Below are 63,643 nucleotides of genomic sequence, written 5' to 3' on the forward strand. Positions count from 1 at the left end.
TGGATTCCGCCGCCGATGGAACCTGGGGTGCGTAAGCCAGCTACTCGGGCTTTCACGCCCTGGCTGACTCGAAGTTTTCCTGGCTTGGCGGCTTCCCATCCCACGTCACACTCCACTGGATCTTCGGGCTCCCTCTCTGCAGCGGGATCGACAGGCGTCTTGCTTCAGCCGAATTGTCGGGCTTCCATGCCTCAGCCTGCTCGCCAGGCTCTCACGCTCCTGCCGGTTCGTTGGGCTTCCACGCCCCAATCTGCTTGCCCAGCGCCCATGTCTCGGCCGGTTCGCCCAGGTGGGATGCCGGGTGGCGCCCCTAGATGGGTGGGTACTATCACGTCTGCTCCTGCTCTTCCACCCCCCCGGCGCTTGAGGGCGCCAGGCTGCCCTGCATCACGCACTCCTACCATCCATTACGCACACCTGCCTTCCCTCGTCACGCTCATCAGCGATATTGGACTCACCTGGACTCACTCATCACCAGTTATTACCTCCCCTATATTTGGCAGTTCACCAGCTCTGTTCCCCGCTTCTGCATTGATTGTTTTCGTCTTTGTTTTCTTGTATGCTGACGTTGTTCCTGTCTCGTTCCATGTCCGTTCCGCATTAAATGTTTGACTCCCCGTACCTGCTTCGTCTCTCCAGCGTCATTCCATGTGACAGGGAGCATCGAAAATTCCAAAAGCGGTGAATAGAGGACACCTGTCACGTTCCTGACCTGTTTTCTGTTGTTTTGTATGTGTTTAGTTGGTCAGGACGTGAGCTGGGTGGGAATTCTATGTTGTGTGTCTAGTTTGTCTGTTTCTATGTCAGCCTGGTGTGGGTTCTCAATCAGAGACAGATGGTAGTCGTTGTCTCTGATTGAGACTCATATATAGGAGGCTTGTTTTGTGTTGGGATTTGGTGGGTGTTTGTTACCTGTCTCTGTGTTTGTGTTCTGCACCAGATAGGTCTGTATCGGTTTTGCACATTTGTTATTTTGTATGTTGTTTGTAGTGTTTCACTTGTTCTGGTATTAAACATGTTTAACACTAGCCGCGCTGCACTTTGGTCCTCTCCTTCACCCCTGGAAGAAAACCATTACAGAAACACCCACCAAACCCGGACCAAGCAGCGTGGCAACGGGCAGCAGCAACAGCAGCAGCGGTACCAGGAGGAATGGTCATGGGAGGAAATCATAAACGGAAAAGGACCCTGGGCAAAGGTGGGAGAGAATCGCCACTCTTGGGAGGAGAAGGAGGCAGCCACAGCCCAGGAGCGCTGGATTGAGGAGGCAGCAAGTAAGATAGGATAGGGTAGGATAGGGTAGGATAGGACAGATTGAACAGTTCAAGAGTTACTATTACTGTTGATGGATCATTTTATGCTAATTTAAATTGTTATGATTTATTAGGATACATTTTTTTTTAAAGTTGTTTTATTGTCTGTTAGCTGAAAGTGCTAAAGAGCTGTAGCATTTAAAATGTCTACCACTGTGTTGTTATGGTTGGTGTAAAGTTAAGAACGTACCGTAAGCTCACTCCACAGCTAGCTTGAAATATCGGCGATGGATCTTTTTCGTTAGCTCAAACGACTGGTACGTTTTCAAGTAGTGAGGTCAGTCCACGTGTGTTTGCCAGCAGAGGATCAGTGGTTTGAGCATGGTATGGGGACAGGGACAGCGGAGGAAGAGTGTAATGGAGTTAAGAACCTACCGTAAGCTCACTCCACAGCTAGCTTGAACTGATGCAGATGGAGCAATCAAATGAAATATTTTTCCATAGATCAACGGTTGGTACGTTGTCAAGGAGGGAAGTCATCTGTGTTTGCGAGCAGAGGATCACTGGTTTGAGCCCAGCATGGGGACAGGGACAGTGTGTGAAGCTATACTGTTAGCAGCACACTGACATACAGTTGAAGTCAGAAGTTTACATACACCTTAGTCAAATACATTTAAACTCAGTTTTCACAATTCCCGACATTTAATTCTAATAAAAATTCCCTGTCTTAGGTCAGTTAGGATCACCACTTTATTTTAAGAATGTGAAATGTCAGAATAATAGTAGAGAGAATAATTTATTTCAGCTTTTATTTCTTTCATCACATTCCCCGTGTGTCAGAAGTTTACATACACTCAATTACTATTTGGTAGCATTGCCTTTAAATTGTTTAACTTGGGTCAAACGTTTCGGGTAGCCTTCCACAAGCTTCCCACAATAAGTTGGGTGAATTTTGTCCCATTCCTCCAGACAGAGCTGGTGTAACTGAGTCAGGTTGTAGGCCTCCTTGCTCGTACACGCTTTTTCAGTTCTGCCAACACATTTTCTATAGGATTGAGGTCAGGGCTTTGAGATGGCCACTACAATACCTTGACTTTGTTGTCCTTAAGACATTTTGCCACAACTTTGGAAGTATGCTTGGGGTCATTGTTCATTTGGAAGACCCATTTGCTACCAAGCTTTAACTTCCTGACTGATGTCTTGAGATGTTGCTTCAATATATCCACATAATTTTTCTCCCTCATGATGCCATCTATTTTGTGAAGTGCACCAGTCCCTCCTGCAGCAAAGCACCCCCATAACATGATGCTGCCACCCCCATGCTTCACGGTTGGGATGGTGTTCTTTGGCTTGCAAGCATCCCCCTTTTTCCTCCAAACATAACGATGGTCATTATGGCCAAACAGTTCTATTTTTGTTTCATCAGACCAGAGGACATTTCTCCAAAAAGTACGATCTTTGTTCACATGTGCAGTTGCAAACTGTTATCTGGCTTTTTATGGCGGTTTTGGAGCAGTGGCTTCTTCCTTGCTGAGTGGACTTTCAGGTTATGTCGATATAGGACTTGTTTTACTGTGGATATATATACTTTTCTACCGGTTTCCACCAGCATCTTCACAAGGTCCTTTGCTGTTGTTCTGGGATTGATTTGCACTTTTCGCACCAAAGTATGTTCATCTCTAGGAGACAGAACGTGTTTCCTTCCTGAGCGGTATGACGGCTGCGTGGTCCCATGGTGTTTATACTCGCGTACTATTGTTTGTACAGATGAACGTGGTACCTTCAGGCGTTTGGAAATTGCTCCCAAGGATGAACCAGACTTGAGGTCTTGGCTGATTTCTTTTGATTTTCCAATGATGTCAAGCAAAGATGCACTGAGTTTGAAGGTAGGCCTTGAAATACATCCACAGATACACCTCTAATTGACTCAAATTATGTCAATTAGCCTATCTGAAGCCTCTAAAGCCATGACATAATTTTCTGGAATTTTCCAAGCTGTTTAAGGCACAGACAACTTAGTGTATGTAAACTTCTGACCCACTGGAATTGTGATACAGTGATTTATAAGTGAAATAATCTGTCTGTAAACAATTGTTGGAAAAATTACTTGTGTCATTGTAACGATTGTCGTCGGGAGAAGGAGAGAAGGACCAAAGTGCAGCGTGGTACATATCCATAATACTTTTAATCAAAATGAATACACGAACAAAAACAACAAAACGACCAACGAACAGTTCTGACAGGTGCAACAAACACTAACCAGAAAATAACCACCCACAAACACAAGTGGGAAAACAGGCTACCTTAGTATGGCTCTCAATCAGAGACAACGATAGACAGCTGCCTCTGATTGAGAACCATACCAGGCCAAACACATAGAAATAGAAAACCTAGACCTACAACATAGAATACCCACCCACATCACACCCTGACCAAACTAAAAATAGAAACATACAAAGCATTCCATGGTCAGGGCGTGACAGTCATGCACAAAGTAGATGTCCTTACCGACTTGCCAAAACTACAGTTTGTTAACAAGAAATCTGTGGATTTGTTGAAAAACGAGTTTTAATGACAACCTAAGTGTATGTAAACTTCCGACTTCAACTGTATTTTTCACTGGTGCCATGACCTGGATTGGCAGTTGGGCTCAGCTCAACGGCCGGTGTCACTCACTGTGTAGCGAGTTTAGAAGGGGTGAGTGTAACGGAGTTAAGAATATACCGTAAGCTCACTCCACAGCTAGGTTGAAAGGTTGCCGGTGATAGGTTGAAAGGTTGCCGGTGATAGCTCAAGATGTTGGTACATTTTCAAGGAGAGCGGTCACATGTGCTTGCTAGCAGAGGAAGCTATACTGTTAGAAGCACACTGATGTCTGTTTCATTGGCATTGAATCCGTTACGTTTTTTAAAGGTGCTAGAGAATTTGAAGTTAGAATAGCTTGAACATTTTAAAGTTGGTCTTGTAGCTTAATTGGCCAAGGAGTAGGAACATTTTGAATAGCTATCAATGTATTCCAATTGTTCTTATTCAAACCCATGATAATTTATGCAAATGTAAAATGGTTATAGTTCAAAAAGTATAAATAGTATAAAAATCTGAATATAATCAATAAAAGTTGAGCCAGTCTGCACATTTCAACATTGGTTTGGTGTTGATAGCTCAAACGTTTCAAGAGGTCTAGAATTTGTAAAAAAAACTACAACAAAAAACATTCAAGTCTATGGCCATTGAAATGTATTGGAGTTCATGTTAATATTGTTGTAGTTCAAAAAGTATGAATAACTTAAAGCAGGGGTGTTGTAATGGTTTTCTTCCAGGGGTGAAGGAGAGGACCAAAGTGCAGCGCGGCTAGTGTTAAACATGTTTAATACCAGAACAAGTGAAACACTACACACAACATACAAAATAACAAATGTGCAAAACCGATACAGACCTATCTGGTGCAGAACACAAACACAGAGACAGGTAACAAACACCCACCAAATCCCAACACAAAACAAGCCTCCTATATATGAGTCTCAATCAGAGACAACGACTACCATCTGTCTCTGATTGAGAACCCACACCAGGCTGACATAGAAACAGACAAACTAGACACACAACATAGAATTCCCACCCAGCTCACGTCCTGACCAACTAAACACATACAAAACAACAGAAAACAGGTCAGGAACGTGACAGAACCCCCCCCTCAAGGTGCGAACTCCGGGCGCACCCCTAAAACTCAAGGGGAGGGTCTGGGTGGGCATCTGTCCGCGGTGGCGGCTCCGGCGGTGGACGAGGGCACCACTCCACCATAGTCAATCCCAGCTTACGTCTCCCCCTTAGAATGACCACCCTCATCTTACACCCACTTAATTTTAATGGTAACCTTAATATAAGGGGCAGCACCGGGACAAGGGGCAGCACCGGGATAAGGTAGCTCAGGACAGAGATATAGCACAGGACAGAGAGGTAGGTCAGGATAGAGAGGTAGCTCAGGATAGAGGGGCAACTCCGGACTGAAGGGCAGCTCCGGACAGAGAGACAGCTCTGGACTGAGGGGCAGTTCTGGATAAATGGCCGCTCTGGGCTGAGGGGCAGCTCATGACTGGCTGACGGCTCTGGACGCTCATGGCTGGCTGACGGCTCTGGACGCTCATGGCTGGCTGACGGCTCTGGACGCTCATGGCTGGCTGACGGCTCTGGACGCTCATGGCTGGCTGACGGCTCTGGACGCTCATGGCTGGCTGACGGCTCTGGACGCTCATGGCTCGCTGACGGCTCTGGCAGATCCTGTCTGGTTGGCGGCTCTGGCAGATCCTGTCTGGTTGGCGGCTCTGGCAGATCCTGTCTGGTTGGCGGCTCTGGCAGATCCTGTCTGGTTGGCGGCTCTGGCAGATCCTGACTGACGAATGGCTCTAGCGGCTCCTGACTGACTAACGGCTCTGACGGCTCGGGACAGACGGGCGGCTCTAATGGCTCGGGACAGACGGATGGCTCAGACGGCGCTGGGGAGACGGATGGCTCAGACGGCGCTGGGGAGACGGATGGCTCAGACGGCGCTGGGGAGACGGATGGCTCAGACGGCGCTGGGGAGACGGATGGCTCAGACGGCGCTGGGGAGACGGATGGCTCAGATGGCGCTGAGGAGACGGATGGCTCAGATGGCGCTGCGGAGACGGATGGCTCTGGCTGATCCTGTCTGGCGGAAGGCTTTGGCTGCTCCTGTCTGGCGGAAGGCTCTAGCGGCTCCTGTCTGGCGGAAGGCTCTAGCGGCTCCTGTCTGGCGGAAGGCTCTGTAGGCTCATGGCAGACGGGCGGCTTTGCAGGCTCATGGCAGACGGGCGGCTTTGAAGGCTCAATACAGACGGGCAGTTCATGCGGCGCTTGGCAGACGGACAGTTCAGGCGCCGTTGGGCAGACGGCAGACTCTGGCCGGCTGAGACGCACTGTAGGCCTGGTGCGTGGTGCCGGAACTGGAGGCACCGGACTGGAGACACGCACTTCAAGCCTAGTGCGGGGAGCAGGGACAGGGCACACTGACCTCTCGAAGCGCACTATAGGCCTGGTGCGTGGTACCGGCACTGGTGGCACCGGGCTGAGGGCACGCACATCAGGACGAGTACGGGGAGAAGGAACAGTGTGTACAGGGCTCTGGAGACGCACAGGTGGCTTAGTGCGTGGTGCCGGAACTGGAGGCACTGGGCTGGAGACACGCACCATAGGGAGAGTGCGTGGAGGAGGAACAGGGCTCTGGAGACGCACTGGAAGCCTGGTGCGTAGTGTAGGCACTGGTGGTACTGGGCTGGGGCGGGGAGGTGGCGCCGGAAATACCGGACCGTGCAGGCGTACTGGCTCCCTTGAGCATTGAGCCTGCCCAACCTTACCTGGTTGAATGCTCCCCGTCGCCCGACCAGTGCGGGGAGGTGGAATAACCCGCACCGGGCTATGTAAGCGAACCGGGGACACCATGCGTAAGGCTGGTGCCATGTAAGCCGGCCCGAGGAGACGTACTGGTGGCCAGATATGTAGGGCCGGCTTCATGACATCCGGCTCAACGCTCAATCTAGCCCTACCAGTGCGGGGAGGTGGAATAACCCGCACCGGGCTATGCACACGTACAGGAGACACCGTGCGCTCTACTGCGTAACACGGTGTTCGCCCGTACTCCCGCTCTCCACGGTTAGCCTGTGAAGTGGGCGCAGGTCTCCTACCTGCCCTTGGCCCACTACCTCTTAGCCCCCCCCCCCAAGAAATTTTTGGGTAGTACTCACGGGCTTTTCGGGCTTCCGTGCTAGACGCGTCCCCTCATAACGCCGGTTTTGGGCTTGATTCTCCGGCCTCCAGCCTTGCTTCCTTGCTGCCTCCTCATATCGCCGCCTCTCAGCTTTAGCTGCCTCCAGCTCCTCTTTGGGGCGGCGATATTCTCCTGGCTGCGCCCAGGGTCCTTTGCCTTCTAGGTCTTCCTCCCATGTCCATTTCTCCAAATAATTCAGCCTCTCCTGTTGCGTGTTCCACTGCTCGAACTCACGCTGCTTGGTTCTGGTTCGGTGGGTGGTTCTGTAACGGCTTTCCTCCTCCTCTTCATCCGAAGAGGAGGAGCAGGGATTGAACCAAAATGCAGCTTTGTGTGATGACATGATTTATTTAAACAAGACGAAAAAACCGAACTACACTTGAATAATTAACAAAACAAATAAACGATGTAGACAAACCTGGACGTAAGAACTTACATGTAACACGAAGAACGCACGAACAGGGAAATGACTACATAAAAACCGAACGAACAAAATGAACAAACAAACCGAAACAGTCCCGTATGGTGCAACATAAACAGACACTAACACAGGAGACAACCACCCACAAACAAACAGTGTGAAAACACCTACCTTAATATGACTCTCAATCAGAGGAAATGAAAACCACCTACCTCTAATTGAGAGCCATATCAGGTCACCCTTTAAACCAACATAGAAACAGAAAACATAGACTGCCCACCCAAACTCACGTCCTGACCAACTAACACATACAAAACTAACAGAAAACAGGTCAGGAACGTGACACTCCTAAGCAACTTTGCAGTATTTTTTTTTGTGTGTGTTATTTCTTACATTATTAGCCCCGAAATGTTTTCGTGTTATTCTTCATTCCATTATTTTACTTTTAGATTTGTGTGTATTGTTGTGAATCGTTTTTAGATACTACTGCACTGTTGGAGCTGGGAACACAAGCATTTCGTTACACCCGCAATAACATCTGCTGAATATGTGTATGTGACCAATAAAATTTGATTTGATTTAAATATAAATAAAGACAGTTTAGTTGTTTACGCTAAGCTTTGTTGTTCTGGCCACTTATCCCCTTCTGAAAATAACAGGCAGACTGCAGACTTTGCACAGGTGCATATGTTTAGTGATTCAGAAATGTTATTCTGTAGTCAGACACAAAAAAATATGTTTCTCAAGTAATTTCTGTGAGATTTATTTAAGATACCCTTTAAATAATTAGCATTTCAGATGTTCAGAAGCTGGGCAGGTACTCTTAGCTGTCCTGACATTACGGGGAAGCTTGTTCCACCATTGGGGTGCCAGGAGAGAGAAGAGCTTGAGCTGAGCTGAGCTGAGCTGAGCTGAGCTGAGCTGAGCTGAGCTGAGCTGAGCTGAGCTGAGCTGAGCTGAGCTGAGCTGGAGCTGAGCTGGAGCTGCCCTCTCGTAGCGGTGGGAGGGCCAAGAGAGCAGAGGTGGCAGAACGGATTGCCCGGGTTGGGATGTTGGGTTTGACCATAGCCTGAAGGTAGTGAGGGGCAGTTCCCCTTGCTTCTTCGTAAGGTTAGGGTCTTGAAGATGATGCGAGCCTCAACTGGAAGCCAGTGGAGTGTGCGGAGGAGCGTGCTGCAGAATTCCAGATAAATTACAGGGGTTTGATGGGTGCCCAGCCAACAGAGAGTAGCAGTAGTCTAGACAGAAGATGACAAGTGCCTGGATTAGTACCTGCGCCGCTTCCGGTGTGAGGAAATGTCATACTCTACGGATGTTGTAGAGCATGAACCTGCAACAGCGAGTCACTGCTTTGATGTTTGCAGAGAATGACAGTGTGTTGTTCAGGGTCACGCCAAGGTTCTTTGACCTCTGGGAGGGGACACCAAGGAGTTGTCAACCGTGATGGAGAGGTCTTGGAGCGGGCAGGCCTTTCCTGGCAGTAAGATCAGCTCCGTCTTGTAAACGTGGGTACTTACTCTCTATTCTTAGCTAGATTTGACACAATACACTGTCTGAACTGTCCTCTCCAGAATAAACTAAATTTGAACCCTGTGTAAAAACTAGTTATAATAGAATTAACCAGCTGAGGCTGTCCACTAAGGCTTGGATAAAGGCATGTAGGATAATTCTTCTCATGCGTGCATTTCAGATTTGAAAGGATGACTAATGAAGATGTAACCAAAAGATTTTGAATACATACGTCACTCCTGCTTGATAGATGACAAGTTAAACACAACAGTGTGACCAGTGATATACTTATAGCTTCACATACATTGGCATTCTGTATCCAATTCTAACCAGTGGAATGGGTATTTAGCCGAGCCTCCATGCAGATGCTCCTGACTGCTCAGGTTCCAATATTAATGTGAATAAATAGCTGTGACTGCAAAGAGCGGCCTCAGGTCTCCATTATGACTTCACCTGTGGGGTTGTGCATGGCAGCCGGGTGGACATAATTGTTATGAACAGCCCAGTGTGGCACTCTCAGTTGTGATCAGCTCATCCAGACAGAGAGTAAGTGTGTGTCCATCTCTGAGAGACAGAGAGAGAGAGAGAGAGAGAGAGAGAGAGAAAGAGAGAGAGAGAGAGAGAGAGAGAGAGAGAGAGAGAGAGAGAGAGAGAGAGCATCTCTGAGAGAGAGAGAGCATCTCTGAGAGAGAGAGAGCATCTCTGAGAGAGAGTGCGCGTCCATCTCTGAGTGTGTGTCCGTCTCCTCCTGCCAGATGCTGAGAAGTAAAGGCACTCATAGGTGAAAATTGAAAAAAAGGGTACGATCCTTATTAAGAGGTTCTAAAGTGAATATGCATTATGTACAGAGATAGTGTGATATCAACCTAAAGTGAATATGCATTATGTACAGAGATAGTGTGATATCAACCTAAAGTGAATATGCATTATGTACAGAGATAGTGTGAAATCAACCTAAAGTGAATATTCATTATGTACAGAGATAGTGTGAAATCAACCTAAAGTGAATATGCATTATGTACAGAGATAGTGTGATATCAACCTAAAGTGAATATGCATTATGTACAGAGATAGTGTGATATCAACCTAAAGTGAATATGCATTATGTACAGAGATAGTGTGATATCAACCTAAAGTGAATATTCATTATGTACAGAGATAGTGTGATATCAACCTAAAGTGAATATGCATTATGTACAGAGATAGTGTGATATCAACCTAAAGTGAATATGCATTATGTACAGAGATAGTGTGATATCAACCTAAAGTGTATATGCATTATGTACAGAGATAGTGTGATATCAACCTAAAGTGAATATGCATTATGTACAGAGATAGTGTGAAATCAACCTAAAGTGAATATGCATTATGTAGAGATAGTGTGATATCAACCTAAAGTGTATATGCATTATGTACAGAGATAGTGTGATATCAACCTAAAGTGAATATGCATTATGTACAGAGATAGTGTGATATCAACCTAAAGTGAATATTCATTATGTACAGAGATAGTGTGATATCAACCTAAAGTGAATATGCATTATGTACAGAGATAGTGTGATATCAACCTAAAGTGAATATGCATTATGTACAGAGATAGTGTGATATCAACCTAAAGTGAATATGCATTATGTACAGAGATAGTGTGATATCAACCTAAAGTGAATATGCATTATGTACAGAGATAGTGTGATATCAACCTAAAGTGAATATTCATTATGTACAGAGATAGTGTGATATCAACCTAAAGTGAATATGCATTATGTACAGAGATAGTGTGATATCAACCTAAAGTGAATATGCATTATGTACAGAGATAGTGTGATATCAACCTAAAGTATATATGCATTATGTACAGAGATAGTGTGATATCAACCTAAAGTGAATATGCATTATGTACAGAGATAGTGTGATATCAACCTAAAGTGTATATGCATTATGTACAGAGATAGTGTGATATCAACCTAAAGTGAATATGCATTATGTACAGAGATAGTGTGATATCAACCTAAAGTGAATATGCATTATGTACAGAGATAGTGTGATATCAACCTAAAGTGAATATGCATTATGTACAGAGATAGTGTGATATCAACCTAAAGTGAATATGCATTATGTACAGAGATAGTGTGATATCAACCGAAAGTGAATATGCATTATGTACAGAGATAGTGTGATATCAACCTAAAGTGAATATGCATTATGTACAGAGATAGTGTGATATCAACCTAAAGTGAATATGCATTATGTACAGAGATAGTGTGAAATCAACCTAAAGTGAATATTCATTATGTACAGAGATAGTGTGAAATCAACCTAAAGTGAATATGCATTATGTACAGAGATAGTGTGATATCAACCTAAAGTGAATATGCATTATGTACAGAGATAGTGTGATATCAACCTAAAGTGAATATGCATTATGTACAGAGATAGTGTGATATCAACCTAAAGTGAATATTCATTATGTACAGAGATAGTGTGATATCAACCTAAAGTGAATATGCATTATGTACAGAGATAGTGTGATATCAACCTAAAGTGAATATGCATTATGTACAGAGATAGTGTGATATCAACCTAAAGTGTATATGCATTATGTACAGAGATAGTGTGATATCAACCTAAAGTGAATATGCATTATGTACAGAGATAGTGTGAAATCAACCTAAAGTGAATATGCATTATGTAGAGATAGTGTGATATCAACCTAAAGTGTATATGCATTATGTACAGAGATAGTGTGATATCAACCTAAAGTGAATATGCATTATGTACAGAGATAGTGTGATATCAACCTAAAGTGAATATTCATTATGTACAGAGATAGTGTGATATCAACCTAAAGTGAATATGCATTATGTACAGAGATAGTGTGATATCAACCTAAAGTGAATATGCATTATGTACAGAGATAGTGTGATATCAACCTAAAGTGAATATGCATTATGTACAGAGATAGTGTGATATCAACCTAAAGTGAATATGCATTATGTACAGAGATAGTGTGATATCAACCTAAAGTGAATATTCATTATGTACAGAGACAGTGTGATATCAACCTAAAGTGAATATGCATTATGTACAGAGATAGTGTGATATCAACCTAAAGTGAATATGCATTATGTACAGAGATAGTGTGATATCAACCTAAAGTATATATGCATTATGTACAGAGATAGTGTGATATCAACCTAAAGTGAATATGCATTATGTACAGAGATAGTGTGATATCAACCTAAAGTGTATATGCATTATGTACAGAGATAGTGTGATATCAACCTAAAGTGAATATGCATTATGTACAGAGATAGTGTGATATCAACCTAAAGTGAATATGCATTATGTACAGAGATAGTGTGATATCAACCTAAAGTATATATGCATTATGTACAGAGATAGTGTGATATCAACCTAAAGTGAATATGCATTATGTACAGAGATAGTGTGATATCAACCTAAAGTGTATATGCATTATGTACAGAGATAGTGTGATATCAACCTAAAGTGAATATGCATTATGTACAGAGATAGTGTGATATCAACCTAAAGTGAATATGCATTATGTACAGAGATAGTGTGATATCAACCTAAAGTGAATATGCATTATGTACAGAGATAGTGTGATATCAACCTAAAGTGAATATGCATTATGTACAGAGATAGTGTGATATCAACCTAAAGTGAATATGCATTATGTACAGAGATAGTGTGATATCAACCTAAAGTGAATATGCATTATGTACAGAGATAGTGTGATATCAACCTAAAGTGAATATTCATTATGTACAGAGATAGTGTGATATCAACCTAAAGTGAATATGCATTATGTACAGAGATAGTGTGATATCAACCTAAAGTGAATATGCATTATGTACAGAGATAGTGTGATATCAACCTAAAGTGAATATGCATTATGTACAAGCTCAAGTAAGTAGATGCACGACATTCTTCAATAGCTTCCCTGGACAGTCAACTACTTTGTTATACATTATTATACCAAGTCATTATATCCGTAAAGCTGTAACAGTTTGAGGTCATTATTTGCTCTAAATTACTTGTGGGCTAGGAGTGTGAAAATGTAACTTGTTGAGAACATAGCTTTGAAGTGCTGTATCCATAGAGATACATACAATAGTGTTATATTAATTAAGTTTCTATATTACAGTTTTTTTATTGCTTTCACAAGTATGTGGTAAAATTCCACAACTCTTAGTACATAACTCAAAACAGATCATCAAAAAGGCTGTTTTTTTCAAAACTTTAAGCACATTTTCAATTGACTAAGTTCAATACATAAAATCACACTATGATCTTCCCACCAAACCTAATCAGTGTTTCATCGTGAAATACCTTTCATATAGGGTAATTGCCTTTCACAAAGAAATGCTTTTCATATGATTCTCTTCTCATTTTCTTAAATACATTTGACCATCACTTAATCCAACTGTGCTTAATGGTTAATAATTTAACCGTTTGGTAAACTGGATTGTCTACTATATATGGATTTTGAGAACTACAGAAATAAAATGTGTTTGTATAGTGTAAACATCTAATACATACATAATGATTACTCGTTATTGCTAATTGATTTCACATTGTGGTAACCACAATGTGAACCACTACTGTCACCTTATAAAAGGGTGTGTGTGAACAATTTCTTTCAACATGGAGCGGGATAGACAGCAAGGGAGAGGAAGAAATCAAAGAGCTCGAGGACAAGGGGCCTGTCAGAGAGGTGGGCATGTGCCCCATCAAAAAGGCTCAGCATGGGCCCCATCAAAGAGGTCAAAGAGGTGGGCATGGGCCCTGTCAAAGAGGTCAAAGAGGTGGGCATGGGCCCCGACAAAGAGGTCAAAGAGGTGGGCATGGGCCCCGACAAAGAGGTGGGCATGGGCCCCGTCAAAGAGGTGGGCATGGGCCCCGTCAAAGAGGTGGGCATGGGCCCCGTCAAAGAGGTCAAAGAGGTGGGCATGGGCCCCGTCAAAGAGGTCAAAGAGGTGGGCATGGGCCTCGTCAGACAGGTGGACATCAGAGAGAGGGAGGCAGACGGCAGGGAACGGTTGTGCCTAATGAAGTCCGGGCCATCGTCGTTGACCATGTGGTAAACAGAGGCCTTACCATGGCAGAGGCTGCCAGATTAGTTCACCCCAATCTGAAAGATCAACTGTCAATTAGATCATGAGAACATTTCGCCAAGAAAACCAGTAAGTCTGCATGATATGCACTATTTACAGTAAATTGCACTACCGGTCAAAAGTTTTAGAACACCTACTCATTCAAGGGTTTTTCTTTATTTTTACTATTTTCTATATTGTAGACATCAAAACTATGAAGTAACACATATGGAATCATGTAGTAACCAAAAAAGTGTTCGCCAGGCTCCCCTGCCTCAGCCGGCTCAGCAGGATCACCAGGCTCCCCTGCTTCAGCCGGCTCGTCGGACTTTCATGCCTCAGCCGGATCACCAGGCTCCCCTGCCTCAACCGATCTGTCAGGTCAGGAGGTGTTCTAAAACTTTTGACCGGTAGTGTGCATATTATAATGCGTGTAAATTCACAAAACATGTTACAGTATTCTTACAGTATGATCAATTGACAGTATGCTCTGTTCTACCTTCAGAATCGACAGAAGACCCCATGGTGGTGGCCGTGTGCTGACCGACCAGCAGGATTTGGCAGTGGTGGAAATGGTGAGGACCAGGAATGATATACAGCTGTCCAAAACAAAGGAGGCCATTGAGGAGAACTATGACACCTTTGCCAATGTGGCATCCATCAGCCTACCAAACATCAGCCGCCTTTTGAAGAGCCACCAGGTATCTATGCAACACATTTACCTGGTGCCTTTTGAGAGAAACGACAACCGGGTGAAAAAACTGGGGGCGGAGTATGTTCAGGTACAGCACTATATACTGTATTACTGTTACTATTTGATGCACATGCTACTTCACAATATCATATTGTAACTATAGTGTAAAAAATAACTAACCCAAATGTATTTTTAGAGGGTGATGGTGCTTGATTGAACCATCCCAAGTACACAGTTTCTTTGTTGATGAAGTGGGCTTCAACCTGGCCAAAACTCAGTGCCATGGGCAGAACCTCATCGGCCAACGGGCGACCGTCCAAGTGCCTGGACAACGTGGAGGAAACACGTTGCAGCTGTCTCTGAAGATGGTGTGGTAGGACGTAGGCCATTACTTGGATCCTACAACGCTGCACACCTCATTGTGTTTCTCAATGAAATTGAGCAGGCCTGTCAAGGGGAAGAGGTTACCTATTTCAATGTTTGGGACAGTGTCAGGCTCAACGATGCAGAGGTGGTTCAGGCATGGTTTCGGGCCCATCCCCGATTGGTGACCCTATACCTGCCCCCATACTCTCCTTTCCTCAACCCTACTGAGGAATTATTTTCAGCATGGAGGTGGAAGGTGTACGATCGACGTCCCCATGAGTGTGCCACCCTCATTCTGGCCATGGATGAGGCATGAGACGACATCAATGCAGACCAATGTCAAGCTTGGAATTGCCTTGCCGAAAGGTTTTTCCCACTGTGCATTAACAATGAGTAAATATACTGAGATGTGGATGAGAATTTAAACCCAAATGCTCAAGATAGGCTTCATGAAAATGAATTAGTGCTAAACTTGTTTGATTTTTATTCATTTAATTTGTTTCATTTAATTTCTTACATTTGATTACAGACGGTACAATCATGTTGCAATTATATCTGGAAAATGTAACGTTCTTCTGCATGATTAATTGTAGAGGATGTCTTCATTGATCACACCTTTGATTACACATTGCATAGATATGATGGAAATAATAGATTTTCTGTCACACCCTGATCTGTTTCACCTGTCCTTGTGATTGTCTCCACCCCCTCCAGGTGTCACTTATTTTCCCTGGTGTATATATCCCTGTGTTTCCTGTCGCTCTGTGCCAGTTCGTCTTGTATGTTTTTCAAGTCAACCAGAGTCTTTTTCCGTACTCCTGCTTCTATTCGCTTTTTGCTAGTCCTCCCGGTTTTGACCCTTGCTTGTTTTCTGGACTCCGTACCTGCCTGCCTGACCATTCTGCCTGCCCTGACCTCGAGCCTGCCACTCTGTACCTCCTGGACTCTGAACTGGTTTTGACATTTTGCCTGTCCACGACCATTCTCTTGCCTACCCCTTTTGGATTGTTTAATAAATATCAAAGACTCAAACCATCTGCCTCCCGTGTCTGCATCTGGGTCTCTCCTTGTGCCCTTATACTTTCTGTCAATTTTGTTGGGTAATGTAAGTGTAAAACGGTGTAATTTACAGTATTGTAGCATATTAGTTTAAGCACTTCTAAGGGTGACTTGAAACACATATCTTGCATTGTTTTCTATTGGATTAACTGGTAGTTAAAAATACTACATTGAAAAGCTATCATTATGTTGTCTTTTGGTGTTTAAACTAATGCTCTCATTACATTTCAAAATAAACTTATATTTTGAATCAATGGTTGTGTGGTGATATATTTACAATCAAAATGAATGCACAATGACAGGTTCTGAATGAAAGACTGGCTCTGTGACCAGTTCTGAGTTTTGTACTAAGTGTTGTGGAAATGTACCACATACTTGTGAAAATAGTACCAAAGCGATAACTGTAATGCATGCCAAACCTTAAGTTTATTTTCATTCATTTAATTTGTTTGATTTATTTTCTTACATTAGATTACAGACATTACACCTGTTGCAATTATATACAAATTACCAAAGCGATTTTTTTTTTTTACGAATCTTCAGGCAGACTGGTCATAGACGGTCAATCATGGGAACAAAGTAACAATTATTCAAAGTCCATTAGTTCATGTAATTATTTTTTATAAATCACTCAAGTTGAAATGACGGGTGAGACTTGCCAGTGAAGGAGGCCTCAACTAGTTGATTAAGTTTCATTGACAATGTGAACAGAGGTTTCAGTCAAAGCAACATCCATTGGCAATGCAAAACCAGATAGGACTGGGTTTTAATCTAATTTGTTCTGGTGCATACCAGATTAGCAAGATTTCACTTCTGCAACACCTGAATAATCTTACTTACAGTATATTTCATTGCATTGCAAATACTGTAAGTGTACAATAATACATGTCTACTTTTTCACATGAACAAATAACCTTTTTGGTCAGAACCATGTTCTCTTTGCAATGACCGAGAAGGTCTGCTTCATCAGTGGTAAGTATCAGTATTAAAGGCAATGAGCCGGGTTCAGTGAGTTGTCTGACTGCAGTGAACGTGGGAGCAGACCTGGCAGTTAACCTTTCAGTGGCCTAATTACTATAAATCACTGCCAAGGCCATTACATAACCCTATATTAAATAGGACTGTTGCTGGGATGAGAAGGAACATTGGGAAGGCTGTGTTACCTGGGGTGCAAGTGTTATTTTCTTATAATGAGATGTGTCACAACAGGCAAAGTATGAAGACTTGCTTTTATACAGTAGTGAGTTTAGGGTGTGTGGGGGTATGCAAGGGTGTGTGTTTATGCGTACGTGCGTGAGCGTGACACAAGCCTACCCGACGAGCTAAACTACTTCTATGCTCACTTCGAGGCAAATAACACTGAAACATGCATGAGAGCACCAGCTGTTCCGGAAGACTGTGTGATCACGCTCTCCGCAGCCGATGCGAGTAAGACCTTTAAACAAGTCAACATTCACAAGGCTGCAGGGCCAGACGGTTTACCAGGATGTGTACTGCGAGCATGCGCTGACCAACTGGCAAGTATCTTCACTGACATTTTCAACCTCTCCCTGTCCGAGTCTGTAATACCAACATGTTTTAAGCAGACCACCATAGTCCCGGTGCCAAAGAAAACTAAGGTAACTTGACTAAATGACTACAGACCCGTAGCACTCACATCTGTAGCCATGAAATGCTTTGAAAGGCTGGTCATGGCTCACATCAACACCATCATCCAAGAAACCCTAGATTTACTCCAATTTGAATACGTCCCAACAGATCCACAGATGATGCAATCTCTATTGCACTCCACACTGCCCTTTCCCAGCTGGACAAAAGGAACACCTATGTGAGAATGTTATTAATTGACTACAATACCATAATGCCCTCAAAGCTCATCAATAAGCTAAGGACCCTGGGACTAAACACCTCCCTCTGCACCTGGATCCTGGACTTCCTGACTGGCTGCCCCCAGGTGGTAAGGGTAGGTAACAACACATCCGCCACGCTGATCCTCAACACAGGGGCCCCTCAGGGGTGCGCGCTCAGTGCCCTCCTGTACTCTCTTTTCACTCATGACTGCACGGCCAGGCACGACTCCAACACCATCATTAAGTTTGCTGATGACACAACATTGGTAGGCCTGATCAACGACCACGACGAGACAGCCTATAGGTAGGAGGTCAGAGACCTGGCCGTGTGGTGCCAGGACAACAACCTCTCGCTCAACAAGATCAAGACAAAGGAGATGATCGTGGACTACAGGAAAAAGAGGACCGAGCACGCCCCCATTCTCATCTACGGGGCTGTAGTGGAGCAGGTCGAGAGCTTCAAGTTCCTTGGTGTCCACATAACCAACAAACTAATATGGTCCAAGCACACCAAGACAGTTGTGAAGAGGGCACAACAAAACCTATTCCCCCTCAGGAAACTGAAAAGATTTGTCATGGGTCCTCAGATCCTCAAAAGGTTCTACAGCTGCACCATCGAGACCATCCTGACTGGTTGCATCACTGCCTGGTATGGCAACTGCTTGGCCTCCGACCGCAAGGCACTACAGAGGGTAGTGCGTATGGCCCAAGCTTCCTGCCATGCAGGACCTCTATACAAGGCAGTGTCAGAGGTAGGCCCTAAAAATTGTCAAAGGCTCAGCCACCCTAGTCATAGACTGTTCTCTCTGCTACCGCACGGCAAGTGGTACCGGAGCGCCAAGTCTAGGTCCAAGAGGCTTCTAAACAGCTTCTACCCCCAAGCCATAAGACTCCTGAACATCTAATCAAATGGCCACCCAGACGATTGGCATTGCCCCCCCCTCTTTTACACCGCTGCTACTCTCTGTTGTTATCATCTATGCATAGTCACTTTAATAACTCTACCTACATGTACATATTACCTCAACTAACCAGTGCCCCCGCACATTGACTCTGTACTGGTACCCCCCTGTATATAGTCTCGCTATTGTTATTTTACTGCTGCTCTTTAATTACTTGTTACTTTTATTTCTTATTCATATTTGTTTTTAACTGCATTGTTGGTTAGGGGCTCGTAAGTAAGCATTTCACTGTAAGGTCTACACCTGTAAGGTCTACACACTGTAAGGTCTACACCTGCGCATGTGACTAATAAAATTTGATTTGATTTGATGTTAGTGCACATGTGTGTGTTTGTACTTGAATCATGAGGTGGAGAGGATTTCAGATGAATCTATATGAGTCATTAACACAGCCGTTGATTAACAACCAATGCTAGGAGCGATGGCTCTGTTGTGTCATCTGTCACCTAGTATGTCACCAAATCTCTAAACATTCTACCATCTTCATCAGGGAAGGCAGTGACTTCAATAAAGAGTGAATAACAAAGAACACGAATAAGACAGAAATAGACACGGAAAAGAACTGAGGTTGAATGACATGTACACACAAGGAACACAGGGAACCTTTGAAGTACAGTAAGGCTTGACATTAAATAATGACCGAGGACAAAGTCTATTAGGATCATTGCCTTTCAACAACAGAACAGTGTTATTGGTTTTCGGAAGTCTGGGACTCTGATGGCAGAAGCAATAGGTTTGTGACTCGGCATCCCCTCATATCTCAGTAACACAGGCGTGCTGGAGAAAACTCATTTGTCCAGCTAAATGTCAGAAGACGTCAATGTTTTGTCAAAACAAAATAGTCCCTTACCAAAGGGAATTAGATTTTTATAGAGCTCTAATCACAATGATTGTAGCTTGTTGAAGCATACCTCTATGCCTAGCCTATCCTGTTGATTTCATACTTCAGCTGTAGCCAATATTTGGGTAGAAGATGTATAATACGCTCCAAATCAACTACTTCAACATGCTTGTCTCACGATAACAGTGCCCTACGCCAGCAAACACAGCAGTGCACTGAAACAGAAGCTGGAGTCCAGAAGTGTTTACGTCTAAAAATTACATTAATACAGCAGGTTAATTCTCTCCGGTGAGCAAATATTGAGAAATAATTCTCAGCACATTGTTCAGGGTTTTAAATATGCAAAAAGGCCCTCGCTGAAATGTCAACAAATCCCAGATATAATGGCTTTTAGTGTTTAGAGAAAATATATACATTTTCTCTCCAAATGAATGGTTTTGCTGTGCAATTTCAGAAGAGAGCAATTTTGGCTTCTCTGTGCGAGACTCTCTCCATGTTCCTCAAATTGGCCCTTTTAAGAGTGCGCTGCCAATGGAGCTAAAGCTCAATTATACTGTTTAGCAAACAAATTGATCTAACCTCACTGCTGAACTTAACATTGTGGCGACGTGCGGCGGCCGGGGGCCATAACGAGACAAATTGAAAACGGCTGAAAGAGAGAACATTCATTATACTCTGCCAGTGGCAGTCCGGCACAACTTCTTTCTATAGTCATTAAGGGGCTGTGCCTAAAACTCCTCACGCCTCCCAGGAAGACGGAGATCACCATGTTCTGGATTGGCTCTATACAACCATTTCTAAAAGTGAAGTGAAGTCTGTTTGGTATTCATGCCTGTTCGTTCTTGCATAAGCCAGAGCTCTTCCCGAAATGTGTTTTGCACCAGATTTCTGATTTTGTCATTGTCTCCCAAATAATCAATTACAGCTGTAATTTGACTGGCACACACTGGCTGTGGTTCTGTTTCAGTGTTCAACACAGAGAGATGGAGGCCTCTGTGTTTCTGGTCATGAATGATAATGATTAAATCATTCCTCACCCTCAGCCTCAGTTAATGTCAACGGATGCAATTCCACGGCATCAATTCAAGACCCAGAGGGAGGCTGGCTTTCACTACTAAGGTTCAGTGTTTAAAGTTAGACTCTTTCTCATGACAATTACTCTTGGTTTATACAGAAATGACACACCACTCCTTTACTAAAGCATTTTTTCGGCTCATGGAGAAACAAGTAAATGTCATTGAGCATGTCCTTGAATACATTTAGGAACCGGAACACCTCTCTAACTCAGTGCTCTTGTTAGTTCACTGACAAATGTTTTCCCCATCCTCCTTCAATGGCCGTGAGCTGGGCTGTGTCACTCCTGTATTTATGCAGCACAAAAGCCTGCCTCCATCATTTAATAATCATCACAGGTCTCTCTCCGCCTTACAAACAATGGCTTTTAAGAGGGATCTTCTCAACTCGCAGCCGCCATAAAATCTCAGATTATTGATTTATGACGCTAAGGGCTGTTTTCCCGCCCCATTCTAAGTACCAATTTCAGCCTTTTCCAATCTCTGTTGGTCTAGCTGGCTGTGCCCCAAAATCCCCAAAGGATATTGTAGACATATTTCAATGCAAACCTCTTGTTTTTTCTCATCAACAACCTCAGTATCTACTGGGGACAAACTGGTTGAAGCAACTTTGTTTCAATGTCATTTTTCAACATATGGTTGAAGCACATTTAGCTTTGCAAATAAGTAATCAACCAGTAGTTTTCATACCATTTCAACCAGCGTTGCAAACATTGGAATTATGCTAAAACTTCAACACATTATGCTACAACTTCATCACATTTTCATCATATTTGAGAAATTTCTGCAATTTCTGCAATATTCTCATGGTTTAATCATTGTCTGTTTTTCATCCTATATTCAATATACACTGAGTATACAAACCATATTTCCATGACAGACTGACCACGTGAATCCAGGTGAAAGCTATGATCCCTTATTTATGTCACTTGTTTAATCCACTTCAAATCAATCAAATGTATTTATAAAGCCCTTTTTATATCCGCAGGTGATACAAAGTGCTATACAGAAACCCAGCCTAAAACCCCAAACAGCAAGCAATGCAGATGTAGAAGCACAGTGGCTAGGAAAAACTCCCTAGAAAAGGCATTAACCTAGGAAGAAACCTAGAGAGGAACCAGGCTCTGAGGGGTGGCCAGTCCTCTTCTGGCTGTGCCGAGTGGAGATTATAAGAGTACATGGCCATTTCAATCAGTGTAGATGAAGGGGAGGAGACAGCTTAAAGCCTTGAGACAATTGAGATATGGATTGTATATGTGTACCATTCAGAGGGAGAATGGGCAAGACAAAATATTTAAGTGACTTTGAACAGGGTATGGTAGTAGGTACCAGGCGCACCGGTTTGTGTCAAGAACTGCAACGCTGCTGGGTTTTTCACGCTCAACATTTTACTATGTTCATCAAGAATGGCCCACCACCCAAAGGACATCCAGCCAACTCGACACAACGGTGGGAAGCATTGGAGTCAACATGGGCCAGCATCCCTGTGGAATGCTTTCGACACCTTGTAGAGTCCATGCCCCAAGAAATTAAGGCTATTCTGATGGCAAAAGGGTGGGGTGCAACTCAATATTAGGGTATTCCTAATGTTTGGTATACTCAGTGTACATAGCACTACACTTACATTACAATTTAGCCATTCAGCAACCTCTCCCATCCAGAATGACCCACAGCTAGTGCATTTATCTTAAGATAGCCAGGCGAGACAACCACATATCACAGTCATATCCCAACCACGTATCACATGCATAATACAATACATAATTGTCATGCCCTGATCTGTTTCACCTGTCCCTATGATTGTCTCCACCCCGTCCAGGTGTCGCTTGTTTTCCCCAGTGTATTTATCCCTGTGTTTCCTGTCTCTCTGTGCCAGTTCGTCTTGTATGTTTAGTCAAGTCAACCAACGTGTTTTCCCCGTACTCCTTTTTATTCTCTATTGATAGTCTTCCCGGTTTTGACCACTGCCTGACTCTGGACTACTTTCCCGCCTGCCTGATCATCCTGCCTGCCCTTCGGTACCTGTTGGACTCTGAACTGGTTTTGACATTTTGCCTGTACACGACCATTCTCTTGCCTACCCCTTTTGGATTAATAAACATTGTAAGACTCCAACCATCTGCATCTGGGTCTCGCCTTGTGCCTTCATAATAATGCAAAGCAGAATACAATACAACATGCATAAAAATGTCTATGTGTCTCTTCACAGTCCCTGTTGTGCCGTAAAGTGTCCTTTCATTGTTTTTTTATCTGGTTTAATTGCTAGCTTGAGTTACCTGAGGTGGCAGAGTTCCATTTAGTTGTGGCTCTATTTAATTCTGTGTGTTTCTCAGCCTCTGTTCTGGACCTGGGGACTGTGCAGAGATCTACATCTCCATTGATAGATGCTGGAGTTTCTTGTATTTCAGGGTTTCCATTCGATTCTATGCATATGGTGTGCTTGGGTGTCGTGAAGAGGATGTTGATTTTCCTTGAACGAGGCCCTAGAACATACAGACTGTCTCCATCTCAGAAAACCAAGTTATCAGAGGCTCTGATCTCTTTTTAAGGCTTATTGCCAAAACAATTTGCCCGACAACCTCGGTCACTGGCAGAACATAACCAATGGAAGGCCACTGAGTACAGGCGGTTTTTGTTGAGATGAACAAGAGTGTCCATGGTGATACATTTACAGTACATTGTACAATGTGGTCTTACTGACTTGGCAGACGTTGCATTTCACAACTGCTTACTCAATGACCTTAATTGGTTTGAGAACCATTTGCAATGGCTTAAACTTGCCATCAAAAGCCCACATAATCAATTTGTATAAGTGACTGTCTGAATCAAGCAAAGTGAAACATTCTGCCAAGAACATCCAACCTTGCATCAAGAAAAACATATGAGATGGTTGCTTCCTCCTCCAGGACCAATGTGCATTTGTCAAAGAAATAAGAGACCATGGAAACCTTGTCTGTGATGTCATTGACCATACTCAAACTGACAACTTCTTCCATGTGCCTCCAAAGACTCCAAAGACAACATTGCAAGTATCTCAAATATCCGCCAATGCAAGATCAATTATTTATCCCGGGACCTTATCGACAAGGCTGTCTGCCCCATCATAGGCAATACACAGTGATCTCTCTGTTGCACCGTTTTGCCAAGGAAGATCACATCTATTGGAATAGTTGGGTTTGCAATTAGGCCTTATATTATATTGACTGTCGGTTTCCCCAGGTTGTAATCTCAGAGGATGTGGGCCAGAGCAGAGTGGATGGAAAATGAGAAGGAAGGTGTAATTCCAGAGCGCTGGATCAAAGACCAAACTGTGTGGTGGCCCCCAAATCAATAGGACAATGCAATAAAGGATTGGTCCACACCCTCTTTGAAATGGAAGTAATTTCATACTTCTGAGGATAAAACTGACATTAGATAAATAGCAGATACATTATACTTGAAAATGCAATAAGTAAAAAAGTACAAAAAAGTAGAAAATGACTTAAGTTGTTCAAGCCCCCCCCCCACCTTTCAGAATCAAAACAGCAAGGTGAAGTCATCGAAATCCCTGAAGCCAGTGAAGTGTAATAACCGGTATGTTTAAACACGCATTGAAAGTTTGTGTACATTCAATTTACTTGTATATTACTTGTATATAGTCTGTATATTCACATGAGGAATGTAATCTCTCACCTCCAGCCACTACTGCCAAGTTATGTAAGTATGGTAGTCTGCAATTGTAACGTCCTGACCAGAGTTCTTATGTGTTTTGCTTGTTTAGTGTTGGTCAGGACGTGAGCTGGGTGGGAATTCTATGTTGTGTGTCTAGTTCGTCTGTTTCTGTGTTCAGCCTAATATGGTTCTCAATCAGAGACAGCTGTCAATCGTTGTCCCTGATTGAGAATCATATATAGGTGGCTTGTTTTGTGTTGGGGATTGTGGGTGGTTGTTTCCTGTCTCTGTGTTTTGTCTGCACCAGATAGGTCTGTCTCGGTTTTTTCACATTTGTTATTTTGTATGTTGTTTGTAGTGTTTCACTTGTTCTTTAATTAAACATGTTGAACACTAGCCGCGCTGCACTTTGGTCCTCTCCTTCACCCCTGGAAGAAAGCCGTTACAGAACCACCCACCAAACTCGGACCAAGCAGCGTGGCAACAGGCAACAGCGGCAGCAGCAGCGGGAGCTAGCAAGGCAGAGTGGCTGGAAGCCCGAGAGGCTCCCCCAAAAATTTCTTGGGGGGGGGAACACGGGGAGTATGGCTGGGTCAAGTGGGAGATTTGAGCCAGTTCCCCGTGCTTACCAGAAGGAGCAGTGGGCTAAATTGAGGTACGAGTCGGAGAATGTGGAGGAGTTATTGGACAGATTGGAGGAAAGTGAAAGGATGGGAGATTATGAGACATTTGATGAGTTGTTGGTGATATTGGGAGAGAGCGAAGAGAGAGAGATGTTGGTTTGGCGTAGTATACATGGTACTCGCCCTGAGGTGTGTGATTACCGTGGAGAGCGGGAGTACGGGCAGACACCGTGTTATGCGGAAGAGCGCACGGTGTCTCCTGTACGTGTGCTTAGCCCGGTGCGGGTTATTCCACCTCCCCGCACTGGACGGGCTAGATTGGGCATTGAGCCAGGTGTCATGAAGCCGGCTCAGCGTATCTGGCCTCCAGTACGTCTCCTCGGGCCGGCATACATGGCACCAGCCTTACGCATGGTGTCCCCGGTTCGCCAACACAGCCCAGTGCGGGTTATTCTACCTCCCCGCACTGGGCGGGTTACGGGGAGCATACAACCAGGTAAGGTTGGGCAGGCTCAGTGCTCAAGGGAGCCAGTACGCCTGCACGGTCCGGTATATCCGGCGCCACCTTCCAGCCCAGTACCATCAGTGCCTACACCACGCACCAGGCTTCCTGTGCGTCTCCAGAGCCCTGTTCCTCCTCCACGCACTAGCCCTATGGTGCGTGTCTTCAGCCCGGTACCACCAGTTCCGGCACCACGCACCAAGCCTCCTGTGCGTCTCCAGAGCCCTGTTCCTCCTCCACGCACTCTCCCTATGGTGCGTGTCTCCAGCCCAGTACCTCCAGTTCCGGCACCACGCATCAAGCCTCCTGTGCGTCTCCAGAGCCCTGTTCCTTCTCCCCGCACTCGCCCTGAGGTGCGTGCCCTCAGCCCGGTACCACCAGTGCCGGTACCACGCACCAGGCCTATAGCTTTGAGAATTCAGTGTGCCCTGTTCCTGCTCCCCGCACTAGCCTTGAGGTGCGTGTCTCCAGTCCGGTACCACCAGTTCCGGCACCACGCACCAGGCCTACTGTGCGCCTCAGCAGGTCAGAGTCGGCCGTCTGCCCAACGCCGCCTGCACTGCTCGTCTGCTCAGCGCCGTCTGAGCCATCTGTCTGCCCAGCGCCGTCTGAGCCATCTGTCTGCCCAGCGCCGTCTGAGCCATCCGTCTGCCCAGCGCTGGCTGAGCCATCTGTCTGCCCAGCGCTGTCTGAGCCATCTGTCTGCCCAGCGCTGTCTGAGCCATCTGTCTGCCCAGCGCTGTCTGAGCCATCTGTCTGCCCAGCGCTGTCTGAGCCATCCGTCTGCCCAGCGCCGTCTGAGCCATCCGTCTGCCCAGCGCCGTCTGAGCCATCCGTCTGCCCAGCGCCGTCTGAGCCATCCGTCTGCCCAGCGCCGTCTGAGCCATCCGTCTGCCCAGCGCCGTCTGAGCCATCCGTCTGCCCAGCGCCGTCTGAGCCATCCGTCTGCCCAGCGCCGTCTGAGACATCCGTCTGCCCAGCGCCGTCTGAGCCATCCGTCTGCCCAGCGCCGTCTGAGCCATCTGTCTGCCCAGCGCCGTCTGAGCCATCCGTCTGCCCAGCGCCGTCTGAACCATCCGTCTGCCCAGCGCCGTCTGAGCCATCCGTCTGCCACGAGCCATCTGAGCCATCCGTCTGCCACGAGCCATTAGAGCCGCCCGTCTGTCCCGAGCCATTAGAGCCGTCCGTCAGTCAGGAGCCGCTAGAGCCGTCCGTCAGTCAGGAGCCGCCAGAGCCGCCAGCCAGTCAGGAGCTGCCAGAGCCGCCAGCCAGTCAGGAGCTGCCAGAGCCGCCAGCCAGTCAGGAGCTGCCAGAGCCGCCAGCCAGTCAGGAGCTGCCAGAGCCGCCAGCCAGTCAGGAGCTGCCAGAGCTGCCCTCCAGTCATGAGCTGCCCTCCAGTCATGAGCTGCCCTCCAGTCATGAGCTGCCCTCCAGTCATGAGCTGCCCTCCAGTCATGAGCTGCCCTACAGTCATGAGCTGCCCTACAGTCATGAGCGGCCTTCCAGTCATGAGCGGCCTTCCAGTCATGAGCTGCCCTCCAGTCATGAGCTGCCTTCCAGTCATGAGCTGCCTTCCAGTCATGAGCTGCCTTCCAGTCATGAGCTGCCTTCCAGTCATGAGCTGCCCTCCAGTCATGAGCTGCCCTCCAGTCATGAGCTGCCCTCCAGTCATGAGCTGCCCTCCAGTCATGAGCTGCCACTCAGTCATGAGCTGCCACTCAGTCCGGAGCTGCCACTCAGTCCGGAGCTGCCACTCAGTCCGGAGCTGCCACTCAGTCCGGAGCTGCCATTCAGTCCGGAGCTGCCATTCAATCCGGAGCTGCCATTCAGTCCGGAGCTGCCTCTCTGTCCGGAGTTGCCCCTCTGTCCTGAGCTACCTCTCTGTCCTGAGCTACCTTTCTGTCCTGAGCTACCTCTCTGTCCTGAGCCACCTCCTAAATCATGTGGGGGCCTTGGGGAGGATTCTTAGGCCAAGGTCGTGGGCGAGGGTCGCCACTCAAAGGACGCTAAGGAGGGGGACAAAGACAGTGGTGGAGTGGTGTCCTCGTCCACCGCCGGAGCCGCCACCGCGGACAGATGCCCACCCAGACCCTCCCCTTGAGTTTTAGGGGTGCGTCCGGAGTCCGCACCTCAGGGGGGGGGGGGGTACTGTAACGTCCTGACCAGAGTTCTTATATGTTTTGCTTGTTTAGTGTTGGTCAGGACGTGAGCTGGGTGGGAATTCTATGTTGTGTGTCTAGTTCGTCTGTTTCTGTGTTCAGCCTAATATGGTTCTCAATCAGAGACAGCTGTCAATCGTTGTCCCTGATTGAGAATCATATATAGGTGGCTTGTTTTGTGTTGGGGATTGTGGGTGGTTGTTTCCTGTCTCTGTGTTTTGTCTGCACCAGATAGGTCTGTCTCGGTTTTTTCACATTTGTTATTTTGTATGTTGTTTGTAGTGTTTCACTTGTTCTTTAATTAAACATGTTGAACACTAGCCGCGCTGCACTTTGGTCCTCTCCTTCACCCCTGGAAGAAAGCCGTTACAGCAATGCTGATTACCAACCACTTGTCCCTAAACTCTAGCCACTGAACAACCACCTTGCCTTTTGATTGACTGGGAGGACCTTGTACTACTTTAACTGATCTCTTCAAATCGAGTGTGTGGCTAGTGGGATGGTAGCCTCAACCCAGATGGAATCACTCCATGTTTCACCATTGTAAGTGTAGTGAACCAAACGTCTGGATTTCCAGGCTCGGGGGTAGGAGCTTGGCATGTTATCTTTGGCATGTTGTAAAATCTTGGTTTAAAGTTTGGTAATATGTTTAGGTTGACTTTTTTTAAAGTCTTCTTCCACTTCAATAAAACGTAAAGACATGACACAGAAATAGGCTGGATGTTATTTTACACCTGCATGTTTATTTTCAGGCAAAGGTCTACCCAAGCCCCCACAAACATATGTCCCAACGCACCAGAAAACCTCTGCCACTGCTGCCAAGAAGCAAAAGGCTAAAACGCAGCACAAGCAACCAAGTAATGACGGTGAGGACGACCCTTCACAACATAAACTACTCCTTGTTCTTGATCATGGGTATTTGAGAAAGGTATTCTAATTGTATAAACAATTGGCATTATGTTGTCCAATCTTTTATTGCAGAGAATCATCTTGTTCTCTCACATGGATTAATCCTGGAGAATGAGGGTTCGGTCGCCTTCTTAATTGAGGGATCCCCTCACCAAATCGCTGTAAAGGATCAGATCTTTTTCCAGTGACAGACGCAAGTATGAAACTCTCCATTTATCATTTTGGTTTAAAGTTTGGTTGAAATTAAATTGTGTTTAGGTTGCCTTTTACATTGCCTTACAAATGTGTGTAATTATTTGGGGCCTACCCAAGTCCCCACTAAAATCTGTTCTGAAGCATCAGAAAACCAGTGCCATTAAAGCCTTGTTCACACTGTAGGCGTGAATGCTCAAATTAGTTTTGTTTTTCAAATCCGTTCTGGAATACTGACTGTCCAAACTGTAAGTTACAAGTGACCACATAGGATTTGTGTGTTCAGACAGCAGACATTTGCTGACATGACTAAGCTAGTTGTCATAGTAACGATGGGTGTGTGCACAGTGGTGTAGGCTGATTGGTGGTACTCTTGCAGCCTATCACTTAGAAGTTACAGAATGTAGCAAGCCAAGGTGACAATAATGCTTTCCATGGACGTTTTCATACTGTCAGATGACTTTTAAAGCCTCAGAGGATAAGATGTGACAGTTTGACATGTGCTTGTCAAACTGTCAACAGACTAGACTAGCTAGCAAGCAACAATATATGAAGGTGGTTTGAAATGTGGCTTGAAATAGCCAGTTCCATGTGCTTTCGGCTGTCCAGACTGCAGGAAAAAGAACGGATTCAAATAAGATACGCAAAAAAATAGGATCGAGTCACTTCAAACTGCCAATGTGAACAAGACTTAAGAAGCAAAAGGCTACAACGCCCTGCAAGCCACCAAGTATTGGTGGTGAGGGGAAATGGCAAACTAAAACACCACTCAAGCCACCAAGTATGGGGATAGGGAAATGGCAAACTAAAACACAAGCCACCAAGCGATTATAGTGAGGACCCTTCATAACGTAAGTCAACCCCTTATTCTCATTCTTGATTGATGTACTTGGGAAATGTATTCTAATTGTACCAAGAAATGCCATATTGTCCAATATTTTACTTCAGTGAATCTTGAGCCTTCATGCTCCAGGGATAGGTAATGTGGGAGACAGAGGTCTCCTGCCTCTTCAGATGAGAGATCCCCCTCACCAAAGCACTGCAAAGGCTCAGACCCTTTTCCTATCCTGGAAGCAAGTATGATTAATTTATTTTTAAGCAATTGTTTTATGATATTGAAATTAGGCTGTTTATATTTAGAAGAGAACAAATGTACAACTACTTTGTTTTGGAATTTTAAAAAAAAAGTCCTACATCTCCTTTGTCTGATCTGTGACCTTTTAAAAGGACAGTCGCCCAAGTCTGGTTGAGAAATTCAACTTCAACCTGAACGAGACGGAGAAAGATTTACTAAAGATGGAAGAGCAGCTAATGGAAAATGACTTTCAAAAATGCATGGTGAGAAATTAAATCTTTAATTGGCATGAGTTGAATGACATTATATTGTCATGTAGTACTGAATGGAAAAATCCTATCCATGTTCAGTACATTAGTGTCCTTTTGTAAAATTACAAATATCTTAGATCTCAAAGCTGGGGGGTAAAGACATCCCAGACTGGGTGAAGAGAGCAATGCATTGGTAAACTATTACCATATGTGTTTCACTTTTAAAATAAGTTGTGGTGTGTACGTATGTAAAGTACATATTTTGTGTTCCATACAGAACCCTGACAAACGGCCTTGTCTTCTATACAGAACTCTGACAAACGGCCTTGTGTTCTATACAGAACCCTGACAAACAGCCTTGTGTTCTATACAGAACCCTGACAAATGGCCTTGTGTTCTATACAGAACCCTGACAAATGGCCTCATGTCAACGATGACTATGAAAGGTAACAAATGGAAGAGGGCCTTTGAGGACTCCAACCTTTGCAGTGTCATTATAGGTACAGTGGAGTACAAATCATGACCTTTTACATGGCATGTGAATACCTTCTCGAGCTAATATTTGTTTTCCCCTTTACAGCAGGTATGTCTTGGCGAATCAAAGGCTACAGAGGCAGATATATTACAGACGATGTCAACCTGCCTGAAATATGCACCTGACCGCAAGAAGGCCAGTGGGAGGACCAATGAGAGTTCTTAAGAAGTTAAAGCATCAAAGCCTGTTCTGGCAGTGCATTTTGTTGATTTATTGTATATCACATTTTGGTTTCCAGAAGCCTGTTCCAAAAATTGTTTTTTTTTGCATTTGTTTTTACATGGACAAAGGTTTACACAATGCTGTTCAAAGCTCCAGCTCTAACTGTGTTACACAGAATGACTATACCCTACAGTAGTATAGACCCTAAATCTGGAAGATACCTTTTGCACCGTGAGTAGAATGGTTTTATACATATCAGGGTGCTTTTCAAGAGTGTGCAACATCAGAAAGGTCCTGGTTGATGCAGTCTGTTTTCCTATTCTTAGCTCAGGCTCTTATCCTTATTTCATGTAAAGAACCCGACATCACAAAATGGCACCTGCTTCTAAACAGCTCATCGACACACTTCATGGATTAGTGATGAGGTCAAAATCAGTGTTTAGGTCAAGTCAGATCACAATGTATTCTCAACGTTGCTCCAATATTTAAATGTAGTTGATTTACTGGTCAAGTATAGTTTTCAAACTCTAAAGTACCAACACATTTTTAAAAATAAGTGCTGCCTGTCTTTTTGAGTGGGTGAATAAAGGTTGAAATCTCATTGCTCAATGTCTTCACCATCTGTCAGATGTGTGCGTACTGGTAGCGAAGTCAGCTGCAGGAGAGCAGAGATTTGTGAACAGGCGCACACTTTATTTAGGAAAAAGTGCAAAACGCGCAAAACAGTCACAAGAACTATGTTTAACAATAAACATCTTCGTGAAAAATAACATGGAAAAAACAAGCCAGTCTGGCGCGTCAAAAATGACACGTAACACAAACAATCTTACACAAAGACATGATGGGGAACAGAGGAATAAATACATGTAGATTGATTGGGGAATGAAAACCAGGTGTGCAGGGAACAAGACAAAACCAATGGATACATTTGGAAACACCCCCCGAACAAGGAGAGGAGCCGACTTCGGCGGAAGTCATGACACCATCAAAATAAACTATTTTAAAGTGGCACTCCAGTCTCCTCTTCACCTCATTTAACACCTGGTTTACTTAACAAAAGTAACATCGCAATAGGTGGTCCAGGTATGTCATGACAGCACAAGTGGGGGGGTGGGCCTTTCCTCTTTTGTCCTCTATATTTACTCAATCAAGGGGGAAGGCCGATGACATCACGGATTCCCATCAGACCAGATCCTTGAATGCCCTGCCTGCCTCCTTGAAGTTTGCAGGTGTCTAAAAAACAACATTTACCTGAAAACATATTTTGTACCCTTTAGTGTGGTACTTTACTGTATTTATACTTGGGATAAAACTTTTCAACAGTAATAGTTCAAAAATCACTGGAGGACGTCTTTAAATAATATAGTTGTTAGAATATGCCTGTAGAATGTAAATGTGACTGTGGAATATGGCTACAGTGGACGTTGTGATGAATGCAGCTTTCAGTTGGAAAGACCATACAGAGAAAGACATAAGAAAGAGACAGACAAAATAGTCTCACAAATAGAAATCAGTCTTGTCCTTACACAACGCTTTGGGCACAGTCAAGGACATGTTCAGAGAATGTTCCAGTGAAAATCTGTTGGAGAGTGGTACCCTGTCTACCCAATTAGTTGGCAAAACACAGTGATAAATATGACTGCTAGTAAAAATATATTAGATTACACTATTAGTATTCAAGCCCTTAGTCCCTGACAGTTGCCTTATCACCCATATTTAAATATTTGCCACTTTGCCTATCAAGACTGCAAGAGACGGTGTGTGTTTGTGTGTGTGTGAGAGAGAGAAAGAGAGAGAGAGAAAGAGAGAGAGAGAGAGAGAGAGAGAGAGAGAGAGAGAGAGAGAGAGAGAGAGAGAGAGAGAGAGAGAGAGAGAGAGAGAGAGAGAGAGAGAGAGAGAGAGAGAGAGAGAGAGAGAGAGAGAGAGAGATGAATGAACAATGTGGGGGCCAGTTCTTCCCATACACCATAGCGCTCAACAGTTTCAGCAAACACTGATAGAGGAAGTTAATTTTTCCCAAGGAGGCTGCTCATTATTAATGTCCTGTTGTCTAGGAGACTGTCTGCCTCTGCCGTTGCCTGAGTGGCACCTTACCTCCTCCTGGTCATGAGCTGCCATTGTGTTGCATTATGGATTCTTGGCAAAGGATCCTACTTTAGCAATTGCATGAATTCATTTATAAGTGAAAACTGCCCCATGCATGTTCCCAAAATATATTAATATTCATGAAAAAACGACCTTTTCATGGCTCTGTGGCTGTGAAATTGATTGCGTTGTTGCATATGTAATTCACATATTTAAAATGTTGAATTGTACTGGTACTGGCATATTGGATTTCAATTTGTTGTCCCCTGTGACTATTTTGTTGATACTGTTCTTACTTTGCCCTTTCAATATCTGTGGGCTCTTTTGGTAATTCAGTTGGCTAATTAAGATTTTGGTATTAGGTTGATATTAACATGACTATGTGTTTCTGAAAGGAATATTTGTCCTCTCAAAAAAAGAGTAGTTAATGTAAAAGAGTAGTTAATTAGGTTGAGGAACCTAATCTTTGTTATTCAACCAAGGTTAATAATCTAAAATAGTATTTGTAGATTATAGTAAACCTTGGGCACCGGAATAATATTTGGAAGACTATTCAGGCTTCTGCTTGAAATTGTGAGCATTCACAGAAGTAATGTCAAGCTTCACTGGTATTAGTCCGAATCTAAAGAGGTCAAATAGGCTATTTGTCAGCGCAATAGCGTGTAATTCCAACACTAGGGTCTTGCTTAACCGGTGCTTCATTCCTATTGGACAGTGGCTGGTGGACACTAAGTGCTGAAGAATCTTTTGTTCAAACACAAGAAGCGCGCTGGAAGTCAGTCCCGGCATTGCGCAGTGGATATGGATGTGGACGCCTCGTGCGCTCTGATCTTTGGCGCGGAGAGGCTGCACTCAGCGGCGCGCAAGGTGGCCAAATGAATCACCGCTCTCCCGGCTCCTCCAGCGTGCAATGGCTTAACAGGAGAGACATGAGTGTCCGAACGGAGGACAACTTCAGCTTGTGCCAAAGGGCCCTTCAGATCGTCACGGAGCTCTGTCTAGCGGGGCATGTAGATGGGGAGAAATGCTCGGCTATATTTCCCTTGGAGAGCAACATACAAGGTAAAGGGAGCGCAGGTAAATAGGTCAAAAGCAACGTTTTCTTCCTCTCCCTCTCCTTAAAGCTTGCATCCCTCTATTGTGTCATGGTTTGGTTTCTCTGGCGTCAACCTGCTGCACGAGGTTGTGTGAGAATGATGAGTTGAAACAGTAAAATGCGTGTTAAGTTAAACTTCAGCTGACTCAACTTTCCCCTTGAAGCGCTGCAATATAATCATATAAAATGCGCGACTAAGTATAGAACTAGAATAACTTCTAGGGGAAAACATGTTTAAAATGATTAATAATCCTGGAGAGGTTGTGCCTCATGTCGCTTTGAGCTACGCTCAACAGGTGAAACATCTGTGTCTGCAAAGGGAAAAGACTGCACCTGTTGCAGCATCCGTGTATGCTCGTTTTCCCATGTCATTGTGCTTGGTTCTGGCGTGTGCAATCTGATGGTGTGATAGGCTGATTGTGTGTGACCGATAGCTTGTTGAAAGAGGAGATGTGTTCTCAGTGATCTTGCATTCATTCACTCCACCATGCGCCAACTGACCGGCATGTCTGAAATGAGTCATACTGTTGGCTTACAGTTCATGTTCTAAACATAGATCCCCTTCTGTCAAATAAACCCATTTATTTGCTTGATAATGTCTCTCTCATTGATTTGGCGAAAGTTATATTGTAGCCTACTCATCAGTGCCTTTTTCATTTTATAGTAAGGCTTGGATAAGCTGTTGAAACAGTTCTACATTCTACATTTGGTTTTTGTTGTAGAATTTACCAGAAATAATAAGCTATATCGTAACAACATGTCATTATTCCCTCTGGGTTGATGTGAGTTGCTGTAAACTGTAGCAGTGTTGTTTCTGATGCAATAATGTCTCTGGTTTTGAGTAAAAGCCTAACAGAGGGAAATTCAATCAGTCTGTCAGTCAATCAATCAATCTGCTGGATTGCATGTATTGCAGTAGATTGTTGCTCTTCTAAACTAAATGGAGTTAAATCCGTGATAATTACAACACAGTTACACAATGTATTATATTACTTGAAGAAGTGGTAACTGCCTAGGCCTACCAGCTTGTGTAATTTCCATAACTACACTTACATTTGCAAACAAATTCAAATGAATTGTAAATCTCAGCAGTCTAGCATACCTGTTAAAGTTATTAGCCTGAAAAAGAAATACATGGTTTTAGTGTCACATCATATAAAGTGGACTGATTGTTGCCTATAGATCTGGATCCTTGTTTTCATGTAGGCTTGGGCTTTGAGATGGTGAACCACAAAGCATAAGTGTCCTCGTGAGAGTGAATGAGCAACAGGAGAGAGAATAACACGGAGACAGAACACAGCAAAGAACATGACATCATGCAGTGCAATATCAGTGAGAAAGAACATATCTCCTGCATATTGCAATCCACACACAGGCGTATACTGTCCTACTTTAATTATCAGAAACCATACAATTGTGTAACATGCACACAATGGAATGCATAATGCATTTTGTAATAGCCTGTGGTAAATCTTGGTTTGTGTATGAAGCCTTGAACCATTATATATAGTTGCAGAAGAAGGGATTGTGGTTTCTGAAAGTTGATTTGTCAACTTAATCAAATATGGCCATGAAGAGCTATTTGTCTTTCCTTCCCATGTGAATGTCTTGGAATGAAGCTGTATGACTTTCTAACTTCCTCTGATCTTTACCAAACGAGGGCATTTGCAGCCTCCTCTTTTACAGCTTGCTTTCTCTCTTCTCTTTTTTCTCTTCCATGTTTGTCTGTCACGCTCCGTCCATCGCTTGCCCGTCCTCTCTCTCCCTCTGTCTCTCTTTCTATCTGTCACTGTTGATCTCTGTGGTCGCTCGTAGACATCTCTATCAGTCTCCTTGCTGTTGTCGTGGGTTTCTGTGGACTCGCCCTGTTGGTAGTCTCTCTCTTTGTCTTTTGGAAGCTGTGCTGGCCCATCTGGAGGAGCAAGGCCCTCTCGTCCCACGTCAACAATGGCCCCCGTGTCGGGATCCCCGAGGCCCCTCCGCCGGCCCCCCTGCCCGTCACACCCCTCCACAAGGTGGCACCAATGGAGGAGGAGATGAAGCCTGTGTCAGTGGTGAAGGTGAACGGGCGTTGCAGCTCCGTGAAGCTGCTAGAGGCGGCCATGAAGATCAGCCAGACATCCCCGGACATCCCTGCTGAGGTGCAGACGGCTCTCAGGGAGAGGTTGGGCCAGCAGGCCAAGATTCAGAGGCAGACCACTGACCCCACCTCGTCCTCCAGGTAACATTATTGGACCTCTCCCAGAGTAGTGTCCCTGTCACTTTCCTGTCTCTAGGTCTTAACATTCTGTTGGTGTACATTTTTGGTTGCACTGGGTCCAAGGATTTCTGTGTTATGTTATGTCATATGCATGCACAGAGCTGTGCACACCTATAGTGAAGGCAGTGGAGGCTGCTCAGGGGAGGACGGCTCATAATAATGGCTGGAACTGAGCAAATTTAATGGCATCAAACACATGCAAACCATATGTTTGATATATTTGATGCCATTCCACTTATCCCGCTCCAGCCATTACCACGAACCCGTCCTCCCCAATTAAGGTGCCACCAACCTCCTGTGAGTGTAGGTTATGTACATGATGCTTTCAAGCAAGTGACAGGTGACATCAAGTGGTAAATGATGACACTTGAACTGTACACATCAAGTATAGCCATGACAAATGTCAATAAGACAGTTCAGGAGAATTTGTGACGAATGACCTTAAAATGGCACAACACGTGCCAGTAGATGACCTGAAGGAACATCTCCCATGGTGCTCATCAACGGGGCGACAGCACGCCCCCTTGCTCCTCACACACACAAAAACCCTGTAATCACCCCAGACCACGTCTTGTGTTGGGCGGGCGTGAGTCACGCTGCCATGGCAACAGCGGTAAGCGACCCCGGTAATGAAACAATCTTCTCTTTGTTTTCGGGGACTGTGTTTAAACGAGCGCGTCTGTAATTAGCGCCGCCGCAGGTTGAGAACTGACGTGCTGCGAGGCGCTCGTCCTACTGAGACTCACTGAGCAGCTGCACTCCATCTTCTGCAGGAAGCCATTATTGACACTTGCTTTAGTTTGTCATTAGGAACGTTGATGCAATTTATCGAGCCTGGCACTTTTCTTGAATTACACACTGACGAAGGGGGCAGACAGAGCTAATTAAATAGTCTCTCTCATCACTTTTAGGGTTGAATCTCCCTCAGATGCTTTTGCAAGCTTTTCATCTCGGGGAAAAAATAACATAAGGAAAGATTCAAAGAAGGGGAGGACTTGTTGTACAGTGGCATGCGAAAGTATTCACCCCCATTGGCATTTTTCCCATTTTGTTGCCTTACAACCTGGAATTAAAATGTATTTTTTGGGGAAATGGAATCATTTGATGTACACAGCATGCCTACCACTTTGAAGATGCAACATATTTTGTATTGTGAAGCAAACAAGAAATAACACAAAAAAACAGAAAACTTGAGCGTGCATAACTATTCACCCCGCAAAGTCAATACTTTGTTGAGACACCTTTTGCAGAAATTACAGCTGCAAGTCTCTTGGGGTATGTCTCTGTAAGCTTGGCACATCTAGCCACTGGGATTTTTGCCCATTTTTCAAGGCAAAACTGCTCCAGCTCCTTCAAGACGGATGGGTTCCGCTGGTGTACAGCAATCTTTAAGTCATACCACAGATTCTCAATTGGATTCAGGTCTGGGCTTTGGCTAGGCCATTCCAAGACATTTAAATGTTTCCCCTTAAACCACTCGAGTGTTTCTTTAGCAGTATGCTTAGGGTCATTGTCCTGCTGGAAGGTGAACCGCCGTCCCAGTCTCAAATCTCTGGAAGACTGAAACAGGTTTCCCTCAAGATTTTCCCTGTATTTAGCGCCATCCATCATTCCTTCAATTCTGACCAGTTTCCCAGTCCCTGCTGATGAAAAACATCCCCACAGCATGATGCTGCCACCACCATGCTTCACTGTGGGGATGGTGTTCTCACGGTGATGAGAGCTATTGGGTTTGTGCCAGACATAGCAATTTCCTTGATGGCCAAAAAGCGACATTTTATTCTCATCTGACCAGTGTACCTTCTTCTATATGTTTGGGGAGTCTCCCACATGCCTTTTGGCGAACACTAAATGTATTTGCTTATTTTTTTCTTTAAGCGATGGCTTTTTTCTGGCCACTCTTCCGTAAGCCCAGCTCTGTGGAGTGTACGGCTTAAAGTGGTCCTATGGACAGATACTCCAATCTCCGCTGTGGTGCTTTGCAGCTCCTCCAGGGTTATCTTTGGTCTCTTTGTTGCCTCTCTGATTAATGCCCTCCTTGCCTGGTCCATAAGTTTTGGTGGGCGGCCCTCTCTTGGCAGGTTTGTTGTAGTGCCATATTCTTTCCATTTTTAATAATGGATTTAATGGTGCTCCGTGGGATGTTCAAAGTTTCGGATATTTTTTATAACCCAACCCTGATCTGTACTTCTCCACAACTTGATCCTCAACTTGGTCCCCTCAACTTGGTCTTCATGGTGCCGCTTTCTTGGTGGTGCCCCTTGCTTAGTGGTGTTGCAGATTCTGGGGCCTTTCAGAACAGGTGTATATATACTGAGGTCATGTGACAGATCATGTGACACTTAGATTGCACACAGCTGGACTTTATTTAACTAATTATGTGACTTCTGAAGGTAATTGGTTGCGCCAGATCTTATTTAGGGGCTTCATAGCAAAGAGGGTGAATACATATGCACACACCACTTTTCAGTTTTTTATTTTTTATCATTTTTTGAAACAAGTAATTTTTTTATTTCACTTCACAAATGTGTACTATTTTGTGTATGTCCATTACATGAAATCCAAATAAAAATCCACTTAAATTACAGGTTGTAATGCAACAAAATAGGAAAAACGCCAAGGGGGATGAATACTTTTGCAAGGCACTGTATATGATTGAAAAGTATGATCAGTAGAGTTGATGGCAGGTCTATCATCATGTTACTGTTTATCTCTTGAAAGTATGTTTCCCAGTGCTCTCAGAGTAAGACACTTAAAAACATTTTACTGCAGTGGGCTAAATCGGGGACACACAGAGTGTTTTTTGGTAGTCTTATACAAATCTACTTTGAAACAAAAGTGTACACCTCACACACATGGTTATAGGCTTTAAAACTTCTTCTGGCTGCAAGCCCGAGGCCGCCCACAATATGACAACAGCCAGCTCAAGTGCAGGGCGCAAAATTCAAAATATATATTTTTTAAATATTTAACTTTCACACATTAACAAGTCCAATACAGCAAATGAAAGGTACACATCTTGTGAATCCAGCCAACATGTCCGATTTTTAAAATGTTTTACAGCGAAAACAGCACGTATATTTATGTTAGCTCACCACCAAATACAAAAAAGGACAGACATTTTTCACAGCACAGGTAGCATGCACAAAGCCAACCTAACTAACCAAGAACCAACCAAACTAACCAAGAAACAACTTCATCAGATGACAGTCTTATAACATGTTATACAATAAATCTATGTTTTGTTCGAAAAATGTGCATATTTCAGGTATAAATCATAGTTTACATTGCAGCTACAATCAGAAATTGCACCGAAAGCAGCCATAATAATTACAGACACCAACGTCAAATACCTAATTACTCATCATAAAACATTTCTGAAAAATACATAGTGTACAGCAAATGACAGACAGGCATCTTGTGATTCCAGCCAATATTTCCGATTTATTAAGTGTTTTACAGCGAAAACACAATATAGCGTTATATTAGCTTACCACAATAGCCAGAAACACAAGCCATTTCCCAGCAGTAAAAGTTAGCGATCGTGACAAACCAGTAAAAGATATATAATTTTTGACTAACCTTGATATTCTTCATCAGATGACAGTCCTATAACATCAGGTTATACATATACTTATGTTTTGTTCGAAAATGTGCATATTTAGAGCTGAAATCAGTGGTTATACATTGTGCTATCGTAGCTACTTTTTCCCACAACGTCCGGATATTTTTCTGACACTTTTTCTGACACACATATTCTGACCAAATAGCTATTCATAAACATAACTAAAAAATACATGTTGTATAGGAAATGATAGATCCATTAGTTCTTAATGAAATCGCCGTGTTAGAATTCTAAAAATAACTTCATTACAACATACAGCTTCGGTATAGCTAGAGTACCCAAAAGCTGGGCGCCGACAACTAGTTCACATGTACGACAGATATATGAAATAGCATCATAAAATGTTTCCTACTTTTGCTGATCTTTCATCAGAATGTTGGACAAGAGGTCCTTTGTCAAGAACAATCGTTGTTTGGATTTAGAACGGCCTCTTTCCCTCTCGATTTAGCAAGCACACTAGCCAAGTGGCACGAATCTCTCCATGTCAACAAATGGAAGAGAACGGAACACGGCAAAACTCCCGAAAAAATTTCAATAATCTGATTAAACTATATTGAAAAAACATACTTTACGATGATATGGTCACATGTATCAAATAAAATCAAAGCCGGAGATATTAGTCGTCCATAACGGCAGCTTATCAGAAGGCAAATCCAGGTTCCTTCTCGCGCCTTCCTGAAAACAGGAAATGGGTGACACGTCATTCCAAGAGCTGTTATTCCACTTCAGACCAAGATAAACACCCCATTTCTTCTCTCACCGCCTCTTGACATCCAGGGGAAGGTGTATGACGTGCATGTATACTAATACGTATCATGCCCATTTATAGGCAGGACCTAGAAGAGAGCATAGTTTTCAGACTTTCCACTTCCTGGTCAGGAAGTTTGTGCCAAATGAGTTCTGTTTTACTCACAGATATAATTCAAACGGTTTTAGAAACTAGAGAGTGTTTTCTATCCAATAGTAATAATAATATGCATATTGTACGAGCAAGAATTGAGTACGAGGCCGTTTGAAATGGGCACCTTTTATCTGGCTACTCAATACTGCCCCTGCAGCCCAAACAGGTTAAAAAAATAAGACACCTGTACCATGTCAGATATAGAGTTGAAATGTATACAATTTGGAGTTTGCATCCCAATATTACACTTAATATATACATCGTTGAAGACTGAAATATTACAAAACTGTTTGACATAGAAACACCAGATTTTCAGCTGTTTTTTTTATAATGTTTATTAATTAGGAAATTAGGAAAAATAGTAATAACATTCCACCCATGAGGCCAATAGGTCGTTTGACTGCAGGAAAGGGCTACGAATATCTAAATATATCAGTTCGGCTGAATCTGAAGCACAAATTTTCAATACAAATCATCACAATCACAACACAAGTAAGGACTGCATCTATAGTACACCCAAGTAATTAGGAATAATTTGATGATGATACACTGCATGAAGCATCCATTTTAGGAGACGTGGACAACGTATTAATGCGAGACGAGGTGGGAGGAGACGCTTGGTATCACTCTGGCCTTCAGGGCAAAACTATGAGGATTTGCAACCATGTGACTTGCAGAGCGGGTGATTACCATGGAGAAGAGCAACAGATACATTCTTTTAACATCGATCCTCTCCGACAGCTACATCAGTATTCACTGCTCATGCATTGTGCAGACACACTCTAAACAAAGGCAAGGGCAAAGTCAGAGAGAGAGAGAGAGTCTTGTACAGAATGTACTAGTCTACTCTAATTGTGATTTTCAGACATACCTCCACCAATCTCTGATTAAATGCTACAGAGCAGTATATATCAGTACATCACACCATCATATGTTACATCCATGCACAGCGACAGGTGGTATGAGATTGGAGATTTGTCATGCTGTTTTATTAGTGTACAACATTCTTCCCTGTGAGAGATTAAGATTTTTACATTTTCATTGGTTCCTTTTTTACGGGCGGAAACAGAGATCTCTGACACATGCGAGAAGTACCATATTTTTGGGGGCTCCCGAGTGGTGCAGCGGTCTAAGGCACTCTATCTCAGTGCTAGAGGCACCACTACAGACCCTGTTTCGATTCCAGGCTGTATCACAACTGGCCATGATTGGGAGTCCTATAGGGCGTTGTCCGGGTTAGGGTTTGGCTGGGGTAGGCCTTGATTGTAAATAAGAATGTGTTCTTAACTGTCTTATCCAGAGCAACTTAAAGTAGTGAACGGATACATTCTTGTACTTTTTCCTCATACTAGTCCCCCTTGGGAATCAAACCCACAACCCTGGCATTGCAAGCACCATGCTCTACCAACTGAGCCACACAGGCTCAATGTGAGTATTGAGACTGAGAGCCCATCCCTGATCCTATAAGATTGAGAAAGTGGAGGATAGAAAATTGGTTATCTTATGGAAGAAAATAATGAATGTGGCTCTGGAGAAGAAGTGTATGTAGGGAGAGGTAGAGAAAGAGTGAATGTCTTTACTGGAGTTGGGATGGCAGGCCTGCTAAAAACTGATTCTGTGTCAGGGCTGACACAACAGAGAGGAATCTGTGGGCAAATGTGGATGAAATCCGCCAGCCTGCTCCATTATCAACTCTTCCAGTGTATGATGTTCATCCTCTTGGATGCCGTACGGTGAATGTTCTAACAACTGTAGGAATCATGGGAGGTTGTAAATTGATGTCCCTTGTCTGATATAATAGGACTCCCAAAGTATCCTTCACAAAGAACATGGTGTCTTATTATGTCCCAGAAAATATGTTAGAACATGCAAGCACCTCTTCATATGAGGTTTGAATACAATGTGATGTTTTTTTCATATCCCATATGTGTTGTGTTTCCCAGATTTGTATAATTTGTACCAATACTGACCGTGTCGGATTAATGTGATCTTCTTATTTGCGTCAGTAGGGGGGGGGCAGGGGTTATCAGTTGCTAGGTGACAACCAGGAGAAGTACAGAACAGTGGTTTGCTCAAAGTATGTAAGTCATTATCAGTACATGGAACTGGGCTCAAGGTATCCCAGGTAATGTTATTTTCCAAAAGAAGTCCTGTGAAAAACAACTCACTCAGTCACGTAGCTTCTGAGCTTCGTAAGAGTTCAATCAGAAAGTAACTCCATCACTTTAAACCCAAAGCCAGTAACATCTTTCTCGTTAATGCTGAGAGAATAGCTTAACAACATGTGTCAAGTGTCAAGTGTCAAGTGTCAAAAGTGTCAAAACAAATCACAACAAAAATGTTCCTATCAACAGTCATGCTAGAACTACAAGAAGAAACAAGGAATTGTAAAAACACTTCTGAAGAATAGTAAACTAGTATCATCAACATGAAAAATAATTGCAGCCGCACACACAACCATGCATCTTTTGTCTTATGGATGCTGTTGGTTTCCAACATTTCAATAAGAGTAAGATTTAATAACTTCTCTCTCCTGAATCACTAGCTATGTTTCCTTTAACTGTTTCCTTAGATTTTTTTGTCTACATTTAGAAAGTTTGCATAGAAAATAGAGGAGACAGTTGCCTGCTACGGTGCGTTTCCATTGAAATGTTTTGTGTCTATAAAACAGCTGGACTTAATGACATCGCCCCCCCGCCCCCCCTCCCAGAATGATGAATAAAATTGAAGTGGTTGAAGTGTTCACATTATCCATATAGGACAATTGGTGACAGCTTGTATGTCGTCCCACCTATCTGTTTCATGTCTCAGGTAGGCCGCAAAAGCCAGCATGAATAGAATGCAAGAAATTACTAATATTTGCCGTATTCTCATTTGCCAATGTATCGCCGAGGTCCATGCCATGGTGAAATTTGCGCTCATGTAGATAATTGGATGGTGATACTTCCATCCAGCCTACCAGAAAAACAAGGCGACGCAATTCAGGAATTCTTGAAAGTCAGAACAATCCTTGTCCTGCAAAGAAACATGATTTGAATAGTTGAAAAGGTAGATTTAGCAGTATGCATTTACAATGAAATGTGGAGTTTTATAGTTCTGTGATGACATCACGTGACGCACATACCTTCAAAATAATTGAGCAAATCATCATTTATTAGAAAAACACAGTTTCCATTATCATTTGTCGCAATAAAGTTAAAAGACAAATCCACCCTGTCAAACAGATCAAAATGTTGTCGATATTTAGCACATTTCCATAGCTGTCGTTTCCATTACACGTCTCAATGGTGTTGTTTTTTTGCCACATTGCTTTTGTCTAATAACCCTGGGTCAATGGAAACCTGCCGATTGAAAGGTACCAGGAACCATAGATGACTGATGTCCTTTTTCAACAGGCACAATTCATTCCGCCGCCATCTGCCTCGCCAGATGAACGTGACGAGTGTGGACTTCAGCATGGATACGCTCCCCATCCGCCAGTCGTCCACTGTAAGCATCGGCCGCATCAAGCCCGAGCTCTACAAGCAGAAGTCTGTGGACTCCGAGGACGGGACCCACGAGCCGGTGGAGACGTGCGGTAAGCTGAGCTTCTCCCTGCTCTACGACTACGAGGAACAGGCGCTGGTGGTCACGATCCTCAAGGCCCTGGAACTGCCGGCCAAAGACTTCACTGGCACCTCCGACCCTTACGTCAAGATCTACCTGCTGCCAGAGAGACAGAAGAAGTTCCAGACGCGTGTCCATCGCAAGACGCTCAACCCCACGTTCGACGAGGCCTTCTGCTTCCCCGTGGAGTACGACCAGCTGTGCAACCGCAAACTGCACTTCAGTGTCTACGACTTTGACCGCTTCACCAGCCACGACATGATCGGCGAGGTGGTGGTGGACAACCTCTTCGAGCTCTCCGACCTCTCGAGGGAGGCAGTGGTGTGGAAGGACATTCACGCTGCGACCACGGTGAGTGGGCTGGGCCTCAGCTAGTTGAGATAGGTGTTGTACATGGAGGATATCAGTATGTGTGGAGATCATTGGATCAGTGATCTCAACAACTGATCGCTCTGTAAGTCATAACTGTTAGTCGCTCTAGAAAATGACTCAATGATGGTGGAGTAGATTTCAGGGTGGAACTGTGGTCAGTCTGCCATAGTTAACATTTGCATAATTTCTGATGGGGTCGTGCACTGCACATGATCTGACTTATTTAGGGAAACACATGACAATGATCTCTCCATTTTCAAGTCTCTGTGCATTATTTGATTGGATGAGGTTTTAAGTCCTGGAATCATCAGCACTGTATTACATGACTGGTAAGTTGCATGTGTTGTATAGCCCCATTGCCAGGAGCAGTGAATTTAGAATCCAAGCACCCACACAACACCTCCGAAAACTGAAGTACACACTGTAGACCTAAATATAGCCATGGGCACAATTCTCCTTTGTTCCTCACCTTTATCCCTTCACTGACATACTTGGGTATGATAGTGCAGTTTTATCTGAGCCCACACACTTCTTACTCCTCGGTAGCGTTATCAGTTTGTTTACTCAACAGCTTCTGTTTATGAATATTATTGTGTGTTTCGGTGGCATTTATTGTGTCTGATGGTCATGGAGATGGATTAATGGTTAATGAATCAGTTGATCTCTGAACGGTGTACTGTGGAAAACAGAACAAGAATGGAACAACTTGAAATGCAGGTTTAGTTGGGTTTAAAGACTGGGTTCTTAGCCATTGGAGGGGGACAGACTGGGTATTAATGCAGTTAGCCCATGTCAACAGCCATGGTGTTAACTTCAACGTGTAGTTTGTCTCCAGGAAGTTTATACTGTTTGTGTTACATAATGTTTACTGTGTGCTGTGAGGAAATTACACGTTCAAAAGCTTGAGCATCTATACAGATATCAAGTTTACTGCTACTTTGACTGTGGTTGATAGTGTTGAACATGAGAGCTACAATTGAGCTCGGCTATTGAATATAATGTGAGACTTCTTTCAAGATTGCCGACAGGATAGAAGAAAAATTAAGCAATTATTGTAAATATTCAAGGATCTATTTTGTCACCCTACATTGTTGTTAATGGTTAGACATATATTTTGTCTGGTATTCGGTCGTTATTTATGTCTATCGTGGGATCATTTTATCTCACCTTCCTGCATAGATTTTGTTTATACTGTCTCTGGCCAATTACATTGCCTGAATTGCCGTCCAACAGAGGGGAATGAGGATAAGGATGTTTGAATGGATAATGACTCATAGCAAATGCAGTTTGCCATACATTTTATTTTGACAGTGTTTCATTCCACCTTTTTTAATTTACATTAATGAGAGTCCTTTTAAAAGTGTCATCCTTTATGGAATGTATTTGGCGATGATCATTTATGGTGACTTTACTCATCACTGTCTGACAACAATGAATTGATTATTCTTGAGAGAAACTTGTTTTCCTGATGTTACAGACCTCTATCATGTGCTCTGGTGTACCAAAGTAGTGTGCACTTTGTTACCTCCTTCCTTGAATTCTCTAAAAAACGAGTATGCAACTACATATGAACAGAAAAAACACAAGAAATTCAGAGGTTAGCCTAATTCGAAAAACCCTCTGTGTATTTACACTTCAAGCAATTTTCTATTTAATGTGGAAGCAAAATTGCATGAAAGTAATTTGCCACAACAAATGACATTAAATTCAGCTGAAGATTAGTATGTATTGTATTTCAGAACCTCATTTCCCTGGGCTAGATTGATGTCTTTTTATGCATGTGACCTTTTGTGTCAATAGCATGGGTAGAAAACAGGCAGGGAAATGGGAGGGGTGTCAATGCCTAAAACTACCTGTGACCTGCCTATGAGGGTCACGGTTTGATGAGACGTTGAGTTTTTCCCGCCTTGCAGCTGTTTGTGTGGGTGTCCATGCTGAGATTGACAGTAGGGGACACAAAGGCAGTTGGACCCCACAATGGTTAGGTGGGTGGGGGTGGTGCTTTGGAACACACCATGGATGGAGGGCTGGGGGGGTATTGACGCTCTATTATGATGTGCAGAACATCTGCTGAATGGCCAGAGGAGCTGGGTTTGGGAAGTCCTATTGGCTGTATGTGAGAGCTTCTAGGACTGGGAAGACATCCTCTGTTTCACATGTTACATTGTTATTGTGAAACTCCTGCATGTCAATACATTGATGATACTGGAAGACTTTGCGCAAACGTATCTCAAGTAAGGATTCTGTCCATGGAGAGCAACTCTTATGCCACCCTTATTCTAAGTGTATTTTTATATGGTGACATTAAGACAGTTATTTGGCTGTCCCCATAGGATAACCCTTTGAAGAACCCTTTTTGGTACCAGGTAGAACCCTTTTTGTTCCAGGTGGAACCCTACTGGGTTATATGTAGAACCCTTTCCCCGGAGAGTTTTACATGGAACCCAAAAGAGTTTTACCTAGAACCAAATAGGGTTCAACCAGGAACCAATAAGGGTTGTCCTATGGGGACAGCCAAAGAACCCTTTTGGAACCCTTTTTTGTAAGAGTGTATGTAAACACACTAAACACACATCTGTGCACTAGTGAGATGCCTCCCAGTCAGTCCTCCTGTGTTCACTGGTTGGCCAATCAAATCTTATCTCTGGAGTGCCAACTTAGGGGACTTTTTTTTAACTCCGATTAGGTATCAGTACAAGCACACCACGTCAGTACATCTTCTCTTTCAAGTCAGACCATCTGATGCTCTTTGCTCAGACTACAGTAGTGCTCCAGTCTAAACTGATCCATAAACACATTGTATTGAGGTGATTCCTCACGACACTAGAACCAAAAAAAAACATTACTTTGGGGATTTTCACGAAATGTAATCCATAGAATTGGTCCTTTGGAGGAAGAATTGTTGACATATTTGACATTTGTATCAGGTTGTTAGCTAGCTAGCTAATGAGGTAACATACCTGAACAAGGTGTTAACAGCCGTGAGTAGTTTAAGAATGGCCCACAACATGGGGCCCTTTCATCTGCCCAGGTGTTGCCAATGCATGCCAGATCATTCAATGTAGCACCGGTAATATGGGTCAAAACCTTTGAACGGTTTGGGCTAGACACAAACCGTTTTCGCAGTAGTAACGGTTCAACCAACACGGTCACAAATATCTAGGGCACTCGGAAACACTGGAACAACGAAGCCTAATCATTAACAACAATTATTATCTGTCTGATTTTTTTCTAGGCACATCGGTGCTCCCAAATTAAAATTAGCACAGCAAAATATTTAGAAGTGTTAGCGCTTTAAAACCCTGAATGTGACCAATCACAGTCCTCATTGTACTAATATTGTTGTACATCCTGCGAAATCACTAGCCGAAGGCGACCATTTTGAATACACATTCACTCTGCTGGTAATGCTTACAGATTGGATTTGTTCTAGTTTCGTGATGAATCACCCGTTGTAAGAAAATCTATGTTCTCTCTCAGTTTTGTGGACACCTCTGGGTGTTCATACTTTGTCTAAACCAATTTGAGCTAATTGCTTTCCTTAAAGAGTTATTCTACAGCAACAGTGCCCTTTCCTTGATGCAGTGTTCTCCTCGTCTTTCTCCAGGAGAGTGTGGATCTGGGGGAGATCATGTACTCTCTATGCTACCTGCCCACAGCAGGACGGATGACACTGACCGTCATCAAGTGCCGGAACCTCAAAGCCATGGACATCACTGGCTCCTCAGGTAACAACCACAACAACAATACAAAACTCGCAGCCATTTAGGCTGGGCTTTAAAACATGATGGTTCTCTGAATAACAATGAGGGACGACTGTAAAGCTCTGAAGGAGCAAGCAACGAATCAGAAGGCATAGTTACGTGAGGCAACATGCTGTGCCTTAGATAAGAGTAGGCAGGGAGATACTTCTTTCATGTGTTGTCATTGTTTGTGGTGAAATTGTAGTAGAAGATACATTTGACATACCTTGTCAAAAAAAAGATCACTGAATTTAGCCAAACTCAATAATTGAATGTTGCCATCAGTAGCTGTGCATGGATAAAATCCCTGAGCAAGCCAAGCCAGTAAAAAAGCCATATTACAACCTATGTTGTGATAATTGCATTGTTTTCTCTATAACCCATTCATTCATACACCACCATGATATACAAGAAGGCCGTGACAACAGTCACACAGTGGCGGAAAAAATTCAACTACACATATGTTAGTTTCATCATAAAACCGGAGAGCAACATCTGTCCGGTGAAGTCCACAAAGCAAATATTCAAACAGTTATATCACCTACAGCATGATCAAGCAATTTAATGTTTTCAACAGTTGTGAAACAACTACTGATTTAGAACCACGGAGTTACTGCAAGTCAGCACAAAGACAACGGGAGCACTGCCTCCGATATTCCAGCAGAATTTCAACTGAAACATTTAAACATCATCCAATAAACAAGGCTATACAGTGGGGCAAAAAAGTATTTAGTCAGCCACCAATTGTGCAAGTTCTCCCACTTAAAAAGATGAGAGAGGCCTGTAATTTTCATCATAGGTACACTTCAACTATGACAGACAAAATGAGAAAAAGAAATCCAGAAAATCACATTGTAGGATTTTTAATGAATTTTTAATGAATTTATTTGCAAATTATGGTGGAAAATAAGTATTTGGTCACCTACAAACAAGCAAGATTTCTGGCTCTCACAGACCTGTAACTTCTTCTTTAAGAGGCTCCTCTGTCCTCCACTCGTTACCTGTATTAATGGCACCTGTTTGAACTTGTTATCAGTATAAAAGACACCTGTCCACAACCTCAACAGTCACACTCCAAACTCCACTATGGCCAAGACCAAAGAGCTGTCAAAGGACACCAGAAACAAAATTGTAGACCTGCACCCGGCTGGGAAGACTGAATCTGCAATAGCTAAGCAGCTTTGTTTGAAGAAATCAACTGTGGGAGCAATTATTAGGAAATGGAAGACATACAAGACCACTGATAATCTCCCTCGATCTGGGGCTCCACGCAAGATCTCACCCCGTGGGGTCAAAATGATCACAAGAACGGTGAGCAAAAATCCCAGAACCACACGGGGGGACCTAGTGAATGACCTGCAGAGAGCTGGGACCAAAGTAACAAAGCCTACCATCAGTAACACACTACGCCGCCAGGGACTCAAATCCTGCAGTGCCAGACGTGTCCCCCTGCTTAAGCCAGTACATGTCCAGGCCCGTCTGAAGTTTGCTAGAGAGCATTTGGAGGATCCAGAAGAAGATTGGGAGAATGTCATATGGTCAGATGAAACCAAAATAGAACTTTTTGGTAAAAACTCAACTCGTCGTGTTTGGAGGACAAAGAATGCTGAGTTGCATCCAAAGAACACCATACCTACTGTGAAGCATGGGGGTGGAAACATCATGCTTTGGGGCTGTTTTTCTGCAAAGGGACCAGGACGACTGATCCATGTAAAGGAAAGAATGAATGGGGCCATGTATCGTGAGATTTTGAGTGAAAACCTCCTTCCATCAGCAAGGGCATTGAAGATGAAACGTGGCTGGGTCTTTCAGCATGACAATGATCCCAAACACACCGCCCGGGCAACGAAGGAGTGGCTTCGTAAGAAGCATTTCAAGGTCCTGGAGTGGCCTAGCCAGTCTCCAGATCTCAACCCCATAGAAAATCTTTGGAGGGAGTTGAAAGTCCGTGTTGCCCAGCAACAGCCCCAAAACATCACTGCCCTAGAGAAGATCTGCATGGAGGAATGGGCCAAAATACCAGCAACAGTGTGTGAAAACCTTGTGAAGACTTACAGAAAACGTTTGACCTCTGTCATTGCCAAGAAAGGGTATATAACAAAGTATTGAGAAACTTTTGTTATTGACCAAATACTTATTTTCCACCATAATTTGCAAATAAATTCATTAAAAATCATACAATGTGATTTTCTGGATTTTTTCCCCTCATTTTGTCTGTCATAGTTGAAGTGTACCTATGATGAAAATTACAGGCCTCTCTCATCTTTTTAAGTGGGAGAACTTGCACAATTGGTGGCTGACTAAATACCTTTTTGCCCCACTGTATATGCTTAGTTTAATATTAGTTTAATATACTGAAAACAAAGTTAAAGATACCAAAAACAATTTAGTCCAATCAATGTTTCTAAATATCATGCGACAGTCCATGGTATGTATTTCTGTCTGTGTGTGTGTGTGTACGTGCATGTGCGCGCAAGTTAAACAAAACATTTAGACTCACCCTACTTGTAGACTAGTTGAACGCCAATTAGGGTTGATTGGCAGGAACCCGGTTACCGAGATTTACCGCCCAAGGCTGGAACATTTATTCTCAGGATGGAACATTTGAAAAACACAGAGAAAATATGCAACCCTAACTCCAATGCCATCCTCCTCTCTTTCATGTTGGCAAAATGGTCTATGGCTCTGTCATAAAGTACACTTTTAATTTTTGTTGTCATAGGCTACCTAACTAAAATGCTTGCTAGCCTAACTTCCTAGCATTGGCAACAATGAACCAGCTAAGTTAGCTAGCTAGTTAACCTGAGCCTACTAGGCTACATATTGAACTTCAATAGTCTCAGGTCAGTGGCACAACATATTAATTTATAGTTAGATCAAAATCGCCTTCATATTCAGTGGCCTGTACAGAGTCCAAATCCCCATCTCTCCCAACATGTTATAGTCTTTTGGTCCAGACAGCATCAGAAACATGGGCTACACATACTGAGACAGAGAGGTGCTGTTCTCCTATCTCGGATGATTTCTCCAGTGAGATTCAGCTACTTGCGAATTGACGGAAAATTATGAAAACACAGAGAGAAACGAAAGATAAATGATTTATATACAGTATATATTTTTTTATTGGTCAAATATTTGGGGAAGCCTGGCTTCCCTTGGCATCCATGAATACACCCCACTGGTTGCCATTACCTGCAATCTACACGACTGACTTCATGGAGATGCTATTTGTGGCACACAGATCCCTATGTAAAGGTTTCCCTGCTCTGTGACGGACGGAGACTGAAGAAGCGGAAAACCACCACCAAGAAAAGCACACTGAACCCAGTGTACAACGAGGCCATCATCTTTGACATCCCCCCAGAGAACGTGGAACAGGTCAGCCTGTCCATCATGGTGATGGACTATGACCGGTGAGTGAAGCCATACAACACAACACCCACAATTCAACACATATGGTGGTCATAAGCATGCTTGTACAGTACACACGTACACTGAGTATATAAAACATTAACAACACCTGGTCTTTCCATCACACAGACTGACAAGGTGAATCCAGGTGAAAGCTATGATCTCTTATTGATGTCACTTGTTAAATCCACTTCAATCAGTGTAGATGAAGGGGAGGAGACATGTTAAAGAAGGATTGTTAAGCCTTGAGACAACTGAGACATGGATATGTGCCATTTAGAGGGTGAAAAGGCAAGGCAAAAGATTTAAGTGCATTTGAACAGGGTATGGTAGTAGGTGCCAGGCGCACCGGTTTGTGTTAAGAACTGCAATGCTGCTGGGTTTTTCACACTCAACAGTTTCTTGTGTGTATCAAGAATGGTCCACCACCCAAAGGACATCCAGCCAACTTGACACAACTGTGAGAAACATTGGAGTGAACATGGGCCAGCATGCGTGTGGAACGCTTTTGACACTTTGTAGAGTCCTTGCCCTGACGAATTGAGGCTGTTCTGAGTGCAAAAGAGGGGGAGGGGGGTTGCAACTCAATATTAAGAAGGTGTTCTTAATGTTTGGTATACTCAGTGTATATAGTCAACAAACAAGTACTATTTTTTTTACATTTGCATCAAAGGAGGAAGGTGGAATGAGTAAGGTTCTAACTTTGAGTTGAACTTGAACTGAGGTGTACTTCATCAACAGAACTTTTCACTCAAAACCTGCAAGCGTCGCTACACAATATAATCATGACCACTTACCAGAATGCTCAGGAGCCACATAATTCACTGTAATTACCAAACCTAGTTTAGAATTATTTCATCAAACTAGCACTCAGCTTTTAGGAGGCACATCTTTATTTGTGCACTCAAGATATTGTGTGTGTGTGTGTGTGTGTGTGTGTGTGTGTGTGTGTGTGTGTGTGTGTGTGTGTGTGTGTGTGTGTGTGTGTGTGTGTGTGTGTGTGTGTGTGTGTGTGTGTGTGTGTGTGTGTGTGTGTGTGCGTAATGTCCACAGGGTGGGCCACAACGAGGTGATAGGTGTGTGTCGGACGGGGCCAGATGCTGAGGGCCTGGGGAGGTACCACTGGAACGAGATGCTGGCCTACCCACGCAAGCCCATTACGCACTGGCATGCCCTGGGAGAGGTAGAGGACTGTTCGTTTTTTTCCTTCAAAGTAAGAGGAGGTGCAATTCAATTGCAGGACTTTCCAGAGCTCCCACAATGCTTCGCTGCATCACTCTGGTTTTCTGAGAGAGCAGATAAAGCTAGAGGTTTTGCAGCCAATCATAGAGCTTGGGGAAATAACCCTGTCAATTTCAACAGAGATGTGTAATAGTGCAGCATGACAAAGACGCAAGGATGTTGTCTGTACTAGAACAAAGACCAATTTGATTCTAGAAACTTAAGGGCTAGTTTGAACTAGATGCATTTAAAGTAATTGGAGAGTTGGTGCCTTGATATCCACACAGGATGGTTGGATGGGGGCACTAGCTCAATTTTTACGGTGTGTTCTCATAACTGGGGACCACATATTATAGTGGTGGGCCATCCATTTTCATTGCTCTTCAGGAGTAGTAGAGAATGGAAGTTTTAATAGCACAATCTATAAACAATCTATGAACACAAGACGATATCCTTGAAAAATGCATGAATCATTCCAATCTTTATTTTCCGGAGAAATCCTTATTGACAGACGAGTAGTTGAATTTTGACCCATCGGTTGCATAGGGGAAAGACTTCACCTTGTGGTTGTGCATTCAACAAAGAGCCTTGTCATTCTATTTCGCTTGAACAAAGAAACAAGAATTGGAGGAATACTCGGGCCTTTAACATGGCGTTCCTCTAAATCTAAAATACCTGTAGGATAAAAATCTATTGTTAATGCTTTCTTGAATCCGGGTACTTTAGAAAATGTATATTTAAACACAAAGCAATAGCATCTTTGGAGACCTAGCCAACTCTTGTTGAACTAACCCTTGTTAATTGTCTGTTTTGTCCACAGTGGCCAGGAAGAGCGACAAGCTTTGAGAGCCAGGGGTCCTGTCCTTCCCCCAAACCTCCACAAACTCCATAGGAAATGCGAATGGAACCATATGACCTGATAGCAGATTAACTAGATGTGTAAAGCTGTAGTAACCACAATTCTGTCACTTAAAGACAGAAATGTCCAGTGCCAATGTCCGACTCATCCAGATGACAGCATTATACACTACCGTTCAAAAGTTTGGAGTCACTTAGAAATGTCCTTGTTTTTTAAAGAAAAGCAACATTTTTGTCCATTCAAATAACATCAAATTGATCAGAAATACAGTGTAGACATTGTTAATGTGGTAAATTACTATTGTAGCTGGAAACGGCTGATTTTTAATGGAAGATCTACATAGGCGTACAGAGGCCCATTATCAGCAACCATCACTCCTGTGTTCCAATGACACGTTGTGTTAGCTAATCCAAGTTTATCATTTTAAAAGGCTTCATTAAATAGTGCCCACAAAACACCAGTCTCAACGTCAACAGTGAAGAGGTGACTCCGGGATGCTGGCCTTCTAGGCAGAGTTCCTCTGTGTTCTTTTGCCCATCTTAATGTTTTATTTTTATTGGCCAGTCTGAGATATGGCTTTTTCTTAGCAACTCTGCCTAGAAGGCCAGCATCCCAGAGTCGCCTCTTCACTGCTGATGTTGAGACTGGTGTTTTGTGGGTACTATTTAATGAATCTGCCAGTTGAGGACTTGTGATGCATCTGTCTCTCAAACTAGACTCTCCAATGTACTTGTCCTCTTGCTCAGTTGTGCACCGGAGCCTCCCACTCCTCTTTCTATTCTGGTTAGAGACAGTTTGCGCCGTTCTGTGAAGGGAGTAGTACACAGTGTTGTACGAGATCTTCAATTTCTCACATGGAATAGCCTTCATTTCTCAGAACAAGAATAGACTGACAAGTTTCAGAAGAAAGGTCTTTGTTTCTGGCCATTTTGAGCCTGTAATCGAACCCACAAATGGTAATGCTCCAGATACTCAACTAGTCTAAAGAAGGCCAGTTTTATTGCTTCTTTAAATCAGAACAACAGTTTTCAGCTGTGCTAACATAATTTCAAAAGGGTTTTCTAATGATCAATTAGCCTTTTAAAATAATAAACTTGGATTAGCTAACACAACGTGCCATTGGAACACAGGAGTGATGGTTGCTGATAATGGGCCTCTGTACACCTACATAGATATTCCATTAAAAATCAGCCGTTTCCAGATACAATAGTAATTTACCACATTAACAATGTCTACATTGTATTTCTGATCAATTTGATGTTATTTTAATGGACAAAAACATGGACATTTCTTAGTGACCCCAAACTTTTGAACGGTAGTGTAGGTTGTGTTTAATCGTATAGGTCTATTGTATTAATCATCATCAGTCAGGACTCTACATTACAGAGTTATGACACAAACAACATTGGCAATGAAATTATGTCTTGCAGGAAGGGTTAGCCTACTTTTCAGGTAAATGCCCAGTGCAGTCAAAATTTGATTTTTCCTGTGTTGTGTATCATTGTACAACAGCTGATGAAACTAACACTGCAAAAGTGTGAACAAATTTCCTAAGAGTAGCTGATTGAAAATACAATCAATTTGGTATTTGGTATTTTATTAGGATCCCCATTAGCTGTTGCAAAAGCAGCATCTACTCTTCCTGGGGTCCACACAACACATGAAACATAATACAGAATGACATAATAGAGAACATCATTAGACAAGAACAGCTCAAGAACAGAACTACATACATTACCGTGAATAGATTTGATTAATATAATCAATAACAAAGAGAGTTCCAAACTTCTCTGCCAATAACAGCTAGTTTTCAGTTTCCCCCTCCCCACTCAGACCACTTCTAGACAGTACTCTCAAAATTATTGCTTCAGAAATAGTATTTAGCTGAAAAGCCATTTTTATCCATTTGAATGGAAATCTATTACAGTCAGGTACTTATTTGTTAACCAGAAATGATTTGATATTGATATAAAATGACTGCATCGGGCCTTTAAAAACATTCTACAATATGGCCTGATTTTGAAATGCTGTTATGGACCACACATGAGAATGCCTTATTCGTGGGATCACGACATTTTACATTTAATGTGAATTTACATATTTCCAAAGTTTGTGTCTTGAATAGTGTTATCCATGATGAATTCTCTAATTTGTTTCATTGCTTCAGTAACCTTTATCACATACCATTTACAGTATTATATTGCTTGACTGGAGTGGAAAATTAATCTTGGTTCTTACCGTGGCATTAATCAACCAATGGTGGTACTCAGAGTAAATCGTTTGAATTATCAGAATTCTGTTTCCTGTCCTGTGCAAGCTATTCAGTATAGAGCTGTGGAAAAAATGTATTTTACCTCTCAAGAGTTTTATTTCCATTATACATTGTGAGAGGCACTTGGGCCCGAAAGGCATCGTGTCAGATAATAGCTTTGCAAAATGGAGATTTCATCCTCCTCTCATTCCAATGGCATTGTATTTGCTTGCTGAATAGCAAGTTATTACCACAATACTACCAGTGGGCATTAAGAGAAGTAAACATTGAACTAAACTTTGTAACATACTTCAACACTTTTTGGTTGATACATTTGCCCAAGGCATTCTGCTCCTCTCACAGTTATTTAGTGAGTTGCCATTTTCATTTGGGATGATGTGATACTAAAGGGCTAGGCTTGATTCTAAGACCACATGTCAACATAGACATACAGTAGACAAGCCAATCAGCTGTGCCCTGGGCATAGCCACAGGGAACACAGATAACCTATCAACTCAAAGGGCTAGGTGAATGTCCAATCCCAGAGCATACAGCAGTTTGCCAGTGGCACATCACTAATGAATGCCAATTGATCCCATTTATTGAAAGAACATGGTGCATATATCTCCATATCACAAGTGGGTTGCAGATGCACTTGTCATAGGATCAACAAGAGTCCAATACGTGGTAAGAGCAGCAGTATTCTCTCGTGGACAGACTACATAACATAAATGCTGTTAGGGGCTTTGGGGTGTGTCGACAAACAAGCAGAGTAGTTTAGGTACTTGGGTGTTTTATCACTGGTTATTTGGATGCATCAGGATTGGGCGAAGATGGTGAGAGTTTCCGTTTACGAGAGTGTACTGTAGACTTCTCAAGTTGCGTTAGTACAATTTCTAAAATGTCTCCCCAAGAACTTCATCCAGCATCTGGATTAACTGAGATTAGAGCAACAGTAGCCACACAATGTAGCATAGTGTTTTCAACTCTCTTGCGGGAGATGAAAGTGAGACAAGCATTGAAACAACAAACTGTTGAAAAGTACAGTGCCTTCAGAAAGTATTCACACCCCTTAACTTTTTCCACATTTTGTTGTGTTACAAAGTGGGATTAAAATGGATTTAATTGTCATTTTTTGTCAACGATCTTAATAAAATACTCTGTAATGTCAAAGTGGAAGAAAAATTCAAAGATTTGTAAAAAAAAAAAAAAAAAAAAAAAAAAAAAAAAAGAAATGTAAAACACTAATATCTTGATTAGATAAGTATTTAACCCCCTAAATCAATACATGTTAGCACCTTTGGCAGAAATGTACAGCTGTGAGTCTTTCTGGGTAAGTCTCTTTGGGCCCGATTCCGACTTAGGCATAATTTTCTTTCTTACACACAGCTTTCCTAGGCACATCTCAGTAGTTGGTATTCAGACTTACCTTATGAAGGTGCGTAACGGGCTTTGCAGGCATGGTTCCCTTGCGTGTGCTGAATAAATGTAATTTGACTGCTGAAAACCCTCCTACTTGCTGGCCAACAGATTTTATCATGGAGTTTTCATTCAAGCCTGTATCTTTGTATTGACTGGGTGTAAATTTGCAAACATTTCTAATGTTTTCACTTCGTCATTGTGGAGTATTGTGTGTAGATGGGTGAATTAAAAAAAATATATATATTAAAAAATATTTAATCCATTTTGAATTCAGGTTGTAACACAATACATTGTGGAATGTCAAATAACTTCTGAAGGCACTGTATAAACAAAAAGTTATTTCTTATTTATTGATACAAATTTTTAATTGCAACTTTTCCCACAGCTGCTACACAAAAGATTAGAAGCATTTAAATCTTACTCAACGTAATTTGCTTCCTCAAGAACTCAATACATTCAGAAAAGCATGTCTGACCTCGTACTCAAGTCACTTCTTAAGAACATTTCAGTGTCCAAGAACATTTTTCTCTGAGACTTTGCCCAACATTTAATCTGTCACTGGAACGGATAGGGATCTTTATAAGATTGCTGAAATGCATTCTACTAATTAATCTGGAAGAGTAAAACCATGCAAATGAGGTCAAACTCCTTTATGAAGGGTTTGAAGCGAGGCCATTCATTTTTTAAAGCTAATGGCTTTCCTTTTTTCTTAAAAACATTGTCTTTGTGTATGTCACATGTGCCAAATATGATTTCAAATAGCAAAAAAAAAAAGAGATTATTAAAATTGTCTGAATATGGATATTTAGAAGAGTCATTTGTTCTAGTTGTGGAGACAAAAAAAGCATTACAGGGAGAAAGGAAACAAACTTCCATCAATCACTATAAGGTTCTATATGCAAAAAGATGATTCTGAGATAATTGGTTTTAAAGTTCTGAATCCTCATTGGATTGAATGGTATCAGCAATTTGATCTTGAATTCTTTTGAACTTAACAACATGAATTGTGGTGTTTAGAGTACTATATAGGAATTGAACAGAACAAGGCTATGCCAATAACTACATTTTGACAAAAATGCAGATTGAACCTTATAGTCCGAATCTCTAGATTTGTTTAATTTGAGTACATTTTTCTTTACAAATAGGCCAGTGTAAATGCATATGGCCTAGCCCCAGATTCCAATTCCAATTGTAATTGTGTCTTCTGCAATCACTTTATGTAAAGCATTATGACATAAAGCCTTATGATATCGAGTTTAGTACTCAATCTGAAAACATTACTAGAGTGAATTTCAGTTGCACATGTGAGTAATAATATGAAATAGTGATGGGCATATCTGAGTCTTTTCGGTGAGCTGAAACTCTTGGCTCCGTTCACCTTGAAGATCCGTTCATTTGGCTCCTAAATGGCTCTTTGTTCAGTAGTGCTTAAAAATCTAATGTAAAGGCTAGAAAGACGCATGCTGTTATCTCAGATTGTGAAATGTGAGTAAACAATTATAATTTCTGACAAAATTAAATCGTTGCAAAAACAGAATTGAGCGTGGACCAGAATAAGGCTTTATCCTATCTATTTGTTACTGCAGATAATCATAGTTTGAAGCTCATAAAGCAGTAGTAGCAGTATGCAAATCAGGGAGTCAAATGAACAGCTCTTTCACAAATGCGATTTGGTTCCTGACGTTCACCAAAAAGAGCCGTTCAGAAAGAGCCGCTAGTTCGCGAACGACCCATCACTAACATGAACATAGCAAATACTAAGGCTGTGTACTGTTAACTTTATTTTGCGCATTAATTAAAATAATAATGCTTCTGTTCCCAGGCTGGCCCCAATATAAAAACCATAAGTATTTGTACTTGTAGCATGCGAGTCAATATATTGAAGTAGTATGAGAATATCAAAGTTTCATGAATATATTATATAGTATTTTATATTGCTAATATTTTACGTTTACATTTGTACATAGACCTCACAATGCGAATTCTTGTATATATCTAAAGTTTACTTCTAAGAACATTTGTTGTTGGAAACTTGTTCAAATGAAAATGTTACTGTGTATTTATATGGATCGTTTGGTGATAATTTGTACAGCTCAAGCTTGTGTTTTTGGGTGACTTTATACACATTCCGTATCAATTGTGGAATGATTTGTCATATTGTAAGCATATCTAAGGCAACCCTCTACTTTTTCAGGACACTCCATGCTTAGGAATTTTGTGCTTTTAGCTGGGATTGTGTGCATAATGCTAACATCAATAGTATATTAAACAAGAACACCAATTGCAACTATTTGTCATGAAATGTACAGTTTGTGATAACTTTTGTAACAATTTGCAGTAAACATTTGAAATATAATTTTACTGTATCTGTTTCCTATGTATTTTAAATAAATAAACAAAGAACATATCATGATCTTATGAATTACTGCTGTCAGACATTTTCTGTGCTGAAAAATGTGTGGGTGTATTTGATTGACTGTGTGGTGGATGCATGAATCACTCAGTAGCCTCCTTAAGGAAATGAATCAGCCAAGCACAAAATGTCCCATAAGTATAGTGAGACTGCCCTTACGGAAAACGCAATTTGGTGAAAGAATGGATATGTACTGTAGTGACCTTAACCAAACACTTAGCGACCTCATATAGAGATTCAGACCACTTGGTGTAATGGTTAAGGTGTTGGCTTGACAGTTGCTGGACCTGGGTTAGAGTCCCGGTTGGGGCTACCCCCCAAATTCACTATAGCCCTTAAATTGAACTCTGGACCTCGAAGTCAGTTCCACTGCTTGTTTTCATTGTTCCCCTCTAATCAGGGACTGATTTAGATTTGGTGGGGCAATTCATTATCAGGTAGAACAGAAAACCAGCAGGTTCCGGACCTTGTAGGGTGAGTTTAATACCCCTGTGCTACAGTATGAAAGATAAGTACATTTCTTTGTGTCTGTTTAAGAATAATTGCTTCAATCCCCCTGTAATACATTTCCCCATTATGTAACCCTGCAGAGTGGATATCTCTGCAGCTCTGTCGGTGTGTCCCAATAATATCTTCCTCCAATACTTTTAGGTTTGTGGGAAGTAGTGAACGAGTGCACACTTCAGGAATAAGGAGATGTCATTGGGACGTACAAAATAACATTATCTAGTGCCACATTGAGGTATGGTATTGTGAAAAGGTCCCAGCACTACACACAACCTCTGAATGGTAGACAGTAAATGTTCAACATATTCGCTAGTCACAACATATCCGGTTTATACAACCCATACTATGTGCACTGGATACCGAATTGAGTGCCAGATAAAAATTGGCAACCAGGACTGCACTGATAATAATCCCATTTACTCAGCAGCTTCACACTCTAAATGACCTGCAGGCTAACCAATGTCCTCTAACAATGTATCAGTACGATGTGTAAAGCAATGTACAAAAATATTTAAGAGTTGAACAGAGTGTCCAGGGACAGAGAACTTTTGTCTGGGGATGTTTACTTTGGAATTTTTGCTGAAACGGTGGCAGATGTCCTCGTTTCAGTGATTGATGGTGTTGTCTGTGTGTGGCAGACAGTGCTATTGTGCTCACCATGGGTAAGAGGTTGATTTCAGCCCTCCTTTATGGAGCCGCTTCAGTAATGGACCTCTCGGTCCTCACACATGTCATTTGCCTCCCTTGGATATTCAATTATTAAAGATGGAGGGACAAGTGAAGGAGACATGGCGCAATTACAGGTGTGATGATGGGAGATGGAGACCAAGATTGGCTGAGGTGAGGTGGGCGGAGGTCAGGCTCTGTTAAACAGCTCTCATATTTAAGGGCTCATTAGGTTTGCTCTGTGATGAGGGGTATGCTGTGAATCATTGTCTTTTGTACACATACTGTACCTTACCTATCTTTTTGTCTGTCTCTATGGAAGTCTGTCTTTCCGTCAGTCACCAGATTTGATGGCTTCAATGACAATAACTGTTTCATTTCATTGCTACAGCATGTTCATTGTTGTACGCAACAGGTTCAATTTTGACACCAAGTTCCAGTAAGGATGAGAATGTCATAACATTCACATGTTCAGCACCTCAGTCTCCGTCTTCAGACAGAACAGCACACTGCCAGCTCAAAGGACAGGGAGCTCTGAATGTGTCTCTCGGCTCCCCTCGACTAAAAAAAGAAACCTCATCAAAGTGCGACAAAGCATGTTGATCTGGGCGGCGGAGCTGCCGTTCCCTTTATAACTAGGTAAATATAAAAGAGCCATCTGGAAGGGCGGTGTCTGAGACAGCCAGGAAATAAATAAAGACCTGTCTGTATAGAGGACACAGACACATGCTAGGGATGCAGAGATACACACCTGGACACGTCTAGAGCAGCAGAGTAAGAGACAAACGAGAGCAGGAAATAAGGATCTGGTCACACAATGAACCTTTTACTGCAGTGGGCTAAATGAGGGTCACACATAGGAATTCTTGGTAGTCTTAAACAAATCTAACTTGAAACAAAAGTATACACAAAACACACATGGTTATGGCTTAAAAGAAAGAAGAGATCTGTACCATGTCAGATATAGAGTTGAAATGTATTCAATGTTGAGTTTGCATCCCAATAATACACTTTATATACATCACAGAAAACAGAAATTTAACAAAACTGTTTGACACCTTATTTAAAAATGTTGAAATAATCTTTATTAATAATGAAATGATGAAAATATTAATAACATTCCACCCATAAGGCCAAAGAGAGCGCTTTTGGTCACTGACTGCAGGAAAGGGCTACACACATTCACTTATCAACAAGGAAACTGTTTTGTTTGTGTAAAAAAATACAGTTAGCTTAAAATACAATTTCACATTACCTCTACTTTTATTAGCTGGAAAATATATACTCTGAACCTGAAATGTAACAATGAATTAAACTTTTAAACAAACAGAGGCACAGACAAATCCCTGCATCAAAATCTCTAATCGTTCAGTTGGATATGGAGCCCATGCTATTCACAACTGTATTGATCTGTTTGTCATTTGTTCAATTTCTTTTTGCCTCTTTCATTTGAGAGAAGGGTGTAATCAGCCTTGAGAAGAGAACATTGCAAGAAACTGCGCATTGGAAAGATTTCACGCTAACAATGCAGAGAGTCAGTGCAGAAATCAAAGTGACTTGGCTTCCGGAATGGAATGTCACATCATGTTAAAAACATGAATTTTCCATTCTTTTTGCCATGTTTTTTCGCTCCACTTGAAATGAGTAGCCATCATTGTCGGTTCAGCAGAGATTGTTGTTCTGATGGATAATTTGCCATGTTTGGGGATTGATAACATTTAGTGCAATCCACACACGAGTGAGTGGATGAAAAATCGAAAAAGACAAATGGATTAGAGATAGTTTTGAATGTTATTATGTAGCATTTTCTATGTGCTGTATATCTATGATTAACTTGGATCTTTTTGGCACTTCACCTCCGACAACGTTACCTCCTGCTACCTTGGTGTAGTGGAGGGTAAACGCAGCTTACCCACTTTTTTTGTGGGACCTTTTGTGGAAAAATGTATTGGAAGTATAGGTAGCGTTACTTTTTTCACTGCCACTGGTGAATCAGAGTTTACCCACATATTTGTTTAACACTACATCACTGTTAGCATATCCTCTATACCATTACAAACAATTTACTGCCCAGGGGTACGACTTCAGGAAGTACAAAAGACCATCCGATACCCTATTACAACATGCAGCAGCTTGATTCGCTCCCGAGTCCAAACGCCTGGCATAGTCAGTTCCATTAGCTAGAGACTATTCAAGACAAGAATGGACTGTTTTCCAGC

At 42.8% G+C, this 63,643-nt stretch overlaps 1 protein-coding gene across 1 annotated transcript; it reads left to right on the forward strand.

Annotated features, from left to right (window-relative positions):
* The first annotated feature begins 34,000 nt into the window (after positions 1-34,000).
* On the forward strand, positions 34,001-54,198 carry LOC120049375 (synaptotagmin-10-like). The gene is made up of 7 exons (XM_038995641.1): positions 34,001-34,148; positions 35,983-36,388; positions 44,349-44,910; positions 48,539-48,659; positions 51,916-52,087; positions 53,139-53,268; positions 54,127-54,198. Exons 1-7 carry the CDS (start codon positions 34,001-34,003, stop codon positions 54,196-54,198), a joined length of 1,611 nt encoding a protein of 536 aa, XP_038851569.1.
* The last annotated feature ends 9,445 nt before the right edge of the window (positions 54,199-63,643 follow it).

Source organism: Salvelinus namaycush, chromosome 6, assembly GCF_016432855.1.
Source record: "Salvelinus namaycush isolate Seneca chromosome 6, SaNama_1.0, whole genome shotgun sequence".
In the NCBI taxonomy this organism is placed as follows: Eukaryota; Metazoa; Chordata; class Actinopteri; order Salmoniformes; family Salmonidae; genus Salvelinus; species Salvelinus namaycush.

Bases quoted from the DNA above. Each gene is read 5' to 3' on its own strand.
- LOC120049375 (XM_038995641.1), top strand. From the start codon at position 34,001: ATGAGTGTCCGAACGGAGGACAACTTCAGCTTGTGCCAAAGGGCCCTT. The intron at 52,088-53,138 runs GTGAGTGAAGCC...TAATGTCCACAG, and splicing joins ATGGTGATGGACTATGACCG to GGTGGGCCACAACGAGGTGA. The intron at 53,269-54,126 runs GTAGAGGACTGT...TTTTGTCCACAG, and splicing joins ACTGGCATGCCCTGGGAGAG to TGGCCAGGAAGAGCGACAAG.